The 72,089-nt window shown below is 36.6% G+C and overlaps 1 protein-coding gene across 2 annotated transcripts; it reads right to left on the bottom strand.

Annotated features, from left to right (window-relative positions):
* Positions 1 to 37,524: 37,524 nt before the first annotated feature.
* Positions 37,525 to 52,727, bottom strand: Gabra6 (gamma-aminobutyric acid type A receptor subunit alpha6). Of its 2 annotated transcripts, none has more exons than XM_004661046.3 (9): positions 52,690 to 52,727; positions 52,405 to 52,523; positions 51,770 to 51,837; positions 49,406 to 49,626; positions 49,236 to 49,318; positions 48,802 to 48,945; positions 48,017 to 48,169; positions 45,933 to 46,192; positions 37,525 to 37,800 (listed from the first exon to the last, which is right to left on the bottom strand). In XM_004661046.3, exons 1-9 carry the CDS (start codon positions 52,725 to 52,727, stop codon positions 37,525 to 37,527), a joined length of 1,362 nt encoding a protein of 453 aa, XP_004661103.1. The 2 variants fall into 2 exon arrangements, with proteins under 2 accessions (XP_004661103.1, XP_004661104.1); XM_004661047.2 differs by having other exon boundaries at positions 49,406 to 49,596.
* Between the last annotated feature and the right edge of the window lie 19,362 nt (positions 52,728 to 72,089).

Below are 72,089 nucleotides of genomic sequence, written 5' to 3'. Positions count from 1 at the left end.
CCCCACTTCTTTTTCTTACTAAAATAACCATACAAATTCAGGCCACACTGGCAATGTTACAAAGAAGTTCAGAGTGGAATCTTTTGAAGTCACTGGTAAACAATGAAGCCAGTCTTATTACTATTGTGCAGTCAGTCTCAATCTGAGGTCTCCTCACATCACGGTGTCCACTATTTTACATGGCTTATGTGGAGTTCAAATTTAGATTTTCAAAGTTGATAGTGTATGTCCTTTGAATAACGATGCACATTTTTTTAACTTATAAAAAATATTATTATCATTAACAACATATTTCATATGTATACATCATGTGCTGGTACCCTATTTTTCCTCATCCCTGGCCCCACTCCTCTTGGGACACTTCTCAGTGGGGTTGCAGATCTTCCCTATGGGGGGTGGTGTGTGTGTTGTGGGAGCATATGTCAGTCATTTTGGGGGAGAGGGAATGACTCTGAGCATTATGTCTCCACCTGTGGCTCTTACAATCTTTCCGTCCACTCTTCCACAAAGTTCCCTGAGCCCTGCTGGGTAAGTTTTAAATTTATTTCAGTGATAAGCTGTTAGGAGCCTCTGGATCTCTGCTTTGGTAGGTGTTGAGTATCCTCAGGGTCTGTCTCCTACACCCTGACACTGATTATTAGGTTCAGCATGGAAGCAGCACTCATGTTGGTCTCCTCAATTCTTGTGGATTCAGCTGTGGTTTGGCTGAAGTGCGAAGGGTAGCTTATCTCCTTGGATTTCACTACCTTTTGATAAATAAAAACAGATTCTCCATTGGATATTGAAGTCAGAATAATTTAAATGGTATAAGAATTATTAATTTAGAGAGAATTTGATGTCTGTAACCCCTCTTTTATCCAAAGACTAGTGAGATCTTGACACTGGAGGGCTTAATCTTTGTCTCCATAGGATTCTGATCTGTTCCCCAATTCCAGATATGGGTTCCTTTACACTGAGTGGATCTCTTAGCCTATCAGAAAGCTGTTTGTTACCCACTGAGGCTGTGTGTGCCTCTGTTTCACTGGTGTGTACATCCTGTCAGGATTTTTGCTTCTGAGTAGCTTAGACCTCTGGTTGTTCAGACAGTTGTTGGCCACTTTCCCCCAGTAACTCATGTAGCACTTTCCAGCATTAGATGGGCTAACTGTCTGGGGACTGGTTCACCTCTGGATTCCAGCCAGGTCTCCCCAAGCTCTGTTTTGGCAGCATATGGCTTCTTTGGCAATAGGGTCTTACCCTTTTATAAATTTTATTCACTTATATTTATTTATTTGAGAGCTTGTGCGTGAGGAGGGGGGGAGGAGAGGGAGAGAGAGAATGGGTGCTCCAGGGCTTCAAGCCACTGTAAACGAACTCCAGACACATGTGCTGCCTTGTGCATCTGGCTTACGTGGGTCTTGGAAGTCAAGCCTGAACCGGGATCCTGAGACTTCACAGTCAAGCACTTAACTGATAAGCCATCTCTCCAGCCCAGGGGTCTTACCTTTTTTGATCCCCACAGTTATTCTGGGTTTTTCCATCATTACAGAATCACAAAGTTCTAGAATTTGAGATGATGTATGTGGTCTTTAAGTCTCTCCTCCATATCCTTTTTGATTTGTGAGTGACACACATTCATGCTACAAATATGTTACTATTATATAGCAAAGGCTTTACATTATTCAATACAGAGTATCTTCACTGAACATTCATTTCTCCATAATGACTGCATTCAGATCCTTTGATATGCTCAGTAGGACATTTATTCCAAGTTGTTCTCCATCTTGGTCCTGCTATCCGGACATATTGAGTTTTTGATCAATCAGTCTTGTTAGCTATGAAGCCTAAAATTTGGTGTATAACTTTCTCAAGAATAGTTTGGTGTTCTCTTTAATAGAAGGAAATGAAGATGGCATTAGGTAAAAATTAATTTTCTGAGGGAGTATTTATCTCCCAATGCTATAAGAATAATATCTCATTGCTGTTTACTATTTCCCCCCAAAACTTAATCCAAATGTATCCTGTTCACGCCTCTAAACTCATCTTGTTCTTGATTATATTATAGTTTATAATTCATTTCATTTATGTGTCCTTACCAATAGCACCCTCTGGAAGAGGCTCATCTTTCACACCCATCTCCTTCTTGGCTTCCTCTCTCTCTCTTTCTTCCCTTACAGCATCCTTGGAGCTTGTAACCTAGTCCAGTAGTTTCTCACAGCAAGTATTTTCTCTTTACCATAGAGAATTTCCTTCCTTTCTGATCCAGGTGAATCAAGTGTAGCATCTCTCCTCCCTCCCGCCCTCTCTTTCCTTAGGGAAATTTCCACTATGACCATAGCTCCACTCTGTTTATCCTTTCCAATTGTTGTTCAACCTCTCTTTCCTGAAAACTAAGCTTTCTTCTTAGGATCTTCTTTGTGAAATATTTTATTTCATTCATTTAGTCAGTCATTTATTCATTTGAGAGAGAGGCAGATATATGGACAGAATGAGCAATCCAGGGCCTCTGGTCACTTCAAACAAACTCCAGATGCCCACAATGCACAGCGCGTACACCCCAACAAGAAGGGTCCCTGTGGAGGGGGGAGGACAGGGAGGAGGCTAACAATGGTACCAACTTGACTGTATTCACTGAGTACAAAACTAATTTTTAAAAAGTTTTAAAAAGAGGGGTGCTGGGGAAATCAAACCTAAGTCCTTAGGATTTTCAGCCAAGCACATCAATTACTAAGTCATCTCTTCACCCAGATCTCCTGTTTAACCAAAGCCATGTACCTTATTATGGAGAAACTCATCAAAGTAGGCTATTATGCTGAGGTGTCTATGGAAATTTAACATTAAACTACATTGTGTTGGATGTTGGAATGTCAGTACACTTTCTGTGAACCCACTTTATGTTTCTAATATGTCCAATATTTTTACAAGAACATACACACACACGTATATCTTTTTTTTTAATTTTTAATTTTTATTTATTTATTTGAGAGTGACAAAGAGAGAAAGAGGCAGTTAGAGAGACAGAGAGAGAATGGGTGTGTCAGAGGCTTCAGCTACTACAAACAAACTCCAGATGCATGCGCCCCCTTTGTGCATCTGGCTAACGTGGGTCCTGGGGAATTGAGCCACGAACCAGGGTCCTTAGGCTTCACAGGCAAGCGCTTAACCACTAAGCCATCTCTCCAGCCCACATATATCTTTTAAATTAGTGAACTGTGAGGCCCATTAGTGGTCAGTATAGGAAGTTAATGTATCCAAAGCAATTTTGAATGAGATAGAAATGAAAGGAGCAACATATTCCGGAAGATATATATATATTGGATGTATGTATGTATGTATGTATGTGTATGTATGTATGTATGTGTGTGTGTATATATATATATACACAATTATGTTCTTTTTAAATTTCATATAGCTCAGACTGGTTTTGAAATAATGATGTAGCCCAGGATGGCCCTGAACCTATGATCCTCCTGACTCTTCTTTTTAAGTGATAAGATTACAGGTATGAGTCAGCACATTGCGTACAGGAATGTTTTCTGTGATTGTATGTGCAATGCACTTTTATAATGTGTCACAGTATAACAGGGTCTCAAGCCACTGCTTTAGGCAATCATAGTTCAGAAACTCCTATAGTTTTCTCTGTTGCTTGCCTCCCAGATTCAATAATCCTGGTTGGAATTTAGAGTCCTCTCAATAGGGTCAAGGCTAGAGCATCGAAACCTAACAGTGTGATATGGTACATACCCATAAGTCTCTCTATCTTAATACATTAAAGTGCACATTCTCAGGAAAATACAGATTTTATAAGAAGTCCTTCTTTTACCTTCGTGGAAGTGTTTTATTGATCTCTGTCCAAACTCATTCTAAAGCATCTAAGAAGGAAGGGACATGGAACAGAACAGTTAATGCTCTGTTCCATTGAGAACTAAAAGCCCTGAGGTGGTCATGGATTTTTTTTTTTTTTTTGGTCATTTTATATTTGCTGTTGTTACTGGGTACAGTGGCTCAAATCTATAACCCCATCATTACAGCACTATAAAGGCTGAGGTAGGATTACCATGAGTTCCAGAATAGCCTGGGGTATAGAGTGAGCTCCAGGTCAGCCTGGTGTAAAGTTAGACTCTGCTTCAAAAAAAAAAAAAAAAAAAAAAAAAAGAACAAAAGAATGATTATTAAATTTGTTCTTATTTTAACATTCATGTAGAATCCATGTCTATGCTTATCATAAAGCTCACTGCAATATAATGGCTTGTGAGAGAAGAAGGCATTTTCCACTATCAAATAACCAGCATATCTCTATACCTACTTTGCTGGCCAATATCATTTATGTAGCACAGCCTTTCAAGATATAATTGATCAACTCAACACATAACACTGGGGCATAGCTTTGTCAGAAAAAAAGCAAGTGGAGGAAAGACTCAGATCATAACCTTTTCACTAAAAGCCCACATATTGGTTTTTCAATAAAATTTGATAGGGATTTCCACTCGTTTCAGAATAGGAAAGATGAATAATTGGCCTATGTAATGTATATTTAACTTAAAATGGGGCCATGCGATCTAGTGCACTGGGTATTTGATCATCATTTCTTCAGAAAAATCTGAAGTCCTGGAGAAATACTCCACTTAGGCTTTTGGATGCAGCAGTTGAAGCCTCTGCTTTTCAAAGTATCACACATGTTAATTTCAGTAGGAGAGAATAATCTATTCATCTATCTCTTCCCTCCTGTCAACTCCTTCCCTCCTCCCCACTCCCAACATTGGAATTTCTCTCTTTTTTGCCTCTTACCAGTGTGTTAACATGCTTCTCACACTTGGAGAGCATTTGGGAGCTGCAAAAATGAGAAGAAATAGCAAGTGTAGGCTAGAAGAGCACAATGAACATTTTGCAGAGGAGACATTACTTATAGGAAACTCAGGAATAATGAGGCTGGTAAAGCTGTAGCCTGGCTGGCTCTCCCGACAAAAATAAGTCAACATGGGAAAAGCATAATGTGAAATGTAATGAAATCTCCTTTTGCATGACTTAAATTCCCAAAACCATAAGAAACAATGCACTGCTATTGTATAACGTTTTAATCTACTACTTCTAGGAGACTTTTTTTTATTATTATTAAGGATAGACACTTGTCAACATTTTTAAGTGAGGCATTGTTCCGGAAAGTTTAATTAAAGATGACTTTTGATTAAATGGCAACTAGTCTTTATATTCTCAGTGCAGGGAAAACATTTGATCATAGAGGTCTAAAATCATAAGTCACAAAAGAAGATGCATTTAAAGAGCAAATTGAAAATTCAGTTCACACACTGAGATGTTTGCAAATCTTGAAAATGAACACAATTAATACCCAAAATTATGCCTAAGGACAAAGGAAAAATACAACACAATAGAAAATAGATAAATGATAGAAAACCTATGAGTGACATTGAATGGTCAGTGAATAAAACCATACTCAGCCACATTAGTAAGTAGAAAGCCAGCAATTAAAATGATTGACATATAATGTTCTAAACACAAAGAAGTGGCAAATGTCTGAGGTGATGTATATGCTAATTACTGTCATTTGGAGAGGATCATTGTGGGTACCTATTAAAATGTCACGCCATACCCCATAAACATGCATAATTACTATGTGTGAGAGTCTGAAATAAAATACATTTAAAATTATAAAAATAAACAATAATCTGGCTGGTAGAAAATCTGAATTTGCACATGAGGCTCATGTATTTCCATTGTGTAACACTAGGACATAAAAGAAGGGACATGATAAACCAAACCACTTTTTAGCAGAAGCCAACTTGTGCAGAAAACTAGATGCTCACCTTCCATTCCTTGCCTCCCATGCCTGTCAGTCACTGTCCCCAATCCTCCTAATTCACACATAACTTTATTACAGAGAAATGCTGATTTTATTGAGATTTGGACTTTTACCTGATAGTATACATATTGAAGAGGAAGTCAGCTCTTTTTAAGCATTTGTTATTTATTTATTTATTTCAAAGTGAGAGAGACAGAAAGAGATAGAGAGAGGCGGGGCGGGGGGGAATGGGCACACCAAAGTCTCTAGCCACTGCAAATAAACCCCAGATACATGCACTTCCTACTGCATCTGTCTTTATGTGGGTACTGGGGAATCAAAGGAATCTAACCTGGATCCTTAGGCTTTGCAGGCAAGGGTCTTAACTGCTGAACCATCTCTCCAGCCTGGAAATTAACTTCAGTAGTAGAAAAAAAATCAAAGTTTTCTTAGATATCTTATTTGTAGACTAAGGATTGTATGTGTTCAAAGCTCATTATTCTATATCCTTAATAGGCTTCCTTTGCGTAGTGAAGTTTTTAATTTTAAAAAAGTCCAGTTTTCAAAGTCTTTCTCTTATAGTTTGAGCATTGGGTATTGAGATTTAAAACTCTCTGCTTAGATGTAGGTCTTAAAGATTTTCTTCTACATTTTAAAGTCACAGTCTTATGACTTCACATTTCAAATGTCAGTCTATGAGACACTTTGAACTATTTCTGGTATGAGATGCAAGTTTTAGGTCAGTTCCAGTGTTCCCTACGGATGATTTCTAAGTGACCAGAACTTTTATTGAAAAGACCATTTTTTCCCCATCTAACTACTCCCCCACATGTTTTCAAGTCAGTCCGGCATATTCTTATCACCACATTTGTGGTTTGCTATTCTATTCTATTTTATGTGACTACCAGTTCAGTATTTTACCTCTTCATGACTGCAGCATTATGTTACTTAAAAACACCAGACAGAATTCCTTAACCATTGTATTTTTATTTTTCATTTCAAGATTCCTTTATCTTCTTTAGTTGGCATGCTCTCTATTTAAATGTAATAAAAATTGGTCTATATCTATAAAGATTATTGCTAGATTTAAGCATGACTTGTGTTAAAACCATGTCTCCATGTGGACAGGATTCAGTCATTACTGCATTATCACAACCTATGAACACCATGTTTCCTTCTGCATATTTAGATCTCTCTAAGAGTAGTGTGTTGTATTCATCATATGAGCATTACACAAGCTTTGTTAAAGTTAATACTAAGTACTTAAATTTTTAGCAACTGTAAATGATACTATACTATAATGTCAATATTCATGTTAATGATAATTAAATTTTTAAGTAAAACAATTGACTTTTCTGTATTAATCTTATAGCTTATAGATTTCTTGACTCTGGTCTCTGTGCATTTTTTATACTGCTTGGAATTTTCTAAACAGGCAATCATACCACCCAGAAATAGGAATAGTTTTTCGAGCTTCCTATCACTTCTGTATATCTTTTATTTCCTTTTTTTTTTTTTTTTTTTTTTTGCTTACACTGGATAGAACTTCCTTGAATCTGTTAAATGAGGTTTTCAAGAATCAGTATTCTTCTCTGCCCCTAATTTTAGTGGAAAATATTTAGTCTTAATATATGAAGTATAATGTTAGGTGAAATAAAGTTACATCTTCCATATCAGTTGATAAATTCTTTCATCTTTTCTCTTTTCTGACTTTCAAAGTGTGTCTCATGAGAACGAATGCTTAATTTGGCCATATGTATGTTTAATGTTTGTTTCTTCATTAGTCTATTAGCATGGTAGATTACATTGATATATTTATGGGTACTAAGAAATCTTGTATCCGTAATAATAAACTCTACTTAGTAATCACATGAATTGTTTGCATATATGGCTAAATTATCTTTCCTAAGTATTTGGGGTCATTTTAGAAGAAGTAGTGTTAGTATTTAGAACCCTCATGCATGCTAGGTAAATGCTCTAGCATTGAACTGTATTCCCAGTCCTCATTTTATTTTATTTTATTTTATTTTATTTTATTTTATTTTATTTTATTTTATTTTATTTTATTTTATTTTATTTTATTTTATTCTTTTTGAGACAAGTTTCACTATATTCCCCAGGCCTTGAACTCATTGTATCTCAGGTAGGCCTGAGATTTGTAAGCCTTCTGTCACAGCTTCCCAACTACCTAGGATTATACGTCTGTACCACCAGGCTCAGTATGACATTTTATTTCTATTTATGTTAGCCTGGTTTTCTTTTCTTGTCTTTCTTTTCATTGTCTTTCTCTAACTTTGTTATCAGGCATCTATAAGCTTGATCAAAGAAAGTAGGAAATCTACGACATCCTATTGTGTGGTAAAGAATATGTAAAATTAGTGTCATTAATTTTTTTTATTTACTTATTCAGTAAATTTCTCCAGTGAAAATATTTGTTTTGGGATATGGTGGAAACATAGTTTGATTTAAATCGTTTATTGATTCTTAAAAATTCAAATTATGTATGTCACATTGAGTAACTTAAAATAATAAATGCCTTTTAAGGATTTGATCCTTTTCATCTAAGTTGTTGACTTTCTAAAGACAGGGTTACTTGTAACATCTATGGTGTTCTTTTTGATGATTGCAGGCTCTGTAATGATATCCTTCCTCAAACTCGATTTCTGGTATTGGTAATTTCAGGCTTCTCTACATTTCTCTTTGTTAGCTTTATTAGATCTTTGTCTCTTCTGCTATTCTTTTCAAAAACACAGTTCTTTGTTTTGAATGTCTGGTGTCAGATGTTCATTTTCCTATTTGATATGTTTCACTTTTAAATATCTACACTTAAAATAAGGATTACTCAGGTTTTGATGATATATATTTTAAGCAGAACTCAGATTAAGCAGAAGTCATATTATTTGTCTGACTGATAAAAATGATGCTCTTTTTTTCTCCATTCCCATATTTCTTAGTTACCACTGGTTAAATTATAAGAAGTACATAAAGGTTGAGGTATTTATTCAACAAATACATCTTTGTGTTGCTCTATGGTATCACTATATTGGATTGACCAGCATGTAAGTCTTGGTTCACTTACTTTGTTCAGGCTAAGAATGATTATGCATTTGGGTAGTGTTATCCCACATCATTTACTATATTTTCTCATCAACCATTTGCTTTAGTTTGTGGTGAAACTTTTGAATTTGAATTCTTCTATGACGTAGTCCCTAGAAAAGATCATTTTGGGACAGCCACCACAGGTTGATGTTATCAGGATTGAAAGTATGCCACAATGGAGCTAGTGGAGTATAATAACTATAGTGTAAATCCAGAATGTGTGGCCTTACAGGGAGATCCATAAGTATTCAGCCTCTTACCCTACCTTATCTTCTAAAACACACTTAAGTCCCTTAATATAAGGGAAAATAAACTACACGAAGAGAGGGAACAAGCACTCCAGAGAGGGAGGCTCACATGAAACAGCTCTGCTTAGCTAGACCTCAGTTCTTTAAGCTTTTGTTCCATGGTATTCACAACACTACAACAAATAAGTAAATAAACTTAGCCCTGTGCATTATTCTTTCCATTATAAATACTCTTCTGGCCATGAAAATTGATACCCTTTGAGAATAAGACTCAGGCAATAAGATATTTCAGTAGAACAGGTACAATGAAGGAGACAAGATGTTGCACATAGAATGCTAAAAAAAAAGCAAAATCAATGGGCAGACTAGTCAACAGAGTAAAATACATAGAAAATATTCTCAAAGATACTATATCACAGAAATAATCATTTATAAACTGAATAGAATATTCCAGATAAAAATGTATAATTGCAACACAGAACATAGTGAGTTTCAGTCAATAGCAATGATTGAGTTTAGAGCCTTCCTTTCCATTCCTTTTGCTTTCTTTGATGAAAACTGTGGCTTACTCTAAATTAAGGGTAATTCTGGTAAAGCTATGGTATTGGCTAAAGGCACAAACATAAGACAATTTTCCCCAAAATCATCATGTGCTAGTTTCATATGAGTGGGGTCTAGGGACCAGGATGCAAGGGTAGAAGGCCCTGATGAATTCATAAATATATGTAGAGACCCCCAGAGCCAGGTTGAAGAAAGGCATAAATATATTCATAGTCATGTGTAGTGCTTCAAAGGCTATAATTGCTGAGGAAATAATGTGAGGTCACATTCGCACCAAAAGAGCATGGTGCAGAGAGATATATTCTGGGTGCTAGAATGGAGGAGTAACTATGAACCTTCACACAATTACACACCAGCTCATACAATAATTTTTGTCAGAAGTCACAAGATTCTGTGATTAAACATATTATAGAAATGAAATTTGAGCTTATTGAGCCAAATAAGAATTTTTCATGTGGAGGGACTGATTCGACTAGAACAATGCTTTGGTCAATGAGTCAAGTGCCTAGAATTAGAATGTTTCCCTTTGGGGGCTGGAGAGATGGCTTAGTGGTTAAGCACTTGCCTGTGAAGCCTAAGGACCCCGGTTCGAGGCTCGGCTCCCCAGGTCCCACATTAGCCAGATGCACAAAGGGGCGCACGCGTCTGGAGTTCATTTGCAGAGGCTGGAAGCCCTGGCGCGCCCATTCTCTCTCTCTCTCTCTCCCTCTATCTGTCTTTCTCTCTGTGTCTGTTGCTCTCAAATAAATAAATAAATAAATTTAAAAAAATAATATTTACTCCCAGTCCCCTCCCATTATGTTCTCCTGTCTTCCCTCCACAATCTCCCTTTCACTGAACTCCTTCATGTTTCCAAAAACTCCTTTTTCTGCTCTGATGACTTCCTTTGGTTCTCTCTCATCATCCATGGAGATTGATAGGCCCAGTATTGTGTAGATAGCAACAATCACCATGAAGTCGTGAATGCCACAGTGCAAAGGCTACAATCCTCTTGCTTCAGCTACGTCAGTGCTGGGATTATAGGCATGAGACACCATGCTGGCTAAGATGAGTGCTTCAGAAAGGAGGAAATTTATAGCATCATTAGTTATTATCGATTTAGATTTTACTGTTACTATCAGCTGAAAACTACCCAGCTATTGGTGATCAACATTTCAGACACAAACTACTCTGGTATTGGTATCTTTGGGAAGTGACAAGTAGTCTGTGGATATCCAGTTACAATACTTGAAATGTGCCTCCTTTCCCAATTCCCTAATTTTATGTCAGTTAAAACACAAGGAATAAAATTAAAAATATATATAGCTGGGTATGGTGGTACGTTCTTGGCTGAGACAGGAGGATAGTGCATTTCAAGTGAGCTTGGGGGTCTATACAAAATAAAGACTCTGTATCGAAGAACATATTCACTGCTGGTGGGAATTCCACTATGGAAATCAACATTGGGGATTTCTGAAATAGAAGAATATGGAACTACTAACATACCCAGATATTCCCTTACTGAACATTTACCCTAAATGATCCATGTTTCACTACAGAAATATTTGCTCAACCATGTCCCTAGCTGTTCAGTTCATAATAGCTAAGAACTTGTATGTTTACATAATGGAATTCTACTCAGCAGTAAGAAAAAAATACAATAAAATTGGTAGGGAAATAGATGGACTTAGAAGAGATCATTCTCAGCGTAGACACACAGTCACAGAAAGACAAATGCAGCACGTTTTCACTCTTCTGTGGTTCCTAATGTGAGTGAGCTTGAGTTACTTGCATGCTTGATGGGCAACTTGAGGCCTAAGCAATAGGGATGGAAGGGTTTGGAGGAGGGAAAGGGGAGGTTTGGGGGAAATAAACACTAACTGAAACCCAAAATGCACTGGTACCATAGAAACCTTTCTTCTTGAAGTCAGACTAAAATACTTAACCCTCAACAGGAGCATGGGGGAGTGTTTGAAAGAAAGGGCCCTAGAGAGGATGAGATGAAGCCTAACCATAAAATATTTTGACCCTGACCTGTAACTCCTGATACCAGAATTCAGTGCTTCCCACATTGACCTATTAATCAGAGAGACCTCTGAGGTCCCCTGAACAAAACAGGCTTCAGTCAAAGCACTTGATTACCTGCCTGAAGTAAAAGATAAGACTCTATTGCTGAAGATAACATACACCACCTGCCCAGGACACAGAGAGACCCAGCTGGAATCTGGAAGAAAGCCAGTCCCCAGACAGCCCGTAGAGTGCTGTAGAATACCACATAAGCTCCTGGGGGAAAGTGGCCAGCATCATTGTGAGAAAGTAGTGGTCTAAGTTATTCAGAAGCAACCAGCCTGACAAGAAGTCCCCACCAGTGCAATGGTGGCACACAGCCTTAGTGGGTAGCCAGTGGCTTTCTGATTGGCTAAGAGATCCATTTAGTGGAAAGTAACCCATTCCTTGACTAGGATGTGACTAGGAACAAGGTCAGGATCCTATGGAGACAAAGATAATGCTCACCAATGTCAAGCCCCCACTATTCTTTGGTGAAACATGGCGTTATCTCCATCAAAAATCTCCCTAAATTAATAATGTTTGTCCAATTTAACCAATTCCAACTTCACTCATCATTAGAGAACCTGTATTTCTTTTTCAGAAGGTAAAAAGACCTGAGGAGGTAAGTCACCCCTCACGTTTCAGCCAAGGCCCAGGTGAAACTGCAGAGGAAGTGGGGAGATGGCCAAGAGTGATGTTTCCATATTGAGCATGACAATCAGTGCCAAGAGGAAGGCGACAGGCCTGAAGGATGCTCAACACATAACAGAGCAGAAACCCAGAGGTTCATTAAGAGCTCATCACTGAAGAAGAATTAAACACACTCATCAAGGCTCAGGGAATTTTGCAGAAGAGGGGGCAAAAAGACTGTAAGAGCCACAGGTTGGGACTTCATAACAAGAGGCACTGCCTCTGCCCAGTAAATGCATGCTGCTCTCAGAATGCAGAGCCCGCGACCCCATGGGGAGTATCAGAAATCCTACTGAGACAGGCCCCCAGTGAAATGATAGCAATGAGTAAGGAAAAGATCATTCCAACAAATAATATATCCATACAAAGTTCTTAATAAAAAAAAAAAGAAAAGAAAAAACAATAGAAGGAAGGGAAGGAAAGAGGGGAGGTAGAGAAGGAAGGAGGGATAGAAGAAGGGAAGAAGAAATTAAAGGAGAGAGGAAGGAAAACAGAAGGAGGGAGGAAGACAGAGAATGAAACAAGCAAACAAAGAAAGAAGAAAGGGAAAGACAGGAAGAGAATAAACCATAACACATCCTCAGAGGAATAACCTTCAGAGAAATGAGATTCACACCTGAAGTAAACTGATAACAGTAAGAATGAAGCAGCACTCTACCAGATTTAATACCATAAAAGGAAATCAATGATAAACTTCCTAATGTTTTCACATATTTCCAAATTTTACAAATCGGAAAAATCAAGAGTAACATCAGAGAATCTGATTAGAGGCTTAGAAATGCAAATGTAAAAATAAAAATAAGCATCTGGGTGCATAAAACAAAACTACAAAAATGCATAACTTGCAAAGTAAGGCTTCTGCAAACAGAAAATATAGATAACAAGGAAAACCCTATTTACATATAGCCTCTCAAAAGAAAAGAATGAGAACTGGCATAGTGACTAATGAAATTGTAACAATGGTCTTATCAGATGGAGGAGAGAGATAGAGAGGGAAAAGATATTATATGGAAACAATAGCATCTCAAGTCCTGATCTTACTGATCTGATTGAGAAATGTTTAAGCTTTACAACAAAGGCAATATTAATTCAAAGTTTTGGATGAATATGAAAACATTATTTATTGTAATATGAAATGAAATTTAAACTTGTATTATTAAAAAGAGTTGTGGCAGAAAAAGTAAGTATTATTGAATAATGAAAGGTGAAATGCAATCTGCAAGATAAAGAACTTCATCCAAACAACAAAAACTTAAAGCTGAACAGGAGAATAAGGTGAGGAATAGCAACCACATGAAGACACCGAGAAAATCCAAGTAGACATTATGGTAGTTACTTTAAATTCAGATATCAAATACTTCCACTAAGAAGGAAAAGCCATTACAAACCAAGTCCAGCTACAAAGCACTTATAGAGGATGTATAAAAAGTGGGAAAATGGGCAAAGTGTCAAGTGAAAGGAATATACAAAGAAATAATCATCAACTGTAAACAGGTCACCTGAGTACCAGTAGTAATCTAAACAAGACAGATTCTATAGTTAATCCAATAGACAGTAATGGACATTAGAGCAACTTCAATAAATTGATTAACATTTATAACCACAACTGTCATAGTCAGATCCATGCTGTTGGGATGAGCCTCCAAACCAGACACAATTTATGGGAGGAATGACATTTACTTCAGGCTCATTGATCCAGGAAATTTCCGTAATGATGGAAGAAACTGCCCCCCACCCACCTTTACCAAATCAACGAACAGAGAAAAAAAGCACCTCAAGCTCCACACTCTGGAAACTCCAAACAGAGCTCACATACTCTGCAGACCTTAAGCTGGAATACAGAGCTGCACCCCCCCACCCATAACATCTCAAGGCTGGATGCCAGTATCTACCCACAGTGACACTTCCTCTAACTAGGCATCTGGAAATCCAAGATACCAGCTTAATAAACTTCCGACTTTATTGGGGGATATAAATTCAAACTATCACAATAACTGAACTAAAACTGTAGATATTAGGAATGCATGGACAATTTACTATACTAATCTCAGTGTTTGATCCACAGAAAACATGAAATTAGAGACCTGGCAGAATTAAAGGTATGTTTCTACTTAGAAGGGCCACTCCTTAATCCTTCTTATAGGTACAATACATTTTTTTATACAAGAAGCCTTATAAATATTTCTGATTAAATTGATTTTTAGAGACATTCTTATAGCTATATTAGAGATTAATCATGGTCTAAGTTAGTTAATAAGCTGAGAAATAAATAATAGAAGTTATATAACATAGAGTTCTCAGTAGAGCAGGCACAAGCATTAGAGTAATAACAGGGAATCATAATTATTCACGATGTAAATTTACTTTTTAATTATTTTTTTGTTTCTTTACTTATTTGAGAGTGACAGACAGAAAGAAAGGAAGATAGAGAGAATGGGCATGCCAGGGCCTAATGCATGGGCCGCCTTGTGCATCTGGCTAACATGGGTCCTGGGGAATGGAGCCTGGAACTGGGGTCCTTAGGCTTCACAGGCAAGCGCTTAACTGCTAAGCCATCTCTCTAGTACCATGATTTAAATTTAAATGGAAAGAATGGTTATTACATCATAATAAATGTGTAAGATAATATTATGATAAAAAATATGAACAAAACAAAAAGGAACTGAAGTGAAGATACAGCAGATGGAAGCCGAGCTCACCTTTTGTCATGTTATAGGGAAGCATTAGGAAATTAAAAGCAGAAGAGTAAATGAAAGTAGTCAGAGAAAAGAAACACAGACTAAGAAATATGGTTAACTACTCTTCAGACATAACATAAAACTGAATTGATTCTATATTCAGAAAAAAAATCTTTCAAAATGAAAGAAATAATGATGTTACCAACATGACTGCATACACACTATGTATATAACTAATAGAAAAAGAATGAATAGCAATAAAAAAAACTATCAGACTAACAAAACTGAAAAAAATCATACCTATCACAAATCCCTGCCAAAAATTTTAAGTGTTCTTTAAGTAAAAGAACGATAGTAATACCACAACCTGGTTGTTACATTAAAAAGAGAGACAGAGAGAGAGAGAAAGGGAAACATGCACATTTTAAAAGTAAAATTAAAATCTTTTTCTTTAATTTATCTAAAAGTATAAGTGTCATTAAAGTAATTATATAATACTTTAACTGAGAATTTGTGTTATACGGTACATGAACTATGCATAAATTGGCATATTGTTATTAGAATATGAACTTAGGTTATTTAAAAGTGTACAGTGTAAACTGACTGGAAGCCACCCAATTATAAAACATAAAGTACAAATTATATACTAAGAGAGCAGACACGAATAGATTCACATAATAAGTATGCTCAATTAAGACTAGAAAAGGCTGAAAATAAGGGTAGACAAAACCAACAACAATGAGTGAAAACACATTATAAACTATATCAATAATTTCTTTAAATAAAGTCATCTGTTTATATGAATTAAAATCAAAGTGAATGAAGGAACGCCATCAAAACCCAACCAATCTGTCTCCTGAAAAGATTATAGTTTAGGGCTGGAGAGATGACTTCAGTGGTTAAGGTACTTGCCTGTGAAGACCAAGGACCCAGATTTGATCTCTATCCAGATCCCATATATGCCAGAGGCACAAAGTTGAGTCAAGTGCAAGGTCGCACATGTGCAATAGGTGGTGCAAGGATCTAGAGTTCTATTGTAGTGGCTGAGGCCCTGGCCTGCCAGTTCTCTAGCTCTCACATTCACTTTCTCTGAAAAAAAAAAAAAGGAAAGAAATACAGTTTAAATGCAGTGTTAAATGAGAGGGGGGAGTTATGACATACTTGCACTAATTTAAATTTATGTTAAAAATCAGGCATGGTGGTGCATGCTTTGAGGCCCAGCACTTGGGAGGCACAGGTAGGAGGATCACAGTTGGAGGCTAGCCTGAAACTACATAGTGAATTCCAGGTGAGCCTAGGAAGAGTAAGACCCTACTATAAATAAATGAATTAATAAATTAATTAATAAATAAAATAGAATAAAGTTATGGAAGATATTTTCATTGAATAAAATACTGAATTTAGTATAAGGAACTATGTCAAGTATAAGAGGAGACACTAAGTAACCTTAAAGGAGTGAGTGTTCAAAATGACATAATATCTATGTAACAAAAGAGTACTAACAAAGCAAAGCAAAAACTAATACAATGTGGAAATAGACAAATTTATGATGATATTTGGATACTTTAATACTCATCTGTCAGTAATTTACAAATCAAATGGGCAGAAAAATCAAGAAGTTTGGGCTGAATGATCTTATCAATTACAGAGATAATATTTTCAGTATTCTCTACTGGCATCAGAATAGATTTTATTTTCCAGGCATGTCAGTTACATTCTCATTGCTGAAACAACATACCCGGCCAAAGGCAGCTGAGGGAAGAGAAGAGTTTATTTTGAGTTACAATGGCAGAGGTAATCATGGTGGGGAAAACATACAGGAGTAGGAAGTGGCATCTTTATCCTACTGGCAAACAGGAAGCAGAAAGTGACTTGTGCTGGTGCTTAGGAAGATCTCTCTTTTCCATACAGTGCAAGGTCCCATCCATGAAATGTTACCACAGTGAAGGTCAGTCTTCCCACCTCAATTACCCCATCAAGAGAATCCCTCATATATAATTCTAAGTCCATCATACAAGCTCATGCACTTGTATAAGACAGACTATGTTCTTGGCCAGAAGACACATATAAGACTTTATAAGGAGAAAAAAAATCTTACAAAATATGTTCTAATGTCACAAAACGTAGAGAAAAATAAACAGAAAGATTGGGAAAAATAGTTATTAAGTGCTATGTTTTTAATATAAATGGATCCAAAGGAGGTTTGAAAAGAGAAACCTTTTCAATTAACTTGAAAAATGAAATTACAGCTTACAAAAATTGTAGAGTACTATTGAAGCAGTGCTCAGTAGGAACTTTACAGTACTGAGTGATTGCATAGAAAAAAGAAAAATATTTAAAACACATAATTAAACTTTTATTTGAAGAACCTATAAGGGCTGGAGAAATGGGGTAGCTCATAAGGTACTTGCCTGCAAAACCCAAGGATGCAGGTTCAGTGTTTTAGTACACATGTAAAGCCATATGCACAAGGTGGGTTGTGTATCTGGAGTTTGTTTGTGATGGCTGGAGGCCTTCGTGCATCCATTATCTCTCTTTATCTGCCTTTCTCTCTCTCTAATAAGTAAAATTTTACAAAAAGAATCTAGATAAAATAAAAAGGTAAGCTAGTAGAATAAAAGAATGACAGAGGACAAAGTAGTAAAATTGAGAATAGCAAGGCAATATAGAAAAATCAATGAAGTACAATTTTGTAGAAAATATTGAGAAATAATAAACATAATGTCTATGCTAACCAAGGAAAAGAGAAATAATATACAAATTGCTAATGTAAGGAGTGAAGAGGAAATTATATCTATTATTCATCTGAATTTTAAAATGAAATTAAAAATTTAAGGCCACAAATTCTTGAACTGACCTTGACTCATGTGTTTTCGTAATCCCATCTGGATTGTTGTGCTTGGCACATTCTCTCAACTCCAGTCTACTCTAGTTACTCTTCATTCATTCTTCACGAATGCCAGCACATGAGGAGTCTAATGAATAGGTCTAAGGATTACTGCACTTGCCAAAATCCTTCAACGATTCTCTTTCCTGTTAAGAGTAGCCTAAACACTACTGCAACACTCCAGGTTTATATTTTGTCTATCACAGTTAGTGGAGTGTTCCTAGACCAAATGAGTTTGCTCTCACCTCACCCATCACAGTGGAACCCTAGTAGCTCACAAGCCTTTTTCTTGAGTAGTTTTTCTTGTATCAGTCAAAGATCCGATATTTTCACTCTTTAGTTGCTAGTAAATATTTTGTGCTACGCCATTAATCCTTCACTGTGAGTGTCCATGTTGCTGGAATGAACATCACAAACAAGGCATAGGTTAGGGGAGGAAGAGATTTATTTCAAGAGTACAGATCCTGGGCAATTTCTGTCAGTGGTGGAAGAAGCTGCTTCCATAAATGCAAGCAGAAAACAATACCAGCCAGCAATCATCAAAAGCGACCAGCACAAAAGACAGCAAGGTAGCAGAGACCCTGCTGTATCTCAGACTGCTCTCTCACACCTTTGGGCTAGATGCCAGGATTTGCGCCCCCCTCGCCCACCCAGTGACAGAGGTTCAAGTTACGGGCTTTAGTAAAACACTTCAGTCTATGGCGGGGGACATATATTCAAACTACCACAGCGAGGATACCATTTACGATTTTTTTAAACAGTCTCCAGCACAGCACCTGACATTTGGTGGAGAGGAGGCATCTCAGTTAAATATATTAAGCAAATGAAAAAAATATATATATATATCACTAACAGACCTGCCTAAGAAGGTCAAAATATTTATATGGCCAGAGAATATCTGTCTGTGGTTTGTGATAAAAACCCCCAAATTAGCATTGGGTTTGGATAAAAATAAAATCCCCAGAACAAAGAATGTTCATATTCTTTCAAAGAACGTTGAATAAAAACACAAAAATATGTCTAAAATTAGAATATTCTTTTTAATAAAGATATGTGTTCTGCAAGCTCAATTTGGTGTTATATATTTTAGTACTACATATGTAGAGATTTAGAATGAATTTCATTTTCTAAGTATGGTCCATAGCTCATCTCCTCTATGTAGAAAATGCCATGGCATTTTTAGCATGTTCAAATTGCAAGAAAATTAGCATTTATGAAAGTTCTTGGTGATTTGAGCCATAATCAGACAGTAATTATGATGTGTTTGAAAATGGACTATAATGTGTGATTATTGTATCGTATACATGAAGTCACTTACTGCCATCCTAAACGCTGAGTACAGTAATTACTATAAAATTAAGCAAAGCCAATTTTACTTGTTTTTATCAACTTCAAAATGTGCAAGATAATGAGATTTGGACTCTGACAACTTTTATTGTTTTTCTTGCTCTGTCTGTTGTGAGTTTTGCTACCCCAAATCAATAGCATATCTCTTTGTTCAGATCAAAGAAATTGACTAGGATTTGTTGTGTAATTTTTTTTTTTCCAAATAGGTAAGAATTTAGATTTGAGGACAGTCAGAATAGAAAGGGTTTGTTTTCCTCAACATGCAATTAATAATGGCTTAGGTTTCATGCAGTTCTAAGCCAGCCCTCCCCTAGAGTCACTGTCCTCCAGGGCTGGGTCACCTGCGTGGCTAAGTGAGATGAGCCTGGCCTGTTTCCATTTCTAAATGGAAACCCTTCTCACAGCATGTAATAGGTAAGTCTTTCCTATTGAATTAATTAATTAAATTCCTATGAATTTACTTATAACTTATTATGCAAACATTATCCCTATGCCCTGGGATTTTCTCAATGGAAAGAGAAGACATGTGTTTGCACAAAGCTTCTAATGTGGTAGGGGGGAAAACACAAGTAAGTTGTCAAGGAATAAAGAATACAAGGAGTGTGTAGGAAGAGTGCAAAAGCCAATTTGAGAAAAGAAAGAACTCTTTTAGGTCATATTGGCACCACCATTGGAAGGCTAGGAGCAACTGACGACACCTTGTCACTGAGTTCAATGGACAGAAAGGAGTACTTACAAACGCAAGTGTGGGTTAGCTCTGCACACTTAGATGAGAAGCAATCCAGACCATTTGGTATCCAAATGTTCTGAAATGTCCAAGCTTCATTGTTCAGAAAATCAGTAGTGGATACATCCTAAGAGGTTTTTTTTTTTTTTTTTTTTTTTTTTTTCCTTTGAGTAAAACAAGACTTCCGCCAGCTTTCCTCAGTTTAATCATGTGCTGAATCTCAAGTGCTCCTTTTAGGACACTCTGTGTCTAAATGAGTCCCTTAGCAAGTCTGCCTGTTAAAGTTGCACATCCTCACCTGAATGTAGTTCAGCAGTCCTGGTGCTGTGCACGAGCCCTCATTAAGAAAGTGACAGAGCTGTGAGGTTATTCAGTGTAGAAAGAAATGATACTTCATTTCTGGACGCACTGGTTTGTGGTTATAAAAATAAATGTGCCATCTTGGGATCAGGTGGACCTAAGCTAGCTCAGACTAGGATTCTGAATAGGGAAAATGATTCAGGAACTGGGAAATTTAGGGTATCTATTTTTGTTCATTCTTTAATTTTGTATTTTTAGCAGATGTTCAGATTATTTATAAAATCACCACAAGGAGTTTTAGTATTTGGGAAAATCTCTTCAATATATGCAACTTTCTCTACACTACATTAGAAATATGCATAGTTAATCTATAATTAAAACTCTATATGATCTTTATAATATATGTCTTTCTTTCAAAAGGCCTTAGTTTTTCCATCTGCGAACAAGTGAACTGATAGAGATAATAACAGTAAGTACCTTAAAAACTGATAACCAATAGAACCAAACAGGATTCAAAGCAGATGCTGCTAATCAATCACAACTGTGTAAATATGTGCATATATGGTTTTTTCTTTCTTTTTTCATGTTGAAATCAAATGTGATTTCAGAATCATTTTTAGCAAAGGGCTCAAAGCAACTGTGAATCAGTGGAGCTGGACAAAAAGAAACTATCTCAGTGGTCTTAGGTTCTTCTGCCACCAATACTTAGTCCTGGCCTGGAGAGATGGCTTATTGGTTAAGGCTCTTGCCAGAATGCCTAAGGAGCTAGGTTCAAATCCCCAGTACACTGGTAAACCAGCTGCACAAGGTAGCACATATGTCTAGAATTCATTTGCAGTGTCTAGAGACCCTGGTATGTATAATCTTTATCTGTCTCTTCCTCTCCCTCCCTCTCTCTCACACAAATAAATAAAAAAATAAAATACATAAAAATAGTTCTCATGTAGATGTTATATTTGGTTTAGTTTTTAATGTTATTTTAATGAAAAGTAGAGGGGGCCAGAGAGATGACTTAGTGGTTAAGGTACTTGCCTGCAAAGCCAAAGAACCCACATTCAGTAACCCAGGACCCACATAAACCGGATGCATTTGAAGTGACTGGAGGCCCAGACGAGCCTCACATAAATAAATAAAAATGAAAGTAATAAAAATAAAAGTAATTAAAAAGGAAAAAAGAAATAAAAATAAAGATATGCATTTAAAAAGCCTTATAATACTGCAACAATAAAATCCCTCACACAAGGAAGGAAAAAAAAAAAAAAACATGCTTTGAACTTTAACAGGTTGGAATGACCCGATCTCAAGGCATTTTGAGAATTTTTTTAAAAAAGGAAATCCCATTCTGCTGATTAATTCTTGTTTTCCTTATAAGAAAGCAGATACTATTCTTATCGCTCAGGGCTTTACAAATTTGGAGATAAAATATACACCCAGACTATAAGACTGTATACATCTTAATTAGACTGGGTGGGCCACATAGAACTTATTTTGTAATCCTTTGGAGACTAGACCACACTTTCTGCTGATTTTTGGTTATTACCCTCATAAAAACTTCCGTTATTGAAGAAAATATAATCTTACTTAAGCTCAAATCACACAGTACTCCTGTAGAATACTATGATTATTATAATGATATTAAAATTCTATGACATTGTGATCTGGTTCCTGCTTAACTTTGCTGTTATCCCTAAGAGATTTTAATCTTCACAGACAATGCAGACAGATAGAACTATGTTTAGTTGTCTAAGCAAGCATTCTTTTTTCTTTTTTTTTTTTTTTTTCATGTTAGTCCCTCTTTCTCTTCTGAGCTAACCACTGACTTCTACAGGTATGGCCTACAAATAAATACTTGACTACCTTTTCACTGAAAAGCTTTTCCTCTCACTGGTTAATCCCAGTCATCCATGCCTATTCTACTGTATAATTCTAGTACAATAACTACACCCATCAATGATGTGGCAGTTTGTGTGGGTGCTTAGAAACCACTGCAACAACAAAGACCCTTCAACATGAACCTGAATATCCCCCACCCTGACAAATCTTACGCAAGGGTATGTGAGCACATGGACAAATAATGGGGAGATGTTTATTTTTTCTTTTAAAAATATTTTATTTATTTATTTTACTTACAAGGACAGAGAGAAAAGAGATACAGATGGTGAGTGAGACTTAGGTGTACCGGGGCCTCTAGTCAATGTCCAAACTCCAGATGCATGTGATGTTTGGTGCGTGTGGCTTTATGTGGGTGCTGAGGAATTGAACCCAGGTTGATGGACTTTGTAGACCAGCACCTTAACTGACGAGCTGTCTCTCTGGTCTGGGGATGTATTTTCAGTTCTTTATGTGTCATTTGTCGATTTTCTTTGGTGAAGGATCTAATAAGGCTATTTGGCCATTTTCTAAATTAGGTTTTTGGCTTTCTTATTCTGATTAGTTTTAAGACTTCTTCATATTTTGGGTAGGCGTTATTCAACCAATACCTCCTTTGCAAATATTTCCCAGGATGTTCCTTGACCTTTTATTCTATTCATGGCATCCTCCAAAGCAGAGCATTGTCATGTCATGAGACGGATGCACTCACTGCTTACTATGCTAACCAGCTCTTTACCACTGCACTTTGAAACTGAGCTCCTTGGACATTGCCTTGAAAAGCTTGCATCAAGCCCAACACCATCTAGTCTTTCCCCTATTTTAGCTCATCATAACTATATAGTATATTTCTAATTGATTTATTGTATTTTATTATTTTTAAATTTTTATTTATTTTTAAGCAGAAACAGGGAGAGAGAGAGAGAGAGAGAGAGAGAGAGAGAGAGAGAGAGAGAGAGAGAGACTGGATATGATGCCAGGGCCTCTATAGCCACCATGAAACAACTCCAGATGCATGCACCATTTTGTGCATCTGACTTTACATGGTTACTGGTACAATTGAACCCAGGGTTGTAATTTTTTTCTGTTAATGGGTTTTATTAGAGAATAATTGCATCTAATTATTTATACACTGTGAATAGCAGATTTTGTGCTGTGATAGGAACAGAGCTATGACACAGTTGCAAAGCTTAAGATATTTATCCCTAATAGTGTTTTTTTTTATTTTTTGAAACTTTACTGAAAATTTTCAAGCGTGTACACAATGCATTTTGATCATAATAATCTCCTCCAACTATCTTTGATTGTATTCTTTCCTTCACCCCCATTCCACTGAGTCTCTTTTTTTCCCCCCCATGGGTAATCTTTTTTTTTTTTTAATTTAATTTATTAGTTTTCTTTTCAGTAAATACAGGCAGTTTGGTACCATTATTTAGGCTCATCTGTGATCTACCCCCTCCCACAATGGAATTCTATACAGTAGTAAGAAAAAAACGACATAAAGAAATTTGAGGAAAAATGGTTGAACCTGGAACAAATCGTTCTCAGCGAACTTACCCAATCACAGAAAAAAAATCAACACATAGTCTCACTCATCTGCAACACCTAACCTGAATCTGCCCAAGAGTCTCTTTTTTGTGTGTATTTTTTAATCCGGTATGTACATAGTGTGTATATAGCCATGTTGGTACCATCGTCAGCCTCATCCCTTCCCTCCCCCTCCTCTGGGACCCTCCTCGTTGGGGAATGTGGGTCTGTGGATCGTGCATTGTGGGGTTAGCCATCAGTTATGGGGAAGAGCAATGAATGCCTCTGTGCCTAATGACACAACTTGTGGCTCTAACAATCTTTCCGTCCCCTTTTCCATGAGTTTCCCTGAGCCACGTTGGGTTGGTTTACGTCTACTTCAGTGATGAGGTCTTGGGAGCTTCTGTGTCTCTGGATATCTGGTTTGGTAGGAGTTAAGTGTTCTCTGTGTTATTTCCTTTACCCTTGTGCTAGTACCAGATTCACCAAGAAAGCAGCGCTCTTACTCACTTCCCCAATTACTCTTGGTTTCAGCTGGGTCCCTAGTTAGGTGCGATGGGCCGATTCTCTCATCCCTATCTGAGTCCATCTGAAAAAGAGAAGCAAATTCTCCAACAGGGAGTGAAGTCAGAACCAGATAAATGGGATAACTATGATTATTTTAGAGAGAATTTAATAGGTGTTGCCCCTCATCTTTTGCAGGCACATACCTTAACTGCTGACCATCTCTAGAATCCTGTAACTGATTTTTTTTTTGAAATTTTAATTGACATTTTTAGGGTACAGCATAATGGGTTTCATTATGATATTCTTATGAATATGTATTTTGTTCATATCCATTCCTCCCATTACCCTTCCTTGGCCTTCTCTCCACATTCTGCTGGTCCTCTTCATCCACAAAAGTCTAAGAGCCCCCTCTTGCTTTCATTTCATATGTTCCAGCCCTCCCCACACATTGAAATCCAGATTCTGCCTATGAAAACTCACACCAAACACACCATACCACACACACACACACACACACACACAGAGAGAGAGAGAGAGAGAGAGAGAGAGAGAGAGAGAGAGAGAGAGAGACTGGCCTGGGATTATTTCAACTGGCTATGTTCAGTTCCATCTATTTTCCTGTGAATGACATCATTTCATTCTTCCTTAAGGAAGAATGAGACACTGTAGCACTTCCCATGCCCATTCATCTTAATGTTAATCACGTTAATGGACATCGTGCATAGTTCCATATTTTTCATTACTGTGAATGGTGCAGCATTAAACTGGGGTGTGCAAATATCCCTATGATATGGTGACCCACATTGCTTTTTGAGTATACCTAATAGCCTAAGTTTACCCTTTGAGGTTGTGTACCTGTATGATCATATTGTCTACTTGGCATTCATTTGTTTATACCTAATGTATTTCCTTTATTAACTTGCATTAGCTGGGGCTTACAAGATAATGTTGTGCAATCATTTGAGAAGGGATATCAGTTTCTTCCTACTTTTAATAAGCCTGAGATGATCTTATCTAAATAGTATTTTTTATGCATTTTAAGCATCACTTCCAAGAAGATAATATAACTAGGGGACTAGTTTTTAAACACATGATCTTATAGGAGACAGTGCAGATACAAAGCACAGAACACTGCTTAGTATGATAAAACTGGGTATATTATAGATTTTATATTATTTGTCAAATTAAATATCAAGTGAAAAGATTTTGTAAATAATTTAATGAAGAATAAATATTGTAATTAGCTATGCATCATAGTCAACTAATTTGATAGTTAACTAATTACATATGAACTGATATTCAGAGAAGCAAAGCGAGATGAGGGTTTGTCATGCAAGATAAAAAGACTATACAAATAGTTTTGAAACAATTATCCTTGCCTAACAAGACAAAGCACAAGAGTGATATCAGTCCAAGAATGGCAAAGTGTCTTTTTTTTTCTTTTTAAGATTGTGTTGGCCTTTGTTGAAATTTGTAGTTCTGGTAGTCTCCTATCAGCCATAGGTATATGACTTCCCACCCTACCACCTGCTTCAAGCTCTACTGATTTATTTTTTTGTTTTGTTAAGATTTGAAAGCAAGTGATTCCATTTTGATGACTTAAACCTTTTCATTGCCATAAAAAAATAAAGCCTGTTTGTAATAGTATGTAAGTATGTCTTACATATTGGACTTAAAACAAATCCTGTAGACTATGACTATTTAATTGCAATCATTTTTAATGAAGAAAAATTAAATTTACAATTTTATGCATACAGATATGGCACAGTGAAAGAATAAAGTAGCTGCAAACAGACAAAAATCTTAAAAGTTAGTACATAATGAAAGAATGATAACTATATACATTTCTTACAGGACAAAATAAATGTTTATCTTCAAAAGAAATAGTCTTCTATAATTTAGTCTGATTCAGTGTTCCTAACATATCTTTTCAGAAATATTTATCCGTCATTTGATTGAAGAGAATATTTGGAAACTGGGCTGTCTTATTAGAATTATATCAAAATGACAAGTGATAGTTGTAAAGGATGCAATACTGAGAAACACAAAAGCTAAAAATGTCTGTATCTCACTACATTGTTAAGATAATGACATTAACTTCAACTATCTTTCAAGTTCAGGTAATAGACATGACAGATTCAGAAAGTAACCTTACCCAAGTACTAAAAATAATGATTTCAATGCTAGCTGGTGTGCTAAGTCTTCACCTCTCTGCACCCATGCTTGTTTTCTTTGCCTGGGTAGGTTAGGCTGTGGTGAGAGCCATAGTTCTTGGAAGTTATAACTGTATCCTATTTACTCAAATAGTGACCCAGTTTCATCAGTAGGGGTAAATAAATGTTCTGCTTTGGATTATAACTTTATTACACCTTCAAAGGAGTCAATTAAATTTTTCTAATGCCTTACCTAGGTGGAAAGATTATGGATTAACAACTATTCCAATGTTGATCATAGTTATTTATAAAATATGTTATCCAAATTTCAATAAGATATTTCAGTCAAGATGGATACCATAAAAGGCTGATAAACCATAGGGTACTGGCATCATGTGCAGTATATTCCATATATACTCTGAAATTGTACACTATATATGAAGTTGGGACAATACAGAATAGAGGATAAAATGTCAAGGCCAACTCAAATGGAAAAATGTGAGGGAAATTTACTTTGACTGTTCATAATAAATTCTAAGACACTGCACATAGTATTCAAGAAATTGCATTGTTTTTCAAAAATGAAGACTGGGATATTTTATTATTTCCAAATTGTAGAGAGCACCTAGAGAATTTCATCAGTGGTGTAGCCTGATGGTAACAGTTCTACAAAGCCCTTATAAATAAACATATATATATGTACGTAATTTAAGTTCTTTGCCCTGTGAAGGAGATTAAGAATTCTGAAGGTCTGCAAGATAAATAGAAATGTTCAACTGACACATTAGATCTCTAAATAACTAGATAGATTTTTCTCAAATTTTCTCAATCATTTATTATAATTTTTCAACATTCTTTTAGTTTTTGCTGCAACTTTAAGATTACCTCTAACTAGATGATAGATAGATAGATAGATAGATAGATAGATAGATAGATAGATAGATAGATAGATAGATAGATCCTTTGTCCACAGAGCCACTGAGTGTATTTGTTTTGGATTTTTACAAGGAATCCTTGGATTCAATTTCCTATTGCCATCTTCCCCTTCTTTCCTCTTCATTTCCTAGACTAGGCCATGGATGAAGAATCATGGGCCCAGACCAACAGCTTGTTCTGTTCTGCATAAAATACCTCAGATCTTCCATTGCAGCCATTTCCACTAAGCAACAAAAGGAACAATATGAGGGAGTGAGCCAAATTATCAAAGTGCATGTTCTCCTTAGAGCAGGGCCCAGCATCACCTCCCCAGGTCCTTTTCATCATTTCCATATTGCATTGCAAATATGAACCTCAGCTCATTCTCCCTGGATTACAACTGTCATTGGCCACTCTTTTCACTAGGATGAGTTTCAACAGGCATGGGCTCTATATTAAGGTCACTTTTTCTTATTTTCATATTAATTCTGGATCACCTCTGGAATATGATTAGTACTCATAATAAATGAAAATGTTTATATTTCACACTTGGCTTATTTGTAATTCAATATATATTGCATGTAGTTTTTGATATTTGAATTGCAAATAAATTTATGGATCAGAATTTGAAATATATAATTTATATACTTGATAAGTATGTTATGTTTTTCATAGCACTGAGTGTGTAGGCTGATTTTTAAAATTGATGACAATATTTGATATGTGTATAAAATACATCCATAATAGATGAATAATGAAGCATGCTTTTCTAATATTATTTTTTATTTATTTGACAGAGAAAGAGGGAGAGATAGAGAGAATGGGCACATGCTAGGGCCTCCAGCCACTGCAAATGAACTCCAGATGTGTGTCCCCTTGTGCGTCTGGCTAACGTGGGTCCTGGGGAATCAAACCTGGGTCGTTTGGCTTTGCAGACAAACGCCTTAACTGCTAATTCATCCTCAAGTCCTGAAGCATGCTTTTTAAATATTTTTATTAAAAAAAACTGAAACCATAGTGCCAGTTGCTATTCCTAAAATGTTGTTTACCTGCCTCTGAATGTGAGCCACCCACTGTTGAAGTAACTTCTCTGCTCAAGTTTTAGTCCTCACAATTAAAGCAGAGAAGTTTTGTATCTCTCTATCACCACTGAAGCATGGTGGTGAAGAACAAGGATACTAAATCCATGTTTAATTGCGTACATACATGGGTGCTTCTCTCTCCAAGTGACTTTGAGATGACCTGCTAATGAGTTTCATAATGGCCTGATCTAAATCTGTTTTTGCTAATAACAGTTAGGAAAAAAAAAAGTCAGCAATTGGACAATTACTAGAAAGATGAAAGGGTATGAATAATGCACATACTGCATAATAGACCCATTTGGATTATCTGTGGATCCATAGTAAGAGTAAGCACGACATCCTCATCTATTCTCTGTCGCATTACAGTTCTCAGTATCTGTGATAGCAAAGAAAGAGGACACACAACTCCACAGGGAAGAGGTCGTAGCTAAGAGGACCTTGCTGCAAACTGCAGAGCATCTACAAATGCCCCTTCGATTTAATGTTTCTCAGTTTTCTAAGACCCTTCAAGTCACTTATTTTGTAACATGTAGCATGGCACAAGTATACAATGTTTTAGTGTAGACACAAAGCAGACTTCAGTTTATACTCTACCTCTTCTGCATTGAGTGTATCTCAGTTGTAGATCCCTTGCTTAGCATGCATGAGGCTTTGGGTTCTATTCCTAGTATAAGGGAGAACAAAACAAAACCAAGCAAAAAAGCTAAAACTCTACTTCTGACCTTGTATATTCACTGTGGACAAGTTAAAAATGTGGAAAAAAATATGTTAGTAAAGTGTCCTTCAGAGATTTTATGAAAGAAATCACTTAGTATTGTAAATCAGATATGTGTTACCTAGCCATTCAGAAATTAACAGACTTGAACATCACTGGGGATGGAACCTGTCTCTCAGAATTACCATCTTGTAAGACTAGGAACTTCAGGGCTACAGGACTCTGACTGCCAACAAAAAAGAATGAGATCTTAATCATGTCTCTGATCCTGGATGGGACATGGCATTCTGAACTGGAAGGCAATTATTAATAGATAATTACCTGAATGTTACGAGAGTATGATCTTAGCAGAAGACTTTCCCCAAAAGCATATCATTGTTCCTTCTCTTAAGACTTAACATAAATGGGCTTGTTGATCATCTTGTCAGGAAAATATCTCCCAGGGAAAGCTGTCTATTTTAGAATCTTTAGAAATACTATAAGGCCTTCGTAACTTATAAGTTGGCACAACATCTCTAAGGCCAATTGTTCCTTCTGACCATGTGAGAGCATTCTGCTCTTCAGTGATCCTTTTAAACACAATTGCCAGATCAAAATCTATATTTGATAATAACAATGGAGTTGTGATGTTAACCTTTTTTGTCCACTTGACTGGATGTAAAAATAATTGTGAACATACCCCATTAGGTGTGTCTATGAGGGTATTTCCAGCAAAGTTTAACACAAGAGGAAAGATTAACCATGAATGGGATTCGCCCATTCCATAGGCTTGAATCCACAACTAAGTCAAAGGAGAACATGAGCTGAACATGACCGTTCCTCTCTCTCTCCGCCCTTACTGCTGATGCTATGACTATCCACCTCAAGGTCCTGCCACTGTGACCTCTTAATATGATGGGCTGTAATCTCAAACTGTGAGCAAAAATAAAACCTTCCTTCCTTAAGTTTCCTTTATCAGTTATTTTATCATAGCAATAAAAGAGCATTACTTTCATAGACCCCAGCTATCTTCCATCTTATGCGGTGGGTCTTGTCAATGTCCATTCAATGGATATCGCAAAAAGTGGAGAGCCAAAAGGAGCCCAAGAATGAGACTGAAAAAAAAAAATAAATAAAAGCCTTAAAGAACAAAGTGACATTTTGTCACCAAATATATAAAAAGGGGGTCATGGTGACTCACCCCTTTTATCCCAAGCCTGAGAACTAGGAGGATCACCATGTGTTTGATGTCAAATTGGGCTATTGAGATTGTCCCAGGTCAGCTTGGGTTAGAATAAGACTCTGTTTCAAAAAATTATGTAACATCAGTAAAATATCAGATATTATATTTGGAGCTATGGAAATAAAAAGAAATAAATCCCAATGCATAGTCAGAAACATCTGTAATTTTCACTGGTTAATAGATGATAGCTCTGATGCAGTTAGAACTAAGCTTTCAACAGATATTATGCCACTGGCCATTTTACATGTATATACTTATGTTTTCACAACAATGCATAGTTAATAACTATGATTATTAGTGGATCTATGAAAAAAATCAATGTTCTGAGAATGAAAATGATTTATCTAAGATACATTTAAAAGCAATTAGCTATACAAGAGTGTCTTTGTATTCTCAGCTGTCTGTATAAAATACTGCTTCTTATGTGGTAATGATTTCTGGTCTTCATGTCATACAGTAAGTATATTTATCCGTATGTATTTGCTATAATTACAGACAAATATTTTTTTAAATAAGTAGATAATTAGCCATTGAGAGAGAGAGAGAGATTTCATTTGTCACCATGTCCTTTGGAACTGTGAGAATTGAAGTCATGTGGTAGTACATAGCGGAAATCTTATTTAATCACGTCAGGCTTCTTACAGAAAAGTGGGCTACTTGGAACATAGTGTAGTTAATGGTTTCATATGCTTGAGAAGTGGGGCAAGGGTCCTTAACAATGATCTAGAGTTGCAAAAGCACAAACTATAGGGTTTTTAAGAAATTATGAGGATTTTGGTATAACTTTGGCATTGGAACTAATCAGGAGGGTATCTGGGTTACTAGAGGAGGAATTTTAAAGTTTTGTGGAAGAAAAAGAAAATGCATTGTGAATAGTTTTCTCCACCATGATGTACTGTCTTACAATGCGTATGAGGACCACTTACTTCATAGAACCATGACAAATATTGAAGTCAACATCATGTGCAAACAAGTAGAAAATTCAGACATGCACCGCTATGGATTTGATATGGTCTGTACCCCAAGAAACTCACGTTGAAATGTTATTTTGTTGTGGTGTTATTGGGGATTGGAAATTTAATAGTGATTTAGGTCATTAATTATTTTAATGTCTTTCTTACAGGGATATGTTCTTTCTAGGTTAGGGTTATAAAGCATTTCCAGCCCTTGTGGGTTCCTCTTTATATGCCTGCCCACTTTCCCTCTTCTTCCCCTCCACCCCTTTATAATGCAGCAACTGCCTCTTGCCACATATGTGCTTATGATCTGGGATATCCCCTTCAGAAACCTGACCATGACATCTGAGTTAAAATGACACTGGAAAGATAGCATAGTGGTTAAGGCATTTTCTGGTAAAACCTAAGAATGCATGTTCAAATCTCCACATCCAACGTAGCCAGACACATAATGACACAAGCATACAATGTCACATATGTGCACAAGGGGGCACATGTATCTGGAGTTCATTCACAGCAGCTGAAAGACCCTGAGGCATCCATTCTCTCTCTCTCTCTTTCTCTTTCCCTCTCAGTGTCTATATCTCTCTTTTTCTGTCTCTTAAAAAAAATAAATAAAATAAAATAAACCAAACATACAAGTTAAATTATAATTTTTAATGAATAGTCCAAACAGATCCTTATTCTTATCGTAGTTACTTTGAAGACAAAATGTTTTTAATGCCACATACTGTCTTGATGTTTTAAATAGATATCAATAGAAATTCATTGTCAAATTATTCTAAAACTATAGTAGATGATTATACAATTTTTACAAATATTTATTAAACTCCATATATGTGTGTGTGTGTGTGTGTGTGTGTGTGTGTGTGTGTGTGTGTGTGCATACAGACATGGAAGTTCAGAGAAGAAAGTGATTTTCCTAGGGTCTAGACTTAGAACCTAGCAATAGGCTGATGGTATCAAGTCATTAAAATAGCAATGCTCTACTTTTGTAATGGAGGGTTGAATGGCTCTAAAATACAATAACCCATAATTGTATTATTTTATTTTAATAATTACATGCATGTATATAATTTATTTTGATTATACTCACCCACATTACTCTATCATCTATCTCCTCCTTTGTTCTTCCAAATTAGTGCTCTTTCTTCCTATTTGTGAGTGTATGTATGTGTGTGTGTGATTGAGTTTTATATTAGGGTGTCTGTTTTTCAACATGTGTGAGAGGGGTTATTTATTGGAGCACAGGCAAGTTTCCAGTGGCCATATCACTGAAAGGTAGAGTCTCACTGGTCTTTCCCACATCTACAATGAAATATTGATGGACCTAATATTTTGTGAGAAACCACAGCTGCTGTGAGTTCATGAGTGGTAATGGTCATCTTGTGCCCAGAAGACAGCATCCACAGCTTTCCTCTCCATCCTCTGACATTCTTGGAAACTAGTTTTTACAGTCTGCGCACTGTTTTCCAATATGCTGCCATTCATACTGCTATTTTATCTGATCTCCCCATATTTCATTCCTCTTATCCACTATAGGCTAAGGAACAAGTTGATCTTAGCTGAATTTCAATTTCATATGAATGAGAATGTAGTGATTACTGAGAGTAAAGTATTTGTTTTCAATGCCTTTGTGTTTGTTCATTTATTGTTACTTTACTGTATAGTTGCATATAGTGGTAAGATTGTGGGAGATTCTGAGCTAAAATACATTATCTGTTTTCTGAAAAAAAAAAACAATATCCCTAGGATATGGAATTAGAGATAATGTTGAAGCACTGTTAAAGCATCCTTTGAATAAATGTTAAAATAAGACATCAAAAACAACATGCCACAATAAATGCACACACATACACACACACACAACCAATGAAAACAATGAACACATACAAAATAGTCATACATTATGGGATATTAAAGAGTTTAAACAGATACATGATTCACAAAAAGAGGATAGTTTGTTAATTGTATTTTGTAACAATTAAGAGTCAAGCATCTAATTCAGAAATTCAAAAATAGTCTGTTTATCATGTTGTCTTTTGACTCCACATATACGCGATCAAGTCTGGAAAATTCCAGCAGGAATGCTATTATGGAGCTGCTCTCCGGTTTCCCCACAATATGTGTCCTTAGCCTCACTAACACATACAGTGAGGGCATTTGGCTCTGGAGAACTTGAAATGATTGTCATCATTGTTTGAAACTAAAGAATAAATCTGCAACAATAATGTGTTAATGACATCATTAAATTAACCCCTAATCAAATAGCAAATCTTTGTGGAAAGTCTTTGAAAATATAACCTTTTGGTAACTAGCATTATACATTATTCAAACTTTTAAACACCGGTTTCTATTTAACTTTCATTTGGTTTTGGTATGTAAGTTTATTAGTCAGGATTTTCCGAATGAGCAGAAACAGTAAAATCTATATTATAAAGGGAATTTATTGTATTATTTTATGAGATATTCTATGGGAAGTCCAAAAATAGCTATCTGCAGAATGGAAAGTCAGAAAACCTGGTAGCTACTCATACGTTGAGGCCAAATACCTTGCTACTGTCTGTCAAAAAGACCAGCAGGGATACTGGAGAGCTACTGGTTTTCAGTTTATACTTTACAATGCAGATAAAGCTGAGTTCAATTGTCCACAAAGGATACCAACCAAGGATAGACAAATGCACCATATGAGCAGACAGGCAAAAGGACCTGTGTTCCCTTGAAGCTGCATTGTATTAGTCTACCACTGAAAGGCCCACACACTCTGAGCAAAGATCTATGTCTCTTCATCAGTCCTTGCTGGAAGCGCCCTCACAGACATTACTAAGAGGAAGATCTCTTAGTTAGGCAAGAAGTACATCCTCAAGAGTTAGATGTGCTGTTCCACTTTAAGCCTCTCAGGTCCAACTCAAGTTCTGGAAATCCCCTCATTAGCGGCCTGAGTTGCAGTACCAGGCAGGACCAACCCTTTCTTTAAAGACCTGATTTCCCCCTCTAGGGGCTTTCTTGTCAGAAGGGCTAAGATGGGGTAACTCCCTGGGTAGTGTTTACTTAGATGACAGAGTTCTGGGTTCCGCACCTTCTTATTCAGACTTAGGTTCTGTTAACCTGATCCTTTCCCCTCTGGGCAATGCTTCTGTTAACACCTACAAGTAACTCAACCCTGTATTACACCTTAAATGTTCTCTGTGGAAATATCCAACTTGCTTTTTTGTTATTTTGTTTGTTTTGGTTTGGGTTTTTTTTAGGTAGATTCTCACTCTAGCTCAGGCTGACCTGGAATTCACTATGTATTCTCAGGGTAGCCTTGAACTCCTGGTGATCCTCCTACCTCTGGCTCCCAAGTGCTGGGATTAAAGGTGTGCACCACCATGCCCAGCTAACTTGCTTTTTGTTTTACAGTCATAATTTGGTTTCTAATAAGTATGAGAATAAGGGTTCGCATTCAAACACTCAATTATATATCTGTTTGAGGGCAATGGAGGGAATCATATAAATAGTACTGAACATGGTATTTCCCAAATTGTCTCCTAGGGCATTCTACTGCTAACATTTCCTTTGACACAGCAATATTTGCACGCATAGAGATGTAGAAAACGTTATGGTTTTGCAACAAACTATTAGTGTTTCAGTGCACAGAACACAATAAAGGCCATGGGAAGTCAATTAGAAAAGACACCTTGTTGAATTTTCTCTCAGTGTCTCCAAGTTATTCTACTAGGGAAACTATTTTCTATTCCATTATCTCTATTACTATTGCATGGCATACATTGAAAAGTTGCATTCTCTAACATCTTGAAAACTCAAAAGTCTTATAATTGTATGATTATTTTTTCTAAAATGACCCTTTATTGAAGAGGAATAAAGACCTTGAATTCTTTAATATTTTTTAAGCTACCATGAGAGTATAATGAGCTTTCCAATAAAATACAGAATGAATGTTGGGAATAGAGATGCATAATGTCAGAATTTCAGAAAATTAGGTACAGCATGGTAAAATATTGGAGGGGAGTAAAGCAGAGTGTTATGTCATATTATATGAGGATAGGTATGACCAACATCAAATGGACAAGCTATATAGAGTCACGCTGCATGGACCTGATTCCCAGCTATAGCATCTGCCTATGGCTTGATTTGAAACATTTTTCCATATTCCATGTGTCTTGTTATTTTTGTCTTTAAGTAGAGAAAATCAAAGTGTTGTGTGATGGTGTCATAGGGGGATGAAATGTGGCACCATTTAAGATGACAGAGCCTTACCTGACATTTAATGATTCAACATATTTCCTAAAGCAGAGACTAATCTTGTATAGATGCACCAATTTCATGAATATAAATAAACCATCTATGGTGTTCAGAATCGAAGGGTCTTTGGAAATGTTTAATCCATCTCCTTTATTCTATAATTGAAAACAGTGGGCTCTATAAGCATCTTAAGATTATCTGGTTCAAAAGGTAGATGATAGAGACATTCATTGGATGGAAATATTAGCCTCTTTACCATAAGTAGAAAGTCATTTCAGGCATGGACAGTGATAAGAGTAGTACTCTCAAAATAATACTTCTTGTGTTCTAGGTTCAGGGAAAGTTCCACAATATTTAAGACATAGGAGTGTCTACTGAAGGGTTTATTTATTTGAAAAAACAACATGCATATTTTCTCTTATACTTCAATCCTGTTTGCCTATAATAATTCTGTACATGAAATACATACAGAAGTAACCAGGAAGAAAGGGAACATGCCAGAAAGGGGAAAAAGAAGCCTCAATGTGATTCTAGTACTGATTATGGAGAAGGGAAAGAGTGGCATTTAAATATCAATGAAAATATGATGGAGAATGGAATTTCAAAGGGGAAAGTGTGGAGGGGGGGAGGAGGGAATTACCATGGGATATTTTTTTATAATCATGGAAAATGCTAATAAAAATTTAAAAAATAAACAAATATCAATGAAGCCTTTTTAGAGGTGACTGAGCTTGGTCTTTGAGATCATTAACACTGTCAACCTGACAGGATTTAGAATCACCTAGGATGCCAACATCTGGGCATGACTGTGAGGAAGGTTTTAAATTAGGTTCACTGAAGTGAGATCTGCCCTGACTGTGGACCAGGATCCCAGGTTGAATGAAAAGAGCAAACACACAGTACCAGCATTTATCACTCTCTGCATCCTGACTGCAGGTGCAACCAGCTTCAAGCTCCTTCTGCCATGCCTTCCACACCATGATGGACTGTACCCCAAAACTGTGAGCCACACCAGCCCTTCCTTCCTTCCCTATATTGCTTTTGTTGGGGGTTTTCTTGGGGCAATGAGCATATAAGTAATACAGTTGTCTTGTTCCTTCTGTTTCTCACAAGCCATACCATTACCCTTGGGGCAGAAGAAGCAAGTTCATGTTTCATTACCTAAGAAAATGCATTGTTCTAGCTTTATGAAACAGAACCAGAGATTCATCTTTATTATTTTTTATTTAGTGTTATACTTAGGAAGGTAGAATATATGAGTAATATACAAGTTTTCATAAAGTACTAACTTTCCACCCTAGAGCTTCCTGGAATAATGGTATGCATATTACTTTAAAAAGTAAATTCCATGATATGTACCAACTCTGTATTGCCATATAAATAAAGGTATGTACATAAGCATACATAATATATGATCTATGTATAATTTATATGTACAATGCCATACTGTATTGAGGTAAAAGAGCACAGCAAATTTAAAACCAAATGTCTAAAATCAATGTAAGCTATATAATGTCATTGAAAAGTATTTTACTACATAAGGACCTCCAACATGCTGTGTAAACCTACTGATAAGTACTAAGACAGGAAACTAAGCCAACAAAAACACATTTAAGGCAACCATTGAAAGTGTCATGTCTAATTTTATCTGGCTGATGGTAAATGTTATTCACATTAACAATTAAACATTTTAACAATGAAGGACAACGGTTGGCAAACTTGTCTCAAATTTATCTTATCCATTTACAATGTTTCTTCTACTGTACAGAAGTCAGATTTTTCAGCAATCTTCCACTTTCACTTTGGAGGGGTAACATTATATTATTATTATTTTTGCTACATACAAGTTTACTTGAATTTATAAGTTACAGATTCTCAATTCCTATTCATATCTGCAAATCTCCATAAGGCTCTCTCTGCTCTGTCTTTCTGTCTCTGTGTGTGAAATAAGTACATAGGGAATTATAGAACACAGGTTGTCCTGGATACAAGCTAATCAACACTGCCACTCACTTCCATTGTGTCTTTGGAGAGATAAACTATCCAGTATACAAGGTTGAATCCTGCAAATGCAACTGGGAAGAGAATTCGAGAATACTGATCAATTTTGCTGGTACCCCCGAAGACTGGAGAAAGTGGTGGGGGTGTGACAGGTGTTGATTTTAGGATAGGTGCTCCAGTGAGGACTTTGCTGGCCTCAGAAGATGGAACTATCGGCAAAGCCAAGGAAGTAATCCTTTTCTTCACGTGATACTTGGAATCAGAATGCTGTAGTACAAAAGATAAAGGTATTTAATGTAATAAATATTACCAATTTATTTAGTCATGCATAGTAAGCTTCACCAGTGACAAATATTCATTGACTACTAATTATATGAGGTACAATATGAACAAATTCATCATAGTATTTCCTATTACTACTTTTCTAAGAAAGGGTCACAACACATTTATTCAGACATATTCTAGGGTTTGAATCCAGGGCCTTAAAAAAGATAAACTGCTCTCTCCCACTGAGTTACATATGGAGTCTTAAAGAATTTATTCATTCCAAGAGTGAAGATAGATACTTTTTTTTTTCAGTGTATGGGATTGAACACAGGACTTCAAACATGCCAGGCAAGCATTATACCACTGGTCAAATGATATCAAGTAAATACCCATCTGCTTCCATATTACATTCTAAAATTTAATACATCAACAATAAATGCAGTTATATGTCTGAGTAATTATATTCGGCACAGAACCATTATGTTCTGTTGAGCCAACTTAAAAAGTTATGCATTACTCTCTAGGTCAATGGGTGTGAACATTGGTGTGTGTGAATATGTGTTTGTGTGTGTGTGTGTGTGTGTAAAAACATTTAAAAGCATGGGAACAATTATATAAGAAAATATTAGTTCAATTCAGTGATAGCACTCTGAAAAGTTTCCCAGCTTAAATCTTCAAATTCACACACTTAGTGAGCTTGAATCAGCTGAAATTTAAGAAAATAACTAACTAATGTATATCATAGGCCAGTGACCATGTATGAAAGCCTTAAAATTGAATGAGAGGATGGTTGTGCTTTAGAATATATCTGCCTCTTCACCAAAGTAGTTCTATGTAGAGGACGATGCTTCAACACCCCATCCACAGGATTCCCCACTGTTCTCCTTCTCTCTGGAATCACACCAAGTGATTCATCTTCTGACCTGAGAGTTATTGCATGTCCTTGCCTATCATTGAGTCTTGTCCTCTATTGCAGTCAAAAGACAATCAGCTTTAGTCTTAGAAGGAATGTTTGAAACCTTGACATTTGTGAAAATCGGAGACAAGAGAGGGAAGTATGGTATTCATAGTCACATGTCTAGCAAAGCCCACAGTATCACTTCAATGTTTGTCTCATGCCTACACATCTGCTTTGCTGCTGCTCTGAGCCTAGTCCAGAGGCCGTGGTTTTGTCACATTTAGATTTTTTTCATACTGACCGTGTCTAAGGGTCTTTCCTCTGATTTTTGCTATTTCTTGATTATATCTTGAAACAAGCACTCTCTTGGTGGCCAGCTTGTCTTGCTGTCTCTACACTTTTAAACACTTGCTGTATATTACCCCTGCTCTTGTAAAACTGCATTATTTCCTTCCTGACAGAAAATTCTTTATTTTTCTGCCTAGCAGGGTATATTCCTCAAGTGGGCAAACACCTGCAGCGTAAGACAGAAATCCTCTGGCCACAGGATGAAGCAGTCTCAGTCCTTGTGCTTCCTGACCACAGAACATTGTCCAACCCATTTCTTCATCCCAATATAAATGAATGCAATTGACCCTGATTTTACATAAGTGTAGTGAGTTTCATGCAAGGAATGTCTTATGCATTGGTCTCATGCAATGACAGGGAATCTGGACATAATTAAACAAACACAAGTTCTTGGAGAAAGAAGAGAGTATAAAATAGTAGATGATCACTTGTTCTCCTACCCTTGGACAGGAAATAAGCAGTAGCAACTCTTAAAATTAATAATAATTGAGAAAAAACATATCAAGGTTCACCAGACTGTGTGGCTGGGACCAGAGTAATAGCATTTTGATCTCAATGCATTACACACTGGACTTAAATAATTCTGGCATTATTTTCTCATATTTTTCCATGACAGTTTTCAGATTTTTGTTTTGCCCATTAACAATGTGAGTAATATTATCTACCTGAAAGATTCAAGGGTGTGGAACTCTAATGTGCTTTCTCCTTGTACGGAAAATTCTTAATGATCATGAAGTTCAAAAGGGCAAGCCATAAGAAACTTTCTTTCTATGTTCATCCTGACTTTTTATGCGTATATTATCTGTCTAACACATGTCTCTCTTCCTAGAGTAGGCATATGGAGGATACGTGGGCATAATTTATTGGTATAAAATTATTATAAAACATAATACATGATGGAATATGTAAGCTGCATTGTCTTCCTCCTATAAGCTTGAGTGATGTACATGCAATTTCTGCATCTCTTAGCATTGCCACATTTTTTTTATCATTTTACACTCAAGGAGAATTGCCAGATAACCCAGGTCCAGAGAGAAGAGGCAGCATTTAGAAACATACACCATAAAAAATTTAAACAAAATGTCATTAGCTTGGAATTAAGGGGTCCCTGAATTAGGAATACTCCATGCTTCATCTTCTGCACCAAACGATCCTCATGGAACATCTCTTAGAAACTGATAAACCCTGATATTACAATTGCATATCTACTTATTTGTGATATGACTCAGGAAACTAAAATATGCCACTGGCATGAGGGATGCTGAATACCTATTAGCCATGAGTTCTTATCTTTAAACTTAAGGATAATTACTATCGCCCTCATAGGTTTTATTTGTTTATTTCTGTGTATTTTAGCAAAATATGCACATATACACATTTGCCCAGCAAATGTTGACAGATTTTTTCTTGATCAAATATGTGCTATATATATCTGGCTTCTCATGCTTTCTTTTCACTTTTACCAAATTTCTTCTTTGTCTGGATGATCATGCACCTTGCCAATCCATTTTTATCTTCAGATATATTGACAGAAACTCATGTCCCTCCAGATATCACTGAAGATGACAGCCTTTACACACTCTGATGATTTAACCAAAAGGACTCTCATAGCTATTATCCCATTCTACCTTTAATTAGTATGATTATGGCCTTTCTCCTTTCCTAGAAATAATTCTCCTCAGTGACAAAAAAAAAAACATATTTTTCTCATGCAAGAATATTCCATAATGCCTAGCCATTGCAAAGACATGGAATATAGTATATTCTTTTCTAAAAAAAGTATGCTCTATTAATAAATGATTGAAAATTGAACAATTTCTAGGACTTGTTGAAGGAGGCAGACAAAGAAGGGGTCATAAAATGCTTTATAAGAGCTACACCATTTTTTAATATTTTGAGACATGACATCATATGTGTCTCCTTTCTAAATGTTTACTGTGGTCAAGCACTATGAGGTTATTCATATACTTAATTTTACTTGGTTGGAAACATCTCCAATATCATATATGCTCACTTTAGAAACGAATAAATTGAAACACGGAAAGGAAGAAAGAAGTTCGCATCAGTCAATGGGTAGCAAGCTCTAGATTCTATTCAGAGCTGTTACTAACATTGCACATCACATTGGCATAAGGTAGGATTTCTCAAACTCAAAAATAATAATATTTTAGGTTGGACAATGTTTGTCCTTGCAAACTGTCCTATGCATTAGGGGATGTTGAATAGCATTCATCACCTGTTTATACAAAAAAGCAGTAACAGGAGCTGGAGAGATGACTTAGCACATAAGATGCTTGCCTGCAGAACCTAACTACATGAGCTCAGTTTCTCAGTACCCAAGTAAAGTCAGATGCACAAAGTGGTATATGCATCTGGAGTTCATTTGCGGAGTTTGGAGGCCTTGGCATGCCCATTCTCTCTCTATCCCCCTGTGTGCTCCATCTCTCTCTGCTTATAAATAACATATATATATATATATATATATATATATATATATATATGTATATATATATATATATAATATTAATGTATAATATATATTATATTATATGTATATATAAATGATGATGACATAATAGTCCCCAGCCCAAATTGAAACAATCTGCAGTCATTGTCAACTGTCTTGTTAAACTAGGTTGAGAATCATTGGTTTAGTAGCATTTGTTTCATGGCCTAGCAATGTCTGGAGAATTTCTCCCAGGCAGCAAATATGGTATTTTAAGGGATATGCAGGAGTCCTGGCTACTTTACACACTGGATAATTAGATACTGGGGTATTTGAGAACCAGAAACCAGAGTATACTAGACCCCAAATTAGAAGAAACATTTTGAATTTCTGAAATGAAAAGAAAGCCTAATTTGTGAGCCATTTAAGCTCCAGGTTTGCATGAGACCTGCCCGCTTTATTGTAAGTCAGGCAGGTCGGGTTAATGGCAAAATAGGCTTCTGTCAGAGTCCAGATGAGGGCTCAGCTTGGTGCTGTCACTGTTTTGAGTGGAACACCTGTGGTTTTGAATTTTCCCCAGGCTCCCCTGCTGTTGAGTGCCATCCTGCCTTGGATATTTTTAGAGTACCTCTTTGTTTTAAATAAAAGTACCTTGATCAGACTGGACAGCATGACAATCAATTATTAAGGGATTTTTTTTGTAACAACCTATTTTTTTTTAACATTTTTACATGGAGGGCCAATATGTAATTTCTTAATAGAGGTGTTCTAATCAAGGTTGCATTATGATTGGACAAAATAACTGTTTATAGGGGGAGTAAACAGGCACCACAAAAGAGAAAGTATTCTCTAAAGAATAAACAGCGTTTGTTATAATCAAAATCATCATATTAATGGAAAATTAGAGCTATACTGAATATTTTTGAAGAGACATTGCAGCAAGTAGAATTGTGAACATAGATGATTCCACAATTTCTACAGAGAAGTAGCTTAAAGACTTCACACTGATGCAAAAGGATGCTTGAGGAACCAGGATGAAGAGTCTTAGGTGGGATTTGAGGGAACCTGTGGACAAAAAGTTTGCCATCTGTACCTCTCATCAACTTCTCCTTCCCCTTAAATGACAAGGCACAGTATGGAGAAGAACACCATTATTCTTAGACTCTATAACAGTTGTAATTCCAGGTAATGACATGACTACAAGAATTCTTGGCAAAATTTGGAACAAGAGATGTAACACTGAGCATTCCATCCATTACATCTCTGTACACAGGTGAGCACACCATGCTAAGGGCAGAACACACACCTACACCTTTAAGAAGAGGGCAGGAAGGATGAAGGTCATTTCCCTTTGGGGGCCCAAGTTTGCTTAGTCACTGACTTTTGATGAGTTTCTATCACATTAAGCTCATCACCTTCTTTTCCACTTAGACTTCACTCCACTAGAAATAGTTACTCCTACCAACTTGATTAGACACTCTCAGATGGCTTTTATCACTCTATTTCCAGTCTCTAGGCACAGTCTTTATCATAGTCATCCATGAACTTGTCCCTTCCCTAAGTGCATCTCTTCCTGCCAGACAAGAAACTCCATGAAGGCAGAGGTCCCATGATGTCACTCAGCAAACTTCATAAGGCATTTGACATTGTAATTGTCGTATACGTATTTCAATGAGTGTATAAATGCTCAACAAATGGGCATCAGAGTAAAAATAGACCAAAAGAAAAATTAAAAAAAAAACAATAATATAATCAGTATAAATATAATAACCCTCCTGACGAATACAATTTTGGTCCATCTTACATGTAAATTTCATCAATGTCCTGTATAGACATTAATAAAATATGTCTCACTTCCTGTGAAGAAGATATTCCACAATACAGAATGGAAGAGAGAAGCACGGGTTGGAGAGCATTCATACTGTGGCATGTGACAATGAGAGCTTAGACCTTTTAAATAACAGGGAAACTAACAAACTACCAGAGCACTTCCTTTATCACCACCTCACCACAGTAGTTTGCAGTTTCAATGGGCAACCTACTTAAATAATGTTGTTTTGATTACAACTGAATAGGCATTTTTAAATGTCATGGTATTTTCAAGAAAAATAAAATGACCTTGCAATCATAATATACCATTGTGTAATATATAAATAACAAATGTATAACTTATGTTTTCTTTCCTCTACCTTAAGTAAGGCAACTTGCCAAATTTTGACATTGAGTAAATAAAGTATACATGTGCTATGTAATCACCTATATTTATTTCCAATACCTTTAGAGTTTGTAATTTTGGTTTGGTTATTGTTTTTAATTGTTAGACTTCAACCTTTCAGAAAAAAAAAAGTTCCTATTTATTTTAAACATACAGTGTTGAGGTAGGTGCAAAAATTCAATTTTTCTTAATAGAAAAAGGCAAGTTGCAAAGAAATGAACTTTGAGGTGAATTACATTCAACTTTAATCCCAAAGGTATATAGTTTCTATGAAGACCTGGGATTTTAAATTCTGTCTTATTAATAAATTATACCTGTAAAATAATAGCCTGAGGTGATGGTTACTTTACTTTACTTCTTCTCCAAAGGTTTGAAATCATATTTTTCTCAGTACTATGTATTTTTCAAAGATGAGGTAAAGAATTCAGAGTTTCTTTTTATTTCAATATCTGATTGATGAGTATATTCAAGGTAATTTTAGTTGTATTTATTTATTTATTTGACAGTGACAGAGAGAGAAAGAGGCAGATAGAGAGAAAGAAAGAGAGAGAGATAGAGAGAATGGACACACCTGGGCCTCCAGCCACTGCAAACGAACTCCTGACACATGTTCCCCCTTGTGCATCTGGCTAACGTGGATCCTGGGGGATAGAGCCTCAAACTGGAGTCCTTAGGCTTCACAGGCAAGCTTTTAGCCACTAAGCCATCTCTCCAGCCCCCATTTTAGTTGTTTTTTACCCTATTAAAAATGAATTTATCTTTTCATTCTTGTTTCTTTTTATTTCTTTTAAATATTGTATTTATTTACTTGAGAGAATGTAAAAGAAAGCGGCAGAGGGAGGGAGAGAGAGAAAGAGACACAGAGAGAGAATAAGAGAGAGAATGGGTATGCTAGAGCCTCTAGTTACTATAGAAAAACTCCAGAAGCATGTGCCACCAAGTGCATATGGCCTTCACAGGTACTGGGAATCAAATCTGGGTCCTTGGGTTTCACAGGCAAGTGCCTTAACTGATAAGCCATCTCTCCAGCCCTCTCTTTTAATTTTTAAGTTTTTGCAAATAAATTTTACCTTCTCTGGAAGAACAATTTAGGGTCCTGCACCCTATAAGGAGAAAAAAAACTGAGGAAAATGCATTTCTCTACATCCTCCAAAATCTTTTCTCAGCAAACACTGGATTTAAACTCCACACTCAACTAAATTAGCTATCTTTTAGTGATACTTTTGTCCATGTTGTTAAAGTCTAATATTTGTATTTGTAAATTTGTAGATATGCTTTAATCTATAACCCACAGACAACATGCAAATTATATATCTATAACCATACAGTTAGTTATAGTACACATATTTTAATAAACACAGAAAAATATAGGATTAACCTTGCTTGAAAAAATTACTTGGACTCATGTAATTCTAGAGTGAATTCTTGGTAGTTTTTCCTACCAGCTAGTATCTAGTATTTTGGCTTTCTAAAACTTTTTATATTTGTAAAAGAAGGAAATCAGTCTCATATATGAGACTTTTTATTATATTAATGACCCTTTAAATATTGATAATATCATTTGTTTCTGATTCAAAAAAATCTTTAAGGGCAAGGGATTGGCCACAGCACCGTAAATTAACAACCATTTCACACTTACCAGCCTTTGGCTCTGAACAACTTGGTGTATATATATGGAATACACTGATATAAATATATGGTATTTTAATGGGAATGTAATGCGTGTGTTGTGGCTCAGATCACTGGTCTCATCTTACAGTCATAGACAAAGTAGCAAGCAGATTTCTCTCAGAGTTGTCCATGCCATAGGAATGCCTGTTCCTTCCTTTCAGACTCTGAAGCCTCATTAGGACTGTTTTCTAGTTATTTTCTATTTATTTATTTATTTATTTTATTTTACTCTTCCTAGTTGATAGATGTGAACCTGTTCAAAGCACACATCTAAAGGCAAAGAAGAGTTTTCTAGTCTCCTCAGAGAGCACAGAATCTGCCTGTAAGGATGATGAGAGAAGCATGGCAAAACTTTAGAGCAAAGATAAATAAAAATTGTTTCCTAGTAGTTTTCCTTCACCTCCCATGTGTACTGGACAACCAGATTGACCCTGAAACTAGAGTTATACAACTTATGCTCCACAAATTTTGTCTGAACCTATTTATCTGTTGGTCCTCATTGCTTGAGCTGGGCTTTTCTATCTGCTAGAGAACATTCAAAAAGAAGGCATTACCACAACGATCTCAGCTTCCAAGGGTTCAGCGGCTTTCGGCACTGTCACTATGGGTGAGGCAGCAGTCTTTGCTTTCCTGTTGGCCTTCTGGGACTGAAGGTTGGTGAAGTAGTTGACAGCTGCAAACTCAATGAGAGCAGAAAAGACAAAAGCAAAACAGACGGCTATGAACCAGTCCATGGCGGTGGCATAGGAGACTTTGGGCAAGGAGTGCCGGGCACTGATGCTTAAGGTGGTCATGGTTAAAACGGTGGTGATTCCTAAAATAAAGAATGAGAGGGCAGTATTAACACCAGAAGACCAGTAACAGGGTCAAATGACAGCATGTTGGTAGGGAGGGTTGCATGGCTTGCCATTGCCAAGTAACTTTTGTTGTTTTATTGTGTTACAGTCATGCATAAGAACTACCCAGAAGGATTATTTTCTCTGCATCATGGCAACATCAGGCTGTGACTTATACAATGTAATTGCTCAAAAAAATTTCTGTGATGGCTTAGTGATTAAGGTACTTGTTTGCGAAGCCTAAGGGGCCAGGTTTGAATCCCCAGTACCCATGTGAGCCAGTTGCACAAGGTGGCACATACATCTAGAGTTCTTTTGCAGTGGGTAGAAGCCCTGGTGGGCCTATTCTCACTCTCTCTCCCTCTCTCCCTCTCTCTCCCTCTTTCTGTCTCTTAAACAATTAATAAATATTTTTTGAAGAATCTGTTGAAATGAGTTATTTGATTGTTAAATTTGAATCATAGATATTTCCACTTGTTTACTGCTTTAGAAAACTTATAATGAGGATCCAGGCCAGGTGGTGCACACCTTTAATCCCAGCAATGGGAAGGCCGAAGTAAGAGGATCCTTGTGATTCTAAGGCCAGTCTGGAGATACAGAGTGAGTTTCAGGTCAGCCTGGGCTTACCTCAGTAACAACAACAACTATGTATATAAAACAAACAGGAAATTATATAACAAATCATTATTACTTGTTATAAAATATTGCAATCCTAATTAATTTTAGTAGCTTATAATATTTTTCATTTTAGTTGAAAAATCTATTTGGTATAAAGTTAACATAAAATTAGATGTCTCAATTAAAAATAAACACAGAAGCCTGGTTTTAAGATGAAATATTTACCCACAAGGAAATAAATTTTATCATTCAAATGCCAGCAGTTTTTCTACTTGAATTATGATTTGGAGAGTTTATACAATTTGGAAATATCTAATATTTCTGTTGGGTATTATTATGCAGATTTTTTGAAGGTTTTTTTTTAATAGTTCTATTCTTTTTAGAGATTTATTTATTTACATGTGTATGTGGGGGAGTATGTGTGTGTGGCAAGGTATCTAGCCATTGCAAATGAACACCAGAGGCCAATTTTATGTCAGTAGTAGAGATTTAAACCCAGGTCAGCAGGCTTTCCAAGAAAGAGATTTTAACTGCTAAGCTATCTCCACAGGATAATCTATTCTAATACAGTAAGTATCTAAATCTCCATCATATTCTGAGATCTGAGTTCAACTCAGGTCTTTCATGCTGACAGCCAGATATATGATGATGAAAATATGTAACAAAATATATTGTGTTGCTGATACGATTTAGTTACAGCTTTTCCCCTTGCTACTTAATTTTGCTACATCTAACAAATAGTGATTTTATGCCAAATATATGGATAAATATTTTGGTAGAACTACAGGAGATTATTTACTTTAATATGTACCTTGAGGCCTGCAAATGGTAATTGGAGATGGCACAACCCAATAGAAATATACACATATAATTTATATGAGCAGGCTTGTTATATTGGCTCTTGTTTTCCTGCATTTACTTGTATGCTTTTATCTTCCTGCTTGTACTGCTAAGCAGGGCACATGCAGGTCATAGAAAACCAGGCAGAATTCTTGCTGAGACAAACTTTTCTTTATTTACCAGGCAACTTGCAATGAGATGTGGGTCATTTTTTTTTTTTTTGGTACATGCGTCTGAATGAGAAAACAGTCTATTTTTGTCATGTGGGTTGAAAAAGCACACCAAAATATAGAAGCAATTAGAAGTGGAGATGGAGTAGAAATGGAGCATAAAATGAGGCATACCAAAGACAGTTCTTGCTGGAACAGACTCCTTATTAATCCAGAAAGAGACCTGAGACAGGATGACTGTCATAATGCAAGGAGTGTATATCTGTATCATGAAGTAGCCCATCTTTCTTTGCAAGTGGAAATAAACTGTCATGATTACATATTCACCTGTTGGAAGACACGGACATTGCTACTCACAGTGTGTAAATGAATGCAGGTTAATATAAATTGTGCATTTTTTAAACTAGCATTGGTTGGAAGAAAGCAAGCAAGGGTATTCTTTTAAAGTATGAGAATACTTGATGGGAGCAACAAGTCACATAAGCTCAGTCAGTTTCTGTTGGTTCTCTGTGTCATATATTTACAAAAGGATTAATTCCGACTTATTTGGTGGGGGAGGGGTGTCTGGAGAGATGGCTTATCAGTTAAGGCATTTGCTTGCTAAGTTAAAGGATCCCGGTTAGACTCTCCAGGACCCACGTAAGCCAGATAAATAAGGGGGCACATGTGTTTGGAATTTGTTTGCAGTGGCTAGCGGCTCTGGCACACCCACTCTCTCTCTCTCTCTTAAATAAATAAATAAATAAATAAATAAGATATATTTTTTAAAAGTACTCCTTCCAAGATTATACTCATGTTTTAATGTAGTTGGCACAAATCAATTTTGAGGATAGTTACTCATCACTTTAAAATAGTAAGTTCAGCCAATCATGGCAAATTCTAAGGGAAAATAAATAGTTTAAAGATTAATATGAGAGTCATTTCACAAACATTTTTAATTTTTTTTTTTTTTTTTTTACCTGTGTTAGACTTAATTGTCTCACTGGATACCGTTTGCCCAAGGAGATCATACTGGAGAAGGCTGGATGATTCCTCTGGCACTTCTACTGAATAAAGTGGCCCTTTTTTCCATGTATATATGATCTCACTTTTGGGGTAAGCATCTGAATTTGTGAAACAAGTTAAATATATCAGTGAGAAGGACTAGTTGCTGTTTTATTCCCTTTATAGCAAACATCATCTCTGTGGCTTTTAGAGAAAGGTAATGCAGAATAACATTTCTATCATTTCACAGTATTTATTATTCACAGGAACTACAAGCTCTAGGATTGAAAGCAAGCATATTCTTGGAATCCTAGCAAAAGTATCATAGTAATATTTTCCTTTGATGTCACTTTTCTGGCAAAAATCAGATTAGCACAAATTTGATTCTCAGACACTTTTTATAACTTACAACTCCCAAACTTGAGTGGACAAGCATGCCCGTCCATAGGAAAGTTGACCAGCCTCATGGGGCAGTCAGCATTGATGGTAAGCCTGGGGACATTGAAAGAGAGGGCTCTGATTAGCATGGGGGACACGGCACGTCATACGGGCAGAGGAAATAGAATGGAGAAGCCTCACCTCATCGTGTACAGAATTGTGCCATTCTGCATGATTCTGAAGAGTTTATTAGGCGTGGTCATGTTGTGAGCAATTGATTTTTTGCCATTCCTGAAAAAGGTGTCAGGTGTCCAGATTTTACTGACCATCAAGTTATTTAAACTAAGGATTTCTGCAGGCCCACCAAACTTCAACCTTTCATCAGTCCATGTCTGACGGAAGAAAACATCCATTGTATACTCCTAAGAGAAAATGAATTAGTCACAATGCCTGGGGAGATGGCTTGTTAAAGGTCTCATTTCTTAATTTATACACCCCCCAGTACTGAAACTTAAGCAATAAAGGAAAAGTTTACAACAATACCATTTTGGCACAGCTGAATAATTTTATAATTAGTAATTATTGATTTTAAAAAGAATGACTGATGGTTATAATCAATGAGTGATTTTAATCATTGAACAATTATTTTGGTCATTCCTTATGTTTATCATTCACAGCTTGTAATAATTTTATGAAAGAGAGTGCTGTGTTGTATAAAACACCCTCTCTAGTTTTGACTTTGCCTGATGTTCCCACTTCTTATCTATCCCATCATCCAATTCTCAATGCTCCATCTATAAGATTCTTGCTATTTCCCTCAACATGAAAATGTGTATAGTCTAGATTTTGTGCTTCTCTCCCAACCTACACTCTGCTCAGCATCAAATTCATCTTGATGGAGGCCTCAGAGCCTAATGGCATCATTCAGTAAAGTTCTAAGAATATGTAATCTTTATGAATTAACAAATTGAGGTAGCATAGCATAGTTTTTATTTTCCCCCCTTTGGTTTTTCAAGGTAGGGTCTCATTCTAGCCCAGGCTGACCTGGAACTCAATATGTAGTCTCAGGGTGGCCTTGAACTCACAATGATCCTCCTACCTCTGCCTCCAGAGTGCTAGGATTAAAAGCATGTGCCACCACACCCAACACATAGTTATTTTATATTGGTGTCATAAAACAGAAAAATAAATTTTGCCATGATCATTTTGAGTAGACTCATTTACCCTGAATAATAAAGTTATTATTTTAATTCATGGTTTTTATGGAAAGACATTAAAACTTTTAAGATATTATGATAAGTGCTATTATACAAGACAATTGCAAATAAGTTGTAATTATGTTAAAGCATTGCCAATAATTCCTTGTAAATTTCTTTATGACACTTATTAAAGTAGTGATTCATTTTAAAAATAAAATTTCACACACAGTATACATATACAATTCAAGTAAGATTAAAGTTATATTATAAAAATATACATTAAAAGATACATGTGTATAAAATAAATTTCCAAAGAAAGTCAGACTTCAATAATAAGTTACACAATGTTTTTGGTTGTTTATATTAGAAATAGGTCAGTACTCAGATGAAAAATGATATTAAAATGAGATCTTGAAATATTCTGATTTTTCTTTGCCCTCAAATCTTAATTTGATTCTCAATAAAATTTCTCCTCACTTCCCATCTTCCCTTTCTTCCTTACTGTTTCTCTCTTTTTACTTTCCTCCTGTTTTTTTTTTTTCTTCTCTGATTCCTTCATTTCTGTACTGCTTTCTGCCTCTCATTGTTATACTCTTTTTATCATTTCATGTTAGCTGTGAAATCAAGAGTGAAGTCTCTAGGAACTGTTTACATCTTTCTAATAAAATTGAATAGCACCCCTCTTTACAGATAGTTCAGCATTTTCACTTCAGGGTCTATATCTTAGCTTCATGGGAAAGCTACCTGAGGAACTGAAAGAATATAACGAAACACTTTGTTCTAGAAGAGAATTTTTTACTGCCGCTTACTATAAATACCCTCTTACGAATTCTCCAGCCATCTGTACCTGGAGCAGAGTGTCCAGAACACCCACTGATTCATCCGCAATGTTCAAGGTGGAAAGCATAAGCCTTTCCAACTGATTCCTGTACTGTTTGAATGCAATGTGCTGCTCTCAGTGCATTACGAAGAACAGGCTTGCTTTAAGGTTCATTGAGGCCCTGCACATACTCATATGCACAAACTCTTATAAAATTTTCTTATACTAACAAATTTTCTAAGACTTAATAAAAGTGATAAATTATTCTCTTTGTAAAGGTAACATCATTATATATGTGGGTAGAATAGGGCCTATAGTACTAAAAAAAAAATAAATAAAAAAAAATAAAAGCCCTCATCTTAAAATGGTCTAGCAGAACCCTTAGCGAAATGTGAAGGAGATTAAGCTAGTAATCTGTTCTAATGGCTGTGCACTCCCATCCGAAAAACACATAATAGTGTCATGAATCTGGAGCCAAGCGTCAGGGCAGTGCCCATTATCATTAGTCTTCCCTCTTAAGCAAAGCTACCTACTTATTAAACTCACCATCTCCACATCTGACACAGGCCCAAAGCTGGTCACATAGATGTCAGTTTTGACTTCTGTGACAGCACCTGAAATTATCCAAGAGGGATGATTCAGTTAACACAAGTATTTTCAAGGGGACATAAAGGCTCAAAATAAATAGATAAACAAATGAAACCTTTCATAGACCAGACACTATAACTTAAAGCTATTCACACCTGTTTCTATTTGTTGTCTTTGAAAACTTAACATTAGTTGCCTTCTGTTCAATTGGGACACTATTAAATGAAAGAGAACAAGATTGGTTTATCCTAATTATTAAAAACAATAACTAATAAGCATTGACAGGTTTGATGGAACAAATGTTAAGAAAAATATCTAAAATTCAGTATTAACTATATACTCACACAATACTATGAGACAAGGATGTTTATATATCCACACCATAGTAGAAGACAGTAAGACTTAAAGAGTTCAAGCAACTTGCATAAGGTCACTCACTAAAGAAGGAATAAGGGCTGGACAGGAGCAGGTGCAGGGCATCTCAAGACCTCCAAATCTGATCACTCATAATCTACTTCCCTTCTGACACATCTGAATCATAAGAATAGAAGGAAACTTAAAGTGCTTGGTTTAACAACAACACAGCTTCTTACCTCCAAATCCGGGCCGTAGACGGTTATCATAGCCTTCCAATAAGTTGTCAAGGATCCGACTGACATTTTCTGAGTAAAAGTTGCCTTCATCTTCAAGTTGTGCTTGGGTATTTTCCAGCCTGAAGGTGGAGAGTCAATACTTCTCACACTCAGTCCACGACATCATACACACAAGCTACCCCATTCTACCTTCTTTCCCTGTGTGACATAAAACTCACTCCATGGGTACATGCTTTCCATTTCCTCTAAGCTAAAGGGAAAAGTCACAAGGATTACCTTACTTACCATAGAATAATGGACAGCCAAGGAAGAAGAGACCCCATCCTTTGGGTGACTGAAATCCCAGCTTACCCTCTTCTTGTCTTCTCTCTTTCTTCAGCCAGCTCCTTTGCCATTCAAGTGGAGAAATCCTCCAATCTCCTCATATTCTTCTTCTCTGCATGTCTAGTGAGTAATCCAATAGATGAAGAGGTTGTTAGAAAAACTTTGGGCGTTCCCTTTGTCTTTTTTCCTTGGGTTCGTCTTTTCACATGGAACGAGATGGTTTGTGGTCTTAGAGTGTGTCTAGAAGACACTCAGCCTCCTCTGACTGGCTCCTTTTGGAAATGGGAAATCTAAAGGGACAGTGTATGGTCAGAGAACAGTGACAATAATCGAATAAGGCATTAGGGGAGATTAGGAGGAAGAAATCCACCGGTAGTTTTGGCATTGAATTAGCAGGGCCTGTGAGGAAATTTGGAAAGCAGTGGCATCTTGCTGATTGAGGCTATGTTCCAGTGAGCTCTGCCTTTATTATTTCTATGGTTCACAGAAGGATTCCTATGCAGTGATTTCTGCTTGAAAAGTCATCAGGATTCACCTGGATTCTCTTTCTGATTTCCCAGTTTCTCTGGTTATACACCTACCCTTCCTCTGCATTTAAAATATGTCCCAGCAGGGCTTGGTGGTACATATCTTTAATCCCAGAAATTGGGAGGAAGAGCTAAGAGGATCACCATGAGTTCAAGGCCACCCTGAGACTAATTCCAAGTCAGTCCAGGCTAGGAGATCCTACCTCAATTATATATATATATTCCCTACACTATTTACCTAAAGTCACTTATAATGCATAAGGACAACTCCTGGTCATTATAGTGTTGAGTAAATATTTTCCTAAGTATTTTGTGTTTTTTTTGTTTTTTTTTTCTGTCATCATTGTTTTCTGCAGCTGAGATACAAAAGAGCTCCACCTTTAGGAATTCGGATCTGTTTCATGAATACTGCCTGCACAATCACATAAAGATGATGCTTGCTATGGTCTCCCATGCAGAAATAAGGCAAGGATAAAGCACACACAGAAAAGGTACACGGTCACTGGCACTACTTTTTAAGACTCAAAACAGGTCAATGCAAAATGTCTGAACCAAAGGGATAGGTTCTTATCACTACTTCTGGTACGAGGAAATTTTAGACAAAAATTCCACTTAAATATCAAAAATCTTAAAGTGAAAATAATAAACATTATAATAAAGAACAAGTGGATAATTAAAAAATAAAGGCATTGTGAAAAGTTCAAAAATATATCATTAAGAATCTAACATAGCAATTCCTTATCTCCTTACCAGTCCCCTTCACAGGGCCATTGTAGAGATATACAGCACCATCTTACAAGCCACATCTAAACCACAGCATGACTCTCTTGGAAAGCATTTGGGAGAAGCAGTTTCTACCAACAAATAACCAGGTAAAACAGGCAGAATACAAGATATCCTGTGATTTTAAGATCAATGAGTCTCATAGTCAGATAGAAATTTCTGATTGCAGCCAGGTGTGGTGACACATACCTTTAATCCCCGTACTTGGGAGGTGGAGGTAGGAGGATCGTCGTTAGCTCGAGGCCACCCTGAGACTACATATTGAATTCCAGATCAGCCTTGGCTAGAGTGAGACTCTACCTCAAAAAAGTAAAAAAAAAAAAAAAAAAAATTCAGATTACTCATCAAAACAGGAATCATCTCCAGCATCCTTGCCAAGTGGATTTCAATATCATATATATAATATACATATATATCCATTTATATCATATATAACCATATATATATATGCCATATATATCATATATATACATATATTATTTGGGAGAGAATTGGCAGGCCAGGGTCTCAGACACTGCAATCAAATTCCAGACACTTGCGCCACCTAGTGGGCATGTGAGCCCTTGCAGTTGCCTCACTCCTTGTGCATCTGGCTTACATGGGATCTGTAAAGTCAAACTTGAGTCCTTAGGCTTGATAGTAAGCACCTTAACCACTAAAGCATCTCTCCAGCCCTGTTTAGTTTAGTTTGTTTGTTTGTTTGTTTGTTTGTTTGTTTGTTTTTGTTTTTTATGGTAGGATCTCACTCTAGCCATGGCTAACCTGGAATCCTGGAATTCAGTATGTAGTCTCAGGGTGGCCTTAAACTCATGGTGATCCACATACCTCTGTCTCCCGAGTGCTAGGATTAAAGGTGTGTACCACCATGCCTGGAGGCTAACATCTGTGTTTTTCTTCATATTTTACATGTGCTGAAGGTAAAACTATAACCTGTATCTTTTTTTAATTTTTTTTTGTTCATTTTTATTTATTTATTTATTTAAGAGTGACAGAGAGAGAGAGGAAGAGGCACATAGAGAGAGAATGGGCCCTCCAGGGCTTCTAACCCCTGCAAATGAACTCCAGACACACGCACCCCCTTGTGCATCTGGCTAACGTGGGTCCTTGGGAATCAAGCCTCAAGCCTGGGTCCTTAGGCTTCATAGGCAAGCGCTTAACCACTAAGCCATCTCTCCAGCCCGATATATCCTGTATCTTATTGCTGTCTTTGAAGCCATAGAAGATCATTTCTTAGAGAAAGATCACATGGCAGTCACTTAAAAAAAATGCCTAAAATTTTCTCCAATTTAAACTAACTATTCCTAAAATGCTTTCTGTTCAGTGTGGAGTGCTTTTTATAACAGTCTGTTCATTTTTTTTCCATGTCGTTGATGGACACAGAACATTTCCATTCACTGTGATTGTGCCAGCATTTAACCCCCACCTACTCCCCTGACATCCAGTATACATGATGCTGTTAAATACTTTTCTGTTCAAGTGTACTAAAAGTTATATTAATTTCATATTGCTCATATATTTGCAATTATAGTAATTCACATGTTTCAACCATAGGCATCTCTCTTAAGTATATGTTTAAATGTGTATCTCATTAGATTTATGTGAGTTCCAACTGCAGTCTTTACCTTCCAACTTGAATTGCTATGACTGTAATGTTGGGTGAGATTTCTGGGACTGGATCCCCATTACATAAAATACAAAAGTGGAAAAATGTTTTTTTAAAAAATTAGAGATAATAATCACAAATGATATTGCACATTTTAAAATGGATGCCACTATGCAAATATAATAGAATGAATTTACACCAGCAGAGATGATATATCTTATTAAACACCTCAGCTGTGTGGTATATAATTCCGTACATACAATCCATTATTGATGAGCATAACATGGTGCTGTGAGGAACAATAGAGAAAATTAAAGAAGTTATATTTGGGAAAACTGGTGTATTAGTGAGAATTTTCTTATTAAATCTTCCCTGTAAAGGAAAGGAAATGTCCCCTCCCTGACAAATTATAAACCATTTCTGAAATCATTTGATCCCTAAAGTGTAAAATGTTTAGTCAATCAAGTGGCAGTCCTTGTCTTAGCAACACTCACTGTGATAGCACCACGTGCAGACACTGGAGAAGAAGTTAGCTATCATTTCCCTAATTATAGCCACTTAAGTGAGTGTAAAGACCCATCAACAACCAGGGTACCACAGTTGTGACACAAATTCTGGGAAGTGATGACCATAATAACTAGGAACATCATGCAAGGTGCCATCTTCTGGAGATATTCTAAGAAGAAACTCTTTGATAAGCACAAATGGATATGTAAACTTAAGAACTCATGTGGTGTTTCTTTAAAATAATAAGATAAATAGCAATCATTGAGGTTTCTGGTGTTAAAATGTACAATGGAGTTAAAAATGAGATGTCAGCCAAAACTGAAGTAAATAAAGGAAAAGGCAAAAGTGGAGGACCACATAATAATAAACTTTTTAAAAATTCTCTTATATATTTATTCATATGTTTATTTGATATAGACAGAGGAAGATATAGAAATGTAGAGGCAGATATATAGAGAGAATGGGCATGCCAGTGCCTCTAGCCACCGTAAGGAGCAAACTCTAGATGCATGTACCACCTTGTATATATGGCTTCATGTGCATACTGGGAAATTAAACCTGGGCCTTAGGCTTCACAGGCAAATGCCTTAACCACCAAGCCATCTCTCCAGCCCCAATAGTATTTTTTTTTATTAAATGTTTAATATATAGAAATCACATGTACTGGTGTTAACTTCAATTCAGGAAATAATCTTGCAAGGTAGCTATTTGCAGATTCACTTTCACACAAACATAAAAAGAGTCTCACAAAAGATATTTCTCAGCCCTAAGATTTCAGAGCTGATTGTTATCTCTAAATCCAAGTCATATACTTTTCAATATTGAGCTTCATGTGTGTCAGACCTCCTACTTCTAGCTTATAGCTCTTCAACATCTGGGCACACAGTTACTTGTATTGTTATTACAGGATCTTCACCATCTCAGTGGACGCTCTAGAAAATCCCCAAGCAGTCTGAAATGGGGATGTAGTGTAATAAGGATAAAATTGCTCTGGGAAGCAAAAGACAATAAAAGGACGTCCTCAGAAATGTAACTTTAAATTGTTCTACCTGGGTTAAGATTACATTGTAAAGCACATAATAAGGGCATTGTGTTGCCCCCAAAGTGTATAGCTAGGAAATAGCATTTCAAACTTCAAAATCCATATACTTATGAGCCACAATCCAGTTTGAAGAATACAGATGCATTTTTAAACAAATGTACACTTACTTAATCAATATCAGTTTTACTTATCTTTTATTTATTAAATGTTTGCCACATGCTGAGAGTGCACATTTTAATGACCCAAGGCTCACTCTCATAAGTTCATATTCAGGTTATTCTAGTTATTTCTAACTTGGGAGAAAAGGATAAAATGCTGTTTGAGAAAGACCAGTTGTATGCCATGCTCTCTTAAAGACAGCGAGGAGAAAGCTAGGGTAGGGAGAAGAAAACAGTGATTGGTTCCTGCAAAAGATAGCATTCAGCCTCAAATACAGAGATGATGGAGTAAATGCAAATCTTAGGAAAAGGCGATGTCAGCTTGATGCTGAGATAGCACATGCTGTGCTTATACACAAATAACTGAGATGTTGCAACATAGGGTGAAAGAGAAATGCGATCGCCGAAAGTTTTGGAAAGTGACACTGAGTCTTTTAGAAGGATGTGCTCCTTGCTTGAGGACGGTAGACAAGGCACAAACATCTACAGCAAATGCCAGTAGGGTGTGCAGCCTTTTTCTTCAATTAACTGCCCATGGCAAGCAAGTCATGGAAGGAGTCTGAACCGAACATGGAACAGGGCCTTGCCATATCTTATGGCTTAGTTCTTTCTTAACCCTCGGGTGGTTAGACTATCTTGAAATTAGGTAATTTGAGTCCACCAGTAGGCAAGATATGCAATTAAATTATTTATCATATCAATTCTGGCAATATCTTCACCCTTATTAAATAGGAACTACATCTGGAGCCTACGGTGTAGAAAGTCATAGAACCCTAGGAGGAAACTCACACTGTTCTTTGGCTAAGAGGAGAGGTTACATACTACACAAAGTTTTCTAACTTTCTATATTTTCCCCTTTGACCCATGATTTTCTCACTCTTGGCTAAAGAATCTGCTCTTTACAGATGGCAATGAATATGAGGAAGGCCTAAGACTCATCTGCAGTTTTCAAGACCAGACAGTGGAAGAGTGTACCCTAACACATTGCCGCCCCCTCCACAGAGACAAACTGACACATTAATGACACCCTAGTGATTACCGATAACCCCATTGAGGGGAGCCTTCAGTGGAAGGATTGGTGGGGAGTTGGGACATAAGAGTATAACGCGATGGGAATATGAACAATTTGCAATGTGCTTATATAGTATTATTCTCAATAAAAAAAGGAATTATAAGGTATGGTAAGGATGGAATGAGCAAGTGTGAAGATGTTGATCATGGACCTACTCTAACCAACCAAGATAATAAAATCATCCACCAACAACAGTCCTGCTACCACACGATGATCATATAGAAACTGTCATTTAAGACTAAATCAAGTATTTCTCTCAGGCATTCAGAAATTAGGTTTTAGTCACAATTATCTCCTAAGGTGCTGGGAGAGGGTAGATTCAACTGAGTTTATGTTATAGCAGAGGAAGGTCTGCAGAGAACAAAAAGAAAACAAAACAAAACAAAACAAAAAAACAGAAAAACAAACAAAACCAAAAACAGGAGGAGCGGAAGTGCACTGGAACCTCAGAAAGAAGCAGAGACAAGAATCATGGCAACCCAAACGTCTGTGAGAGCAACAGCCTGGATTTCTGTCAACCTCCCCACATTTAACTTCTTCCAAATCTTAACCATTGTTTCCATCATTGCCTTGCCCAAGAAAGCCTTGTAGTTTTTATTTTTATTTTTTTTTGTTGTTGTTGTTTTTGTTGTTGTTGTTTTGGTTTTTCGAGATAGGGTCTCGCTCCAGCCCAGGCTGACCTGCAATCCACTCTGTAGTCTCAGGGTGGCCTCAAACTCACAGTGACCCTCCTACTGCCGCCTCCCAAATGCTGGGATTAAAGGCGTGTGCCACCACGCCCTGCTTAGCCTTGTAGTTTTACTATGAATTCCTCTTTCTTGCTCAAAGCAACCCAAGTTTTATCTGCTCTTAGCTTCAAGTCAGAGGCCTTTATTCCAAATTGAAAGCAAAATTTCAGATTGTGACACTTGAATGGGCTGTGTGATTCACCAGATAGAAAACAGAGAGTGTGGAGTGTGGGGCTGGGCTTTCTGGAAGAATAAAGCTAACTGACAGTTTCTTAATGAACCTGCTGCTTAATGAATCTCACACCTCCATATGGAATAGAATAAGCACTTTGGTAAACTGCAGGCGTTCTAGTGGGCCACTAGGGGACCACGGAGTTTCCTCTTCTGGCATGGCACCTATGCCCTAGAATCAGCCCATTTATCAGGGGATTGCAGTATAGGATGACATAGTATTTTGGGTTCAAGTCCAGTGATGTGCTCTTGGCAAATGGAAGTCAATTAAGAGTGGATTATTTTTTTTGTTTGGTTAGTTGGATTTTTGTTGTTGTTGTTGTTGTTTTTTCAAAGTATGGTCTCACTCCCGCTCAGGCTGACCTGGAATTCACTATGTAATCTCAGGGTGGCCTAGAACTCACAGTCATCCTCCTCTACCCCTGCCTCCCAAGGGCTGGGATTAAAGGTGTGCACTACCACGCCCTGCTGAAGGGTGGATTCTGTTGGTCTTGGATAATGCAGCTTAGAAACCAATCATATAAGGAGAAACTCCCAAAAGAATGTCATAAACTGAAAGGTGAAAGTGTTGAAAAGTCAAAGACATCTTGAAAATAAATCTGGTCCTTAATATTGTTATTTTATATGACTTGATGTTTTCCTTTAAGATAAAATTTAAGAGTTTTCATATCCAAATGACTCAGTTTAAGAAAAACAACTGGTCAGGTATGGTGGCGCACACCCTTAATCCCAGCATTTGGGAGGCAGAGGTAGGAGAATTGCCCTGAGTTCAAGGCCCCCCTGAGACTACATAGTGAATTCCAGGTTAGCCTGAGCTACCTCAAAAAACCAAATAAATAAATAAATAAATAAAATAAAATAAATAAAATAAACCAAAAAAAAAAAAATAATGTGTGTGGTGGTTTCCAAAGAAGGATGAGCAATACTTCAGATCAGCAGCATTGGATATGGTGTTTAATCTCCTTTGTATCAAATCCTGATATTGTTGAGCTGTTTTTGTAATCTAAAAGGTTTGCTATTATATCTCATTACTTCTTTAATTTGCAATTCTTGAAGCTTGAGCTTATTTTAATTTTCACTGACTGGATTTATTCAGCTGTGAATTGCCTGTATTGGTTTCATGGCTATTATCTACTTGGTCATTTATTTGTTTAAATATAGATAATGCTTTGCTTTCATATTGTAAAAAGTCTTTTTTTTTCTCAGTCTGTTTCTTTCATGGTATATTTGATAATAGGGATTATTTTGTATTTTAACATAGTCAAATTCATGTTTTTACTGTTTATTGACAACTTCTATAAATATAGAAAGTATGATGATTATAGACCCCTCCTACCTCCCTTCCTTTTCTCTTCCCAAGTTCCCCCTTCACCGACTCTCACGTTTTTTCCAAGTATTCTGCCTTCTATTCTGAGGCCATCATTATCTTTCTACTGTTATCCATCCTTGTGTAGTTTGTGTCAGCCACTGCGAGGGCCTAAATATCCAGACCATCTTGTGTCTGGATGACAGCATTATAAGCAGATCTTTCCTTCATTTGGCTCTTGCATTCTTTCCACCATCTCTTCCTCCATGGTCCCTGATCCTTGGAGGATGTAACAGATGTCTCATTTAGTGATGAATACACCATTGTCACTTCTCAGCATTTTGGCCAGTTTTGAGTCATTCCAGTAGTCACTACTATCTGAAGGAAGAGAAACTTGTCTAACCAAAAGTGACAGCATAGGTTGTATATGGGCATAAATATAAGTGTTTAGAGAGGTGCTTGGGGGTCACAATCTCTATATTTAGCCAGAAAACAATGGTAGTTTCCCTAAGTTAGGAGTTATGAACTTCCCAGCCATAGGCCATTAAGTAGGTTTTCAGTACCAAACATTAATTCTCTCCCATGCAGTAGGCCTCAAACCCAATCAGAGACTAGTTTATTATCCCCCAAATAGACATACCGTCATTACACCAGTGGGAACATTTGACCTGGCTGACCAGCTATAAAGCTGGTAGGGTCTACAGCTGGTTAAATAGCTCTTTCCAGCGTCGTGACAGCTAGTGAACAGGGAGGAGGTTTCCAGCTCAGCTCCAGCTTGATTTCTCAGTGTCCTGCAGGGCAAGCATGTGCTATTTTCAGCAATACGGTTTTACCATATAGTATGAAAGCCAACCAAGAGCTTTAGCAATACCCTATAATGTTTTGTGGGCGTCAGGGGCCAATAACAAGCTGGGAAGTATTCCACCCCTGGAAATTAAATGTTTGTAATTATAATCTCTGGCTTCTTGGTACAATATTATCCACATTCACAGGATGCTTCCATACAAACTTACTCCTTTTTTTTTTTAATTTTTTATTTATTTATTTGAGAGCGATAGACACAGAGAGAAAGACAGATCGAGGGAGAGAGAGAGAATGGGCGCGCCAGGGCTTCCAGCCTCTGCAAACGAACTCCAGACGCGTGCGCCCCCTTGTGCATCTGGCTAACGTGGGACCTGGAGAACCGAGCCTAGAACCGGGGTCCTTAGGCTTCACAGGCAAGCGCTTAACCGCTAAGCCATCTCTTCAGCCCCAAACTTACTCCTTTTTAAACACACACACACACACACATTAACTAGTGAAGAACTAGGTTTCCATATGGTTTATTCATGATATCTTCATGTTTTTAATTATTGACTTGAGGAGGGCAGATAGAGAGATTGGGTGTGCCAATTTTTCAGGCACTGCAAACAAACTCCAGTTGTATGTGCCACTTTGTACATCTGGCTTACATGGGTCCTGGAGAATTGAACCTCAGTCATTTGGTTTTACAGACAAGCACCTTAACCACTAAGCCATTTCTCCAGTCCAGTATCTCAAATTTCAATTCACCCTGCCCCCACACCCTTCTCTCCTCAATTCCTTCCTCTGACTCCACTTAGACCATTCATCCATCAGTATTATGCTTTTCCACTCCTGTAAGTTGTTTTAATAAAGTATATTTTCCAAGTGTTAAAATCCCTTTTACATTTTTTCTGATAGATTCACAGATTTTAAATGCCTTTTATGCTAAGTATAAAATCTATTGGCAAGGACAACATTTACTGACTTAGATGCAAATGTCTAGCCTCCATTCCAGGATTTCTAATAGACCTACAGCCATCCATTCTTTTGGTTTTCTATGGAGCTAAGACCTTGAGGAGATTACAATTTCTTGCCATCCTGCTTGAGCTACAGACACTTCTTACTGAACTACCTGGATGTTCACTGGTTTCCGAATCCTTCTTCTCAGCAGATGACACCTGTGACTCTTCTCACGCCAGTAGGATTTAATTCATAACCTGCCAGACTTACAGATACAGATGTTACTGTTTGCTGGGCAGTATGCTACTTATTCTTTAGAAGGTTTGCAGGTATGGTGTGATGAATAATTAAATCATATATGTATTTTTTTAATATTTTATTTATATTTATTTATTTGAGAGAGGTAAAGAGGGGTGGAGAGAGAGACACAGAGAGAGAAAAAGTGGCTTCCAGCCACTGCAAACGAATTCCAGACGCATGCACCACCTTGTGCATATGGCTTATGTGTGTCCTGGGGAATCGAACGGAAGTCCTTTTACTTTGCAGGCAAGCATCTTAACTGCTAAGCCATCTCCGTCCCCATATATGTAATTTTTAAGATTATACTAGAGTATTTGAAGTATTATATGAAGAAAACAGCCAGCTGTGGTACTATAAACCTGTACTACCAGCATTCAAAAAGCTGAGATCATAGGATCATGAGTTTGATAAGACCAGGCAGAAAAAGTACAGAGAGGGAGCCGGGCGTGGTGGCACATGCCTTTAATCCCAACACTCGGGAGGCAGAGGTAGGAGGATCGCCATGAGTTCGAGGCCACCCTGAGACTACAGAGTTAATTACAGGTCAGCCTGGACCAGAGTGAGACCCTACCTAGAAAAACCAAAAAAAAAAAAAAAAAAAAGTACAGAGAGGGAAGTAAAAAGGAAGAGAGTGAAGCAGGTATCAAGGGAAGAAAAAAAAGGGAAAAAAGAAAAGAAGAAAAAATGAAGGAAAAAAACAAAAAATTAACTTGTACTTGTTTTGATCAAAATGTCAACAGGCATACAGAGCTATTACATACTAGACCTTGCATATATATAGAGATTCATAGAAATGGGGTTGTTCCTGTCATTATGAAACCCAGTGTCTACTCATTGGCTTTTTTTAACTACTATGTAAAATTTCTATTTAACCTTCAAATATTTGAAAAAATAAAAACATGATTAAAATATTTCTTTTCTGTTTGCATTGATTTACTTAGCAGTGGGTAGTTATCATGTGCCGAATATGGAAATTTTTGTATTACACAGGACAGGAAAAGCAAGAATGTAGACCCGTGGGAAGGCAGGAGATGGCAAGCAGACAATCCCAATGAAACAAACAGGCTGGTACCCAATGGATGCAGAGATGCAGTGAGGAAGAATTCAGATAATGGTGATCTCACACAAAGGTTCAGTTTTACCCTACTTCTTATGAGTCTTCTGTATTGGTTTACTTTAAATCTTTTTTATTATTATTATTACTCATCCATATTCACTTTGAAAATATTTTGGAATTAACACTTTTGAATTTTATTCCCCTACATTTTTCCTTTATCCCATTTTTTACCCTACTTTAAAAAAAGGCATAAAATTTTACTTTTCATGCCTCAAAAGAATTTGTGATGGAGTAAAACACAAAGAATCACACTGTTGTATATTTTGTTTCCAGAAATGTCATAAAGTGGTTTGTAGAAACAGGAAAACAGAAGTGATTCACCCAGTCTGCAAAAAGATGCCCGTAGGTTTGAAGAGCAAAGAAACATGGAGATATATGCAAGTTTGGGAAGCAAAAAGGAGATGGTCCATTCTTCCACGGTGGTCCACACAGGACCCAAGCACCCACAGGAAAATGGTGGCATGCTAAGTCAGGTGAACAGATGTCTGCCTTCCAGGATGGTCTTGAAGCTGAGGAGAATGGCTAGAATTCATGATGTCAGGCTGTCCAAGACAATGGTATTTTACTGTGAAGATGGAAGACTGATTTTTTGATAGATGTTTGATCCTCAGTTCACACCTTGCCACCCATATAAAGTCCTATTGCTGTAGCATTGTAAGAAAGAGACTCCATTCTGTTCATGTAAGGATTTCTTCACTGAGATTTAGGTCTTCCACAAACATACTACCATGGTCTCCAGTTTATTATTTGCCTTTTCTTCAATACTGCTTATGCCACTGGGGGAAAAAGGAACAAAGCAATTTATAGAGCAAGCACAACCAGAAAAAGATGCATAGGGACAAAGAAATCATTTTCTTCTGAAAACAGTTTTACCCATCCAACTTTAGCTACAAAATAATATGCCATGGCAGCAGATGGTATTGTTTGGTATTCACCAACTTGATGCCTAAATTTTCATCCATTATACACCATCTTCTCCACTGAGGCAAAGCCCTGAGAAAGTTCTGAGTTTAATAAAAAGAAATGGTTCTGTTGTGAAGAATAATGTTTGTTTCTGCTCATTGTGTTGCACCTCCAAGTAGCAGTTTCAAGGTTCATTCAACAGAAAAATCTACTGTTATAATCTTTCTCCTCAAAAAAACTAGTCTTGAATTTGCAATTATATATTGTCCTTTACCACCTTATTGTGAACTTTAGTTTCATCTTCTGTTGCTAAGGGTGTTCAATTCCCATGCAGATTATAAGCTTATGTATTTAAAAGTTATTTCCATAGTACCCAGCAAAAGGTGTAACTGAATAAAACTCAGTTTATTCTTTAAATTCTTCATATGTGTGTGTACATTCTATGAATATATGACATATTAAATTTTTCACTTTAAAATGGGTAGAAAAATTTTTACACAATGACATTTAATATGAGGATAAAGTTGAGTAAAACCCTGCAAGTTATTGTATACCTTTTGCCAATCTTTTCTTTTAGTCTAAGCCTATGTAATATATCTGTAAATACACTTCGGAGACCTATGTCTCTGGATGAGATCCATGGTGTGATAAGTATTTAGAGGCTGTGATTCAGCTATGCTTCTTCAAAGAGAACTCTTCATGTATCTGTGTATCTGAGGGAGATTTGTGAGGTTTAATACTATCTTTATGAAAAAAAATTGAGAAAAATTTCATTCTATACCTTCAAGACCTACCCTGTGTTAAATAGTGGATTCTGAATGTGAGAAACCACTTTCAAGAAGGAAAATGAATAGAATTCCATTGAATTTCATGGAATCCCAGAGTGTGCATACCAACCCACCAAAACCTGCCTGGAATTCATTTCATCAGCTCAATACTTTACATTTAAAGATCTTGGAAATAGAAGTGTCTTCAGATTTGTGAAAGATTTAAAAAAATAAAAACAGATGGTCTCACTGTACAAACTATCATTTAAGAGCAGTGCCTTCATAAAGAATCTGCATGTTAAGAAAATAAAATATTTATTACAGAAGTTAAATTTGGAAAGAATCAGCTCATTCAAATATAAGATGACATGAATCACAGATACTGTAATGACATCCTAAATATGTTGTCCTAGTGAACATCAAATGAACATTAACTGTGGTCATTTAAAATCTAATCTTGTTTCCATGCATAGGATGGTGAAGCAACTAATAAAGAGCAACACACATTGATATGCACTCTTCACATGTTTTATTTGACTTTTAAAACACATTAAATTGCTTAATTTTATTGTCTAATTAAAATATTAATTTGTTATAACATATATATTTGATAGAAAACCATCTTAATCAAGCATAGAAATGCCAATGTGTGAACAAATATAGGATAATTGTACACAGATTGTGTTAAGAAAATTAGATATTTTTACTGGTAGTTGATATTTTCCTATCATATAAAGGTTGCTATGAATATGCTTACCTCATACATACACACACACACACACACACACACACACACACACACACATATATATGAGAGAGAGAGAGAGAGAGAGAGAGAGAATGACATTTTCTCAACAGATGCTACAATATTTTATTAACATAAAAGTGTAAGCCAGATTTAGTGGCATATGGCCTTTAATCCAAGCACTTGGGAGGCAGAAGTAGGGAAATGTGAGTTTGAGGCCACCTTGAGACCATACCTAGTATATTCCAGATCAGCCTGCACTACAGTGAACTCTACCTTGAAAAAAAAAAAACCTGTAAATTGTTACTCTTAGGAAAGTACATAAATTAATTAACTCTATGATGCTTTAGTGGGTAGATACTGCCACATACATCCAGCAATAGAATGAATTGTGCTGTTTGTGGACATTCAATGAAGGGGGAAAGGATTAAACAAATGGAAAAGAAGACAGGGGAAGAAAGATATTTTTTTACTCATGAGGAATTGATTATGAAAACTGAGAGAAGTCACAGAACATGCACTCAACACACAGGTAGAGATCAAAGAGAACTGAAGTCTGAGATTCAGAGAATTGTTGGCATAAATGCCACTGCGTATGTAGAAAGAGACCCATGTTCCAGGTGGAAGCATTCAGGTAAAGAGATAGTGAATATCCTCTGTTCCGATTCTTTTTTTTAATTTTTTTTTTCTGTTTTATTTATTTATTTGAGAGGCACAGACAGAGAGAGAATGAGGCCTATATGTGTGTGTGTGTGTGTGTGTGTGTGTGTGTGTGTGTGTGTGTGTGTGTGTGTGTGGAGAGAGAGAGAGAGAGAGAGAGAGAGAGAGAGAGAGAGAGAGAGAGAGAGAGAGAATGGGCGTGCCAGGGCCTCCAGCCACTGCCAACGAACTCCAGACACATGTGCCCACTTGTGCATCTGGCCAACGTGGGTCCTGGGGAATCCAGCCTCGAACCAGGGTCCTTCAGCTTCACAGGCAAGCTCTTTACTGCTAAGCCATCTCTCCAGCCCTCTGTTCTGATTCTTAATGGAATATATGTCCAGATAACAGGATTCAATCCTTTGGACAATTCTGATGTTGATCTCTCCTAAAAAGAACTTCACATACACACCCAAGAACCCTATTGAGCCAAACATCTGGAATCTCCTTGGCTCAGTTATATATTACTACTCAAGCTTTCATTCCTGAAATTGTTGTCAAAGTAACTGAGTTCACAATCACACTCCACCATTTTCAAGCTACAAAATTCTGTGCCTCGAGTTCATTTGTCAGAGACAGACCTCATCTGTCACAGAAAACAGCTGCCACTTCCTAGAGCGATTGTAAAGTTTCAGTGACATAATATATTGGAATCGCTTGTCCCAGTGCAGACTCAACAAGAAATCAATCAGTGTTGATTTCTGTTACTATTATTATGATTAATATATACCATAAAGCTTTGGGTGAATCTAAAGTCCTCTGCCTTACTTTTTAAGAGGGCTGGAAGATCTAATTCTGTAATGAGCAGAGTTGGAAATTAATTAAACAACTGACATAAATGAATGCCATGCTGAAGAAGGTTTCTCATTTGCTTAGAGATACTGCAGGAAGTCTGAAGTCAGCTCTATCCTCTGAGTCGCATGTCCTTACTGCAGAAATTTTGTACCCTTAAAATTTCTTGCTATGTAGCTTTTACCTAAAAAAGAACAACAACAACAAAAAGGATTCTCTACAGGATGGGTCAATTGCTTAGTGAGTAAGTGTGTTTGCTGTGAAAATATGAGGGCCTGAGTTGGATCTCCAGCACCCACATAAAAAGCCAAACACAGCCATACACACCTGTACCCCAGTCTTGAGAGAGACAGAGACAGGGGAAACATGGACCCTTGCTGGTCTGCCAGCCTAATGAAAGAATGAACAATGGTGTGAGATTCAGTTTCAAAGTGCACATACATGAATACTACATACACACTCACACACACATTCTCTTAGATTCCATTTAAAATGAACTTTCCAGGCACTCATTGTGAAAACGTCAAAATCTAAAAAATCCATCTCAAAGATAATGTATAGTAATAGTTACTCTCTCAGGATTATGAACTATGAGACCAAGCTTTATATCCCCCATCTTTACTTTTCTCTCTCTCTTTCTCACTCTCTTTCTCTCTTCTCTCTCTCTCTCTTTTTCTTTTCAAAGAACTGACTCATCCTCCATGTATTTTACAATAAATTTCATTTATTTCTGCTCCCAACTTTCTTATTTATTTCCCTGCTCTAATCTTGGGTTTGCCTTGTTATGTCTAAACTCTTGAAATGCATGATTAGGCTACTTATCAGAAGTCTGATTTTGTTTAAGCAGACAGTGATAAACTCTTCCTATTTAGTACTGTTTTTGCTATATCCCACAGGTTTGATACACTGTATTTCTCTTTTCATATGTTTCAAGAAAAAAATCACTATCTCTCTGCCTCCTTATTTGGTCCAAATCTCTTTAAAAAGTTTAATTTCTTTATGCATGGGACATGGTTCAGTGGTTAAGAGAACTTGCCACTTATGCTTGAGTGCCTGGATAAAGGCTGGAGATGATCCTGAGTTTGAGTCCCTTGAATTTAAAAAATAATAATAAAAATAAAAAACACCATGGTCATGCACATCTTTAGTCTCAATTCATAGGGGGCTGAGACCAATAATCGACTGACACAAATGGCAGCTCTGACTGAGAGATACTCTGTCTCAAGGATGTACAGGAACAAGTAATGGAGATGTACTTCTGGAACTTTCCTCTGGCCTCTGTATGGACACATGATATATCACAATTAATATACCCATAAAACACCACCACATAATATGCTACACACACATGAAAAATTACATATCCATGTACTTGTATATTTTTTTTAAAAGATTATGTTGTTCTTACCTTTTAGGTTGATTCCATTGTGATCAGAAAAACAAAGGTTTAATTTTCTAAATTTTTGACGACTTATTCTATCCTAGAGAAAGATCCATGTAGCAATAAAAATAAGAGTTTATTCTGCATCTGTTGGATAGTGTGCTCCATAAATGTCTGATAAATCCATTTGACCTATAGTAGCAGTACTTAACTCTGATGTCTGTTGGTTCTTTTTGTATGTGGTAATTTTTGTTTGATGATTGCTAAGAATACAATTTTGGGCACCCCTTTTATTATTATACCGGAACATGTGCTCACTCTGTCTTATAGTTCAAGGGAATGACGTGGGGGAAAGTTCATGATGTGGGGGAAGCGGAGCATGTCCCTTAAGGACCAGGAGGACTGGTGTTCACATTTTGTCCACAGTCAATCTTTGTACTAGTAATTCAATATTAAACCCACTTTGGCTTCGTCATTCCAGCTGTCTTCTGGGGCCACTTGTAGGGCATGTCCTCCCATTATTTAGTCTGAAGTACTTGTCTTCATAGTGCTTTCTTATCAGCAGTAGTTGGACATCCATATTTACATGCTTCCATTTAGAATTTCAGTTCTAAGGTTCTGAGTATTCATGCTTAGGTTAACTACTATAAAACGGAGGATTTCGTTCTGCGTTTTACTATATCTTGCTTACCCTCTAATTAGTTCTGACAGATCATTGCCTACTGCATTGTTCTAGTCCACCTCTTTATTATTAGATTCTTCACCATCTTCCTAGGAATACCATTAACTTACCAGCTTTTAGCCCCTGCATTTTAGTTATAGTGATTTAAATTTCAAGGGCATACAAAAATTTAGGCTTATATAATTCTGACTCTTTCATGTTATATTTTGCTTGAATTGTGTGTTTATATTTATTAGTTTACAGTTACACACACACACATATATATACATATACATATACATATGTGTGTATATATATATATATATATATATATATATATATATATATATATATATGTTCTTAACCTGTCTTTTAGTTCATCAGAAATTTAAATTAACTATATATCATACTGTATTCATCTTCTCTTTCATTGGTGGGGGAGGGATGGTGTTGAGTAGGGTCTCACTCTAGCCCAGGCTGTCCTGAACTCTTTCTGTAGTCTCAGGCTGGCCTCAACTCACAGGGATTAATCTCCCTACCTCTGCTTCTCAAATGGTGGGATTAAAGGTGAGTGCCACCACATCTGACTACTCATCTCCTCTTTTATATTATATATGTTGGTATGCTTATCACCATTGGCTTTATTATCTAGTATCTTTTAAAACTTTTAATTTTAGACTAAAGAGATATCTTTAGGGCTGGAGAGGTGTCTTAGTGGTTTAGGCACTTGCATGCAAAGCTAAAGGAGCCAGGTTCATTTCCCCAGGACCCATGTAAGCCAGATGCACACAGTGGAACATGCATCTGGAGTCTGTTTGCAGTGCCTGAAAACTCTTGCATACCCATTCTCTCTCTCTCTCTCTCTCTCTCTCTCTCTCTCTCTGTCTATATGCCTCTCTTTGTCTCTATATCAAATTAATTAACAAAAGAGTTATCTTTAAATTTTTATATAGTAAGACATTTCAGAGATTCATTTTCTTAAGAAAATAATAATTTCTCCTTTGATTTTTAGAATTTTACATTATTTATTTGTTTATTCATTTATTTAATTACTTATGCATTTCACTGTGTGAACAAGTCACGTGTTCATCCCATTCCCCTTTGATATTTCCTGTTGCACTGATGCTTTCCTCAGTGGGGTTCCTGGTATACACCAAGGTGTTATCAATGCATTACTCAGTCTTTCACTCATTCTCTTTCATTTGTAAAGGGTAGTTTGGCTGTATGTAGAATTATTTTTTGATAGTGTTTTATATTAACATTTTGAATATGTCATCTTTCTGTATTCTGGACAACAAATATCAGCTGTTGATAAAACCACAGATTCTTTACATATAATAACTTGGTTTTTTGTGTTATGTTGGTATCAAGATGAATTCTAAATCTTTGGATTTCAATGTTGATTATCTTCTTAGGTATAGATTTCCTGTGTTTTGTACTTGTTTCACTACCTTACTGTGTATACTTGGTATCTTTCATTCAAGCTGGCAGGTTTCCTGCTGTTCATTAATCAAGTGTTCTGTCAGCTCTCCCTGTTCCTTCCAGAATTCCACATACACATATACCACATACACATTTGCGTGTACATGTGAGGGATGTGCGTGATTGCTGATACATCACTCTACATCTTTCTTTGACTATTCATTTTGCCCATTGTAACTTCATTGTTTATCTCATACTAGGTAATCTCAATTGGACTTTCCATAGGTTCAATTATACTTTAATCTTCTATCTAATTCTAATGTACTGAATCTTTTAAATTAATTTTTATTTAAATTTATATATTTTAGACCTTTAGATTGTATGCCATTATTTATAGAATTTCTATATATACATATATATGTATATACACACACATACACACAATATACCTAAACCAATATATACATGTATATACATAAATATATATATATATATATATATAATTTATTTTTACCTATTTTTTATTTGTTAGAGGGAGAGACAGAATGGGCCTGCCAGAGCCTCCCTAGCCACTGCAAACAAACTCCAGGAACATATGCCACCATGTGTATCTGACTTATGTGAGACCTGGAGAATTGAACCTGAGTCCTTAGGATTCACAAACATGTACCTTAACTGCTAAACCAACTCTCCAGGCCCTTTTGAATAGTTTTAACACAATTGAATGTAACTTTTTTTTCTAATATGGTGTCTGACCTCCTCAGGAAAAAAAGTTTCTGACATTTTTTTTTTTCTTGAAAATAAGCCAAAACAAAATCAGTCAAAGAGAAAAGTGGCACCTGAGGGTAGAAGTGAAAGGCTGTGAAAACATTGA

The sequence above is a fragment of the Jaculus jaculus genome, chromosome 6 (genome assembly GCF_020740685.1).
Source record: "Jaculus jaculus isolate mJacJac1 chromosome 6, mJacJac1.mat.Y.cur, whole genome shotgun sequence".
Classification (NCBI taxonomy): domain Eukaryota; kingdom Metazoa; phylum Chordata; class Mammalia; order Rodentia; family Dipodidae; genus Jaculus; species Jaculus jaculus.
The sequence above is the reverse complement of the archived record's forward strand: the minus strand, read 5'-3'. Positions and strand labels throughout refer to the sequence as shown.

What these genes read in the sequence shown, in the direction of transcription:
- Gabra6 (XM_004661046.3), bottom strand. Translation starts at nt 52,727, where the DNA reads ATGGGGTCTCTTCTTCCTTGGCTGTCCATTATTCTATG. An exon ending in CTGTGTCAGATGTGGAGATG is followed by an intron (nt 49,627 to 51,769) that starts GTGAGTTTAATA and finishes ATTTTCTCTTAG; the next exon opens with GAGTATACAATGGATGTTTT. An exon ending in TCCACTCAAGTTTGGGAGTT is followed by an intron (nt 48,946 to 49,235) that starts GTAAGTTATAAA and finishes TCACAAATTCAG; the next exon opens with ATGCTTACCCCAAAAGTGAG.